This window comes from the organism of the source record quoted next, unplaced genomic scaffold (genome assembly GCF_019419815.1).
Source record: "Pyrus x bretschneideri cultivar Hongxiangsu unplaced genomic scaffold, Pyrus_bretschneideri_v1 Contig26, whole genome shotgun sequence".
Taxonomy (NCBI): Eukaryota; Viridiplantae; Streptophyta; class Magnoliopsida; order Rosales; family Rosaceae; genus Pyrus; species Pyrus x bretschneideri.
The window spans coordinates 5,439,036-5,504,218 of NW_025999568.1; the positions used below are offsets into that span (position 1 = coordinate 5,439,036).

The 65,183-nt window shown below is 37.0% G+C and overlaps 6 protein-coding genes and 1 pseudogene across 7 annotated transcripts; 3 read left to right on the forward strand and 4 right to left on the reverse strand.

Annotated features, from left to right (window-relative positions):
- Positions 1 to 2,071: 2,071 nt before the first annotated feature.
- Positions 2,072 to 4,274, forward strand: LOC103932752. Its single transcript, XM_009342395.3, has 3 exons — positions 2,072 to 2,376; positions 3,562 to 3,661; positions 3,948 to 4,274. Exons 1-3 carry the CDS (start codon positions 2,112 to 2,114, stop codon positions 4,018 to 4,020), a joined length of 438 nt encoding a protein of 145 aa, XP_009340670.2. The 5' UTR covers positions 2,072 to 2,111; the 3' UTR covers positions 4,021 to 4,274.
- A 1,316-nt stretch (positions 4,275 to 5,590) lies between these two features.
- Positions 5,591 to 7,669, reverse strand: LOC103961579 (transcription factor MYB26-like). Its single transcript, XM_048587260.1, has 3 exons — positions 7,400 to 7,669; positions 7,070 to 7,199; positions 5,591 to 6,854 (listed from the first exon to the last, which is right to left on the reverse strand). The coding sequence occupies exons 1-3, from the start codon at positions 7,530 to 7,532 to the stop codon at positions 6,119 to 6,121; spliced, it is 999 nt and encodes a 332-aa protein (XP_048443217.1). The 5' UTR covers positions 7,533 to 7,669; the 3' UTR covers positions 5,591 to 6,118.
- Positions 7,670 to 31,073: 23,404 nt separating this feature from the next.
- Positions 31,074 to 33,987, reverse strand: LOC103961559 (protein IQ-DOMAIN 8-like). The gene is given in 6 exon segments (XM_009374132.3): positions 31,074 to 31,554; positions 31,557 to 31,956; positions 32,055 to 32,165; positions 32,278 to 32,499; positions 33,306 to 33,554; positions 33,652 to 33,987. Coding segments are annotated over 6 exon segments (1,290 nt in total). The 5' UTR covers positions 33,718 to 33,987; the 3' UTR covers positions 31,074 to 31,312.
- A 1,147-nt stretch (positions 33,988 to 35,134) lies between these two features.
- On the reverse strand, positions 35,135 to 37,617 carry LOC103932781 (IQ domain-containing protein IQM1-like). Its single transcript, XM_018643859.2, has 8 exons — positions 37,229 to 37,617; positions 37,025 to 37,139; positions 36,706 to 36,771; positions 36,463 to 36,551; positions 36,279 to 36,366; positions 35,875 to 36,105; positions 35,673 to 35,774; positions 35,135 to 35,533 (listed from the first exon to the last, which is right to left on the reverse strand). Exons 1-8 carry the CDS (start codon positions 37,615 to 37,617, stop codon positions 35,135 to 35,137), a joined length of 1,479 nt encoding a protein of 492 aa, XP_018499375.2.
- Positions 37,618 to 40,930: 3,313 nt separating this feature from the next.
- On the reverse strand, positions 40,931 to 43,542 carry LOC103932782 (annotated as a pseudogene).
- Positions 43,543 to 52,336: 8,794 nt separating this feature from the next.
- Positions 52,337 to 53,900, forward strand: LOC125478750 (EPIDERMAL PATTERNING FACTOR-like protein 5). The gene is made up of 3 exons (XM_048587266.1): positions 52,337 to 52,989; positions 53,375 to 53,412; positions 53,494 to 53,900. Exons 1-3 carry the CDS (start codon positions 52,869 to 52,871, stop codon positions 53,731 to 53,733), a joined length of 399 nt encoding a protein of 132 aa, XP_048443223.1. The 5' UTR covers positions 52,337 to 52,868; the 3' UTR covers positions 53,734 to 53,900.
- A 4,282-nt stretch (positions 53,901 to 58,182) lies between these two features.
- On the forward strand, positions 58,183 to 60,707 carry LOC103961556 (coatomer subunit zeta-2). Of its 2 annotated transcripts, XM_009374130.3 has the most exons (6): positions 58,183 to 58,339; positions 59,122 to 59,281; positions 59,420 to 59,567; positions 59,667 to 59,744; positions 60,115 to 60,199; positions 60,426 to 60,707. In XM_009374130.3, the coding sequence occupies exons 1-6, from the start codon at positions 58,316 to 58,318 to the stop codon at positions 60,483 to 60,485; spliced, it is 555 nt and encodes a 184-aa protein (XP_009372405.1). In that variant the 5' UTR covers positions 58,183 to 58,315; the 3' UTR covers positions 60,486 to 60,707. The 2 variants fall into 2 exon arrangements, 1 of the variants encoding a protein (XP_009372405.1); XR_007259518.1 differs by having other exon boundaries at positions 59,667 to 60,199; positions 60,426 to 60,503.
- The last annotated feature ends 4,476 nt before the right edge of the window (positions 60,708 to 65,183 follow it).

Genomic DNA, 65,183 nt, shown 5'->3' on the forward strand with positions numbered 1-65,183 from the left:
ACAAGCTTTTGACGACGCTCTAATAAGCATCCCAAATTCTAAAAACAAAAATAAACACGGCAAGAATTTAGTGAAAAAAATGAAATGCGAGAATGAGTTCATGGATCATATTTATAATTTTTTTTAAAGATCAGTATTTATAATTAACTCTTTCATTTTTATTTTCTTCAAATACAAAAGGAGAATTAAGTTACCCCTCAAATTAACAGAAAAATAAACAAAATAGACGGAAAGGACGAAAGTGGTTACAAAAATGAAAGCTGGAGGACAACCGAAAATAGATTCTTTTTTCAAGGACCAAAATGCGGTTTGAAGACAAGTCTAGTCTCCTCTATATATTCTTTTGGGTAAATCTCAGTTTACTACCTTTAAGTTTCGTGATTTTTAACATTTAGTACATGAAGTTTTTTTCACCCCAGAGTCATACATAAAGTGTTAATTTTGGGACAGTCTCATACATCCGTTAGTCTGGCTGTTAAGTTTTCCGTTAATTGATGATGTGGCACCCATGTGGACAATGATTGAGTGTCACGTGTCAATAAACGTCCCACGTGGATATTAAAAATTCAAAAATATTGAATAATAAAATAATTAATTAAATAAAAGTTTAAAAATAATAATAAAAAACGCATAAACCTTCGTCTTCCCCATGTCCCCCACCCACTTCCATACCCACATTTCCATATCCCCACCGCCACCCTCAATTTCAACCTCAACCACCACGACGTCGTCACTTGAAGGCATCATCTAACCATCACTTGAAGGCAATACTCCCATATCTATGGGGGCGACGATATTCCCAGATCTCAAAAATCGGAAACTTGACCGGAAGCCATGGAAGCCATACAATCTCTAGTGACGAACATCCAAGGGCTGTCGAGCTCCGACAACATCTTACACATCCACGTCCTTCTAAAGCAAGCACAAGAGTCGCTCTACGCCTAGTCGACTCGGTTGCTTCCCGTTCTCGACCAACTTAACCCCGCCACGCACTTTCTCGGATACTTCTACATTATGTGAGCCTCTTCGTCACTCTAACACTCCTCGTTTTTGAGTTTTATTTGTGTATTTTTTGTTATCAATGTTGGATGCCCTAGGGTGTAGGTAGACGGTGTCGTTCGCAATGCGTTAGGGTTTGATTATTGGCAAGTCCAGAAACAATTGCACCTCTCGGATCCAGTCAAGGTCGAGCTCAATCAGCTCGAGAATGAAGTTGGAGATGCGTATGCGGCTCAATCCGCTGCTTTTCTCCAAATTTGCGGTCGATTTTTAGAGATTTGCCGTCAAATCTGCAAGGAGAGTGAGAGAAAGTGATGAATAGTGGGGAGAATACTGAGGGGTGAGGGAATGTGGTGGTTGTGTACAGAGAAACGGGGCCATCGAAGAGGATGAGGGTTGAGTGGATGGAGTCGAAGAGGGAGGGGGAAGGATGGATGTGCAGAGGTTGGGTAGGTGCAGAGGAGAGAAGGGAGGAAGGTTGGGGTCGGGAAGACGAATGGGTTCTGGTTTTTTTTTTTGTTTTTTTTTTTTTTTAATTTTATATTAATTTTTTAATTTTTTTAAAAAGAAAAGTGGCGCCCAATCATTGTCCACATGGGCGCCACGCCATCAGTTAACGGAAGACTTAACAACCAAACTAACGAATGTATGAGACTGTCCCAAAATTAACACTTTAGGTATCACTCTAGGATGAAATAAACTTCATGTACTAAATGTTGAAAACCACGAAACTTGAGAGTAGTAAACTAAGATTTATCCTCTTTTTTTTTTTTTTTTTTAAAAAAAAGGGATCAGCTGGTGACTTCGTCACGATAGTCTATCCTTTTGGAAACCAGAAAGATTCACAGAGAAATTTTTGACCTCTCTGTGACCACCATTGTGTGATTCAAATGTCCCAAGAATCAAACTTATAACGTGCTTATGAAATACGGGTATGAAATTCGTTCTCAACGACTGGACCACCACGCGCCATTCAGTCTCCTTTATTAGCTCTAACTATTTCTCAAACGACAATAAAATTGGTGTCGTCCACACCTATCCACCCGCCCCCGTCTCTCCAGTCGCTACATAGGTTTTAGCAGAAATCAAGCAGCTCCATCTTCTTCCAAGAAATGGCGTCCAAAACCCTAATTCGAACCGGAGCTTCCTTCGTGAACCGGTTCCTATCCAAGCCATTGCTACACCCGAACCCGAATCCGAATCGCCAGATTGTATCTCACGGCCTCGGAATCACTCCCAAGCTGTTCCCGTCTCTCTCCCACTTCGATACCTCCCTCCGTTTTCCCCAAAACGATGCCGAATCGCTGAAACGGGTCTCCTCTGAAGGCTTTTGGTACCCCTGCGGCCTCCCTTATCTTCCGTTCTACTTACCTGACGGTACTCTCTCTCTCACACTCTCTCACATCATCGGTTTCTGCCAATTTTGGAATTTGTTCGGGAAATTTGTACTTTTTTGTTAAGTATTTTGAATTAATGGACTGTTTGGTTGCTGAGAAAATGTTGGAAAATACTAGAATCAGCAGTTTCGTTCTACGTTGCGCATTTCAGGAGTGTACAAAGTAGAGAGATTTATTTGGAGTGTAAATATTTACACTTATAGTGAGGAGTGGGTGGTTGACTTTAATTTGGGAAATTAAGTGAATCTTAATTAGAAATTTGATTGGCTTTGTTCATAGTTTTCAGTTTTTCGTTTTGAACAGAATTAAGCATTTCAGTAGAATTATGTCATATTCCCCGAGTTGTATATGAGCATATACACATTGTTTAGCTTCTAAGCATGTCCTTCACTGGCACCTTTCATACCTCTAAATTGTGCGTGCCTGGATGCTTTGACTTCATAGATTTTGGGGTGTTGGGGATCTGAAACTTAAGTAGTCACGTAAGCTTGGCCTGTAGTCACTTTATGGATATTGTTCTTGAAGTCCTAATGCACGTCTAACATCAAACATTTTGTTCTGTAACTGGCATTTTACGTTTTTAGGCACGCAACTATATTTTACGTTTTTAGGCACTCAAGTATATTTCTTTGTCATTTTTTTCTAACTTTTGCAAAATGATGGAAATCATCGGTCTTCGATCATGACCATCACATATAGAGTGAATAGTTGCTTAAAGTCGTTAGACTGGGTTCAATCATGTACAATAATTGATCAGCAAGAACAGCCTTCAAATCGACATATTTTGGTAATGCTAATGCTGGGCAGAAGCAAGTTTCTTTTTGAAATCTATGCTCTGTTTTTTTGGGTAGAAAATTGCAGAGAGAATACTATTGTAATAGGTTAAGAAATGTCTGTGTCAAATTATATAGCTCAGAAGTTATTTGTGTAAAAATCTCTATTTCATGTCCTTTACTGTTCTCCCCTGTTAGAATTATAGTTGTCATTGGAGAGTGGGAACCCAACTTCTGATGTTTTAATTACCCAAAGGAACAAAAAAGAAAAGATTTTTGTCCAAAAGGCAATGCCTGCGAAGTATGCTGACAGTGTAAAACTTAACATGTAATATTGACAGCAACTCCATTTTGTTCCTTTCAGTAATGATCATATATGTTTTATTCCTCAGGAGATGAATCTTCATCAACAGAGCCAATGCTATTATTTCCAAAGCGAACCTTCCAGCCTAGTACCATCCGGCGGAAGAGGAACCATGGATTTTTTGCTCGGTCTCTCTCTCTCTCTCTCTCTCGCTCTCTCTCACGCACACGCACACTCACCCACACGCACACGTATTTAGTTATCTGGATAAAGGATAATCAAAATTAACCATGACCATTACTGTCATTGAACCTGTATAGTTTTGCTTTTCAACGTGAATGCTAGTTTTGCTGTCAGATCAACTTATGAGAACGCTTACTTTTGTGACCCGTGTTTTCTCTTATTTCAAGTTTCATCATCAACCAGTAATATGTAGATTTTGCATGTGTGACTGACACATTATCACATGAACAGCAAGGCAACCAAGGGTGGACGAAGAGTAATAGCTAGAAGGATAGCAAAGGGTCGAGCAAGGGTCACAGCTTAACATTTCTTTCTCTGGCCTAGTCTTACCTTGGGATCTAGTCGAGAAGTTTACCTTTGGATCATGGTAATGTTTGGTTTCTTTTGTAGTTGTTTAGCCTTTGAGTGCTGAGGCTTCTTTACCGGAGAACAAGAATTAGTTTGATGACATTTTCTTCTGGCAACCTTGAAGGTGTCGGCTATTAAATCACGTTCCATGTATTTATGACTGTCACCAATTTCTTGTTATCTCAGAATTTCATAATGTTTGCCAGTTTAGTAGTTGATTTCCTTTTCTGGGTGATTCTGGTTCGGCATGTTGCTGTTTTACGAGGATTCGAACAACACAGCCTTCAAGTTTATGAATTCTGGCCCGTTTTGTCATTGTGGGTTACGAAGGGGTATATACACCCAGTAACACGCAACTTTCTCTCACGATTACATTGTTTAAATTATCATTCCCTGGAAGGTTTCCAACAAGTTTCGCTCGTGATTAAATTGTTTGTTATAATTATGATTCACTAGAAGGATTATGAAACGTGAGTTTGTCACTCCACGCCAATATATTTTTCATCAACAAATTGTACGATTATTAATTTTGACCAACAAATAATGGAGATGCTAATATTACTAATTTATTAGAATATTTGTAAACCTAAACTTAATGAAGTTGGCTAGAGAAGTAATTTCCTCCTTATGCAGTAAAGTTCGAACCTTTTTGGTAATTTGATTTAATTTTAGTTTTAAACATTGTTCATTATCAATTTCCAAACGAACATTTATCATCATCAGTATTGGGGACCAAAGCTGGCCCATTTGAACTCGCTTAAAGTACTGCTTCTGCAATCAAGACTCCAAAAAAAAGGAAAGGGATTCTCTCTGTATCCTTTCCTTTTAATTCACCAAATTAAAGAATTTGTGTTATTGAAAATTGATCAAATAACTGAAGTTATTATAATTTTTAAAGTGGATTCCTGTTTATAGTCGTTAGATCAAATTTTAATGGTACAAATTTCCTAATTTAATGGATTAGAAAGAAGGGATCCCTTTCCGAGAATCTATTGTTTATAACCGTTGTCTCATGAATCTATTGTTTGTAGGGAAAAGATTAACACTCTTTTTTTTTTTTCCATATACATCTCTTTTTAATTTTATTTGATTTATTTAATCTATCTATTGGAAATAAAGAATATTAGGTGAGATGCTCAAAACAGTGTGTGAAAATCAACTTCCTAGTACTGCTAGGTGTACCAACAATTTTTTGCCTGAATTATCTTTAAAGGTTTGACTCTAGGAGTCATACTTTTTGTACTTCTTCTGGTGTTTTCGGAAACAGTGAAAAAGATAGACATAAGAGGAAAACAATAGGGAAGTGATTTCACATCCGTCTTCTCTTCCCGTACATTTCTATTTTTCGTTGTAGTCTTTGGACTGGATCAATCAAACATAGAGAAATATACGAGTGTGCAGAAGGAGAAAAGGAAGTGCATATATATTTTCCAAATAATAGTGAAGCAGACAGGTTCTAGAGTACATAATAAACGATATTCAAAGAGTATTTTGATAAGAATAAAATAAAGTGAGCAAGAGATTCAAATTTATGGAGTTTCAACAAACATTACTCCCTAAGGGGCCTGAACTAGCAACATTTAGGTTTTCTGGTAATGAGAATATCATCAACTTATTCAAATGTCAAGATAGAAAGATAGGAAAGGGATTCTCTCCAGATCCCTTCCTCCTAATCCACTAAATCAGAGAATCCGTGCTATTAAAATTTGATCCAACGGCTACTAACAGGGGCCCACTTCAAAAGTTATAATAACTTCAGTTGTTGGATCAATTTTCAATGGTATGGATTTCCTGATTTGGTGGATTAAGAGGAAGGGATCCGGAGAGGATCCCTTTCCAGAAAGATATGCAATTTTCAGTCTATTTTAATCAACCATACAAAATACCTAATTCGCAAATTTAATACTATGTCTAACCAGCTAGGCTTCCCAGCAGCTTCAACGAACATTAGGGTTTGCGACAAATTGGCTGCTTGAAAGGTGACAAGGATGAAGATGCCAATAGAAGCGACGACGATGATGAAGACAATGGCAACGAGGACATGTTGCATTAATTCACTCCAACTGGTTGGATGGAAATTGAAGATCTTGAGGGTGAGACCCATGACCAGAAGTAAAGCATGATAATTTGGCAAGTGAATCAAGTTCTTGTGCATCGGATGGGTATAGTATTGGCATTCCACAAGCATTACTATCAATGATTTCACAAAATTTAGGCATGGTGGGTGTATTTGATAGATTTTCATAAGCGGCTGACGCTGACGATGCCATACTAATTGGAACCATAAGCTCATTACCACCATTATTATACTGTGCCGCAGCAGCTTCATTGATGCTGAAATTTTGAACTTGTTGAACATTTGGATCATATTGGTAATGGGGCTGATAGCCTAAAGACCATGATGAGGATTCACATGAGGATGAATTATCTGATGGTAATTGGAAAGGCGGCAAAAAATGATCGACGAAATTGGAAGCGTAACTGGTCTGGTCTAACTTGAGAATGTTATTAAAATCACCATGATCATCGAGACCTAGTGATGGCATTGGTGGAACAATGGGGAGGTATAGCTGGTCTTGTGGTTGAGAACCCAAATTAGGGTTTGTATTGACAGTGAAGAAACCTTCCTCAGAGCCATGACCTCCAGAGTTGTGAATATGATCACTAGAAAAGGAGGCAAATGCAGGATTAACTTCATGAGGGATGAGCTTCTTTTTTATGCTTGAGTTCCAAAAGTTCTTCACTTCATTATCTGTTCTTCCTGGCAGGTGCTTGGCTATCTGAGCCCATCTGCTTATAATTTACATATCAAGATTATTACAATTAACACAAAAACATAGGGAGTTGTTACTGGCACTTCAAAAATGTCATCTTGCACTCTTTTAACTTTTACTTGTGTTTTTGTAAATTTGAAGTGCCTAATGACTTTCTTGGACTGTCAATAACAGCTTCCAAAACATATACAATGGTGATGAACCAATATTAAAAAGTTCAAATATTTATACTTGTTGCCTAGAATGCTATGGAGTTCGATGATGAGTGCAGCTTCTTGGGGAGAGAAGCTCCCACGTTTCAAGTCAGGTCTCAAATAATTTGTCCATCTCAGTCTGCAGCTCTTTCCACATCTCTGAAGGCCTGGCCTCATGGATGCAAATTTAAACAAAAAAATTTAAATAAAAAGTTGAAAACTTAGGCAACAAATTGTAATGGGTTAATTAGCAACCAAAATCCCGCACAATCCAAAACATATATATAATGCATATATGTATATAGAACAATTAATTATTAATAAGATATATGTATATATAGATGTACAGAGAGAGAGAAGAGGGTACCTGCAAGTTTAGGAACTGAGCTCCAGCAGCCATGGCCATATGTTGTAATGCAGTTGATGAGTTTTTCATCTTCCTCCGGAGACCATAGCCCCCTCTTCACTTTCTGTTTGTTGCAGCATGAGTGATGTCCCATCTCTCTCTCTCTCTCAAAGAAGTATTGCAGCCAAGGCAGAGGAAGATAAAAAGTAAAAAGAGAGATCAATAGAGACAAAAGAAGCTAGTTCTTGTGCTCGATCCGTATGATTAAGCAGCAGAGAAAGAGGTAACAAAAAGAAACAGTGAACTGAAAATGTACTAGCTAGCTCGCCACATCTAGGTTCTGATCACTCCGAAAATATGAAAAGATGAGAGAAAAATGGATGCATGACATGAAAGTGTAAGTTCAGTGGGGGTGCTGAATTTAATGTTTGAGAGCAGTACAAGCAATGTATATGGTGGCCCCTGTTAGGGTTTGTCGCAAAGGGCTAAAAGACGCAGCATCTTTCTGTGAGACTTGTCTGGGCCATAGTGGATTAATCCTTTGCTCACTCAGAGATGGGGTGGGCACGTACACGTGTCTCAAATGCAGGGTGGTGGATCCCTGTCAGTGTATTTGTCAGGTCCCACTCTTGGGAGACTTATCTTTTCCTCGGAGAGGGTCAATCTGCAGGTACACAGTTGAATGAAAATGTGACAATTGGTTTAGTTCATTGAGTGATTTGGATTAGGTCTTAGCTGGATTTTTGTGGAAAGTATATTGAAATGTTTGACATGTTTTCTTCTTCATTTTTCCTTTTCTTTTTCTTGTTTGCAATCAAAGATATTAGACATCCACTCAAATAGCATTAATAGTAAAAGAGTCAACCCAAGTACACTAAATTATTCGAAGTAGTGTGTTTATTTAAAGAGAATAGGAATTTGAATAATTTTTTTTGAGTTTTTATTTTTATTTATTTATTTTCATTTTATTAAACATGAATATGAGAATTACTATGAAGCACAAATAATTCAGTTTGTTCATGTCTCTGGCATTTGATATTTAGTTGGCTGTCGAATATTCTCGAATACTCATCTGTACGTATCATGGTCAATGAATACAACTTTGACTTAATAGATACCATATACTGGATTGGCGATACACCTAGGTTGTTTTTACACTTTCACATAAGAAACTAAAATAAGAAAATTAATAGGAGACAAAGCTCCAGTTGAAATCTTATGAATATGAAGAGCCTGCCTATACTGAAACTATATGAATACAATTATCATACTTCTTCTTCTATATATCAATAGAATTACATTCCAAAACTTTTCTTCTCCAATAAATCAAATAAACTTGAATTTGGATGATGAATGTGAAGTTTTGTGTTATTAAATATGTTTTAAATTTTTGTATTTTTATTGTTATATACTACTTTGGAGAAATTAAGTTCTCATCCCTCATTTTTTAATTTCATTGATTGAAACCTTATTCCTTTTTCAATTTTTTTTTTTGTCGAAAAATGGAATTTTATTAAAGTTTAAATACGAACAGTTACATTTGCACCTTTTGCTAAATTATTAAAGAGAAACTCCGGACCTAATTCATCCCAGCCAAATCTCCCACCTTGCTTAACTACGTGCAGTGGCGGAGATAAAAATTCAAACTAGGAAGGGCCTTTAAACCCTATGAAAGAAATTAGACAAAATATAGCCATATAGCCAATGAGATAAAATTAAAGGTTTTTTTTTTTTTGTAATGGCATGGAAAATTTTAACCGAACAAGAGTATACATCTTTAAAATGTATGTAAAATTTTGTATTGAAATAATTATATCATAAAAACATAACTTGTTACAAACTTTGATTCAAACAAAAATTTAAAATCATGGCTCAAAAGATTGTTTCATATCAACCAGCCAAAAAAATGGTTAGTTTTTGTAAGGTGTTATTAAATGTTTTAAATATGTTTATTTTTAAATTTTTGTCGAAAAATGGAATTTTATTAAAGTTTAAATACAAACAGTTACATTTGCATCTTCTGGTAAAATATTAAAGAGAAACTCCAGACCTAATTCATCCCAGCCAAATCTCCAGCCATGCTTAACTACGTGTAGTGGCGGAGCTAGAAATTCAAACTAGAAGGGGCCTTTAAACCATATGAAAGAAATTAGACAAAATATAGCCATATAGCCAATGAGATAAAATTAAAGGTTTTTTTTTTCTTTTTCTGTAATGGCATGGAAAATTTTAACCAAACAAGAGTATAAATCTTTAAAATGTATGCGTATTGAAATAATTATATCATAAAAACATAACTTGTTACGAACTTTGATAAAATAAAAAAAAAATAAAAAGAAATTAACGTTAGATTCTAACAAAAATTTAAATCATGGCTCAAAGGATTGTTTCATATCAACCAGCCAAAAAATGGTTAGTTTTTTGTTCCAAAAAGGATAAAGGATGTTAACCTAGCAAGTTCGAACCTATGACGTGCAGGAACATTAAAACTTCAATGACCAATGAGCTACATGCTTTGTAGTTTTACAACTAGCAGATAAACATCAAGTGTTACATCAGCCGTGACCTCCCTGTCAATCATTTGGATCAAACCGTTTGAATCCGATTTCACCTCCAGACTTATCCTAGGCTCCATAACACCACTATCAATAATCATCTCCATCCTTTGATTTTTGTCCATGTCATTATTTCAATAATAAAAATATTACAAGTCACTAAAGTTTAAGGGAAAATTTATTAGGATGACACTAACGCCAGCGATGCTTTATGGCCTGGAATGTTGGGCGGTCATAAAGCAACACGTGGAAAATGAGTGTAGCAGATATAAGAATGTTTTGCTACATATGTGGGCACATGAGAAAGGATAGGATTAATAGCAATGACATTCGAAGTAAAGTAGGAGTGGCCGCAATTGAAGATAAAATGAAAGAAAATCAGTTAAGATGGTTGGACATGTGAACTGAAGACCAACAGATGCTCTGGTTAGAATATGCAACAATGTGATGGAGATTCAAGGCAAGAAGGGTTGGAGAAGACCTAGAAAAACTTTGAAAGAGACTATAAAAAAATATGGAGTACTTGGAGCTAACCAAAGACTTGGCGCAAAACCGAGCGCAGTAACATTCTAGGATTTAGACAACCAATCCCGCTTAGTGGATAATGCTTGGTTATGTTGTTGTACATGTCATAATATTTAAATTTTATGATTAACATTATTTAATCATTTCCAAATAGATCTATTTAGTTTTAGAAACATTATATTTGATATATTTAATTATATTTATGCCTAAATTTGTATCATATATTTTTATTTTTAATTTCTACCTATTTTTTAATTTACAAATGGCCCTTTGTTTAATAAGCACCATTTTTTTTTTTTTAAATTTGTACCCATATACTTTTGTTGTGCCAATATTTTTACGTTTTTTTAATGTTTTATTTGTACTCATGAATTATTTATAACCTACTCATCTTTCATAAAAATGTACAACTTTGTTATATACATATATACATATATATATATATATATATATAATGGTACCAATTTTTTTTTATGTAAAATGTACCTATTTTCTTAATATGAAATAATCGATTCACCTTTTTATTTATACACCCATTTTTTATAATAAAATGTATCTTTTTTTAATTAAAAGCACCAATATTTAAATATAAAAACATTTTATTTTAGGGTAAATTACATTTTACCCTCTCAGATTTGAGGTCAATTTCTATTTCTTACATCTTTAAAACATTTCAATTTCATACATTGACTTATCATTTTATTTCAATTTCATACATCCGTTAGAAAATCCATTAAGTAAACCGTTAAGTGATGACGTGGTGCTGATGTGGCCACATTTGTGCCATGTGGCAAAAAAAAATTTATGCATTTAAAATATTATAATAATTTACCCTATCAAAAAAAAAAAAAAACGCCCACCTGTAATTGACCCTTTCCCCTTCCTCGCAACTCAAACCCTCCCACCCCACCCCCACCCCACCCCCACCTCCCCCTTCCCCTTCTCTATCCAATCAGTCGCCTTCACGCCCACCGTGGCCGCCAAGGCCTCTAAGGAGTACAAGGTCAGTCACTGACGATCTGTACCTATCGGTTGTGCCCAGTGGCGCTTCCATCGGACTTTACGAGGCGTAGGAACTTGGAGACAGTGACAGCTTGGAAACGAGTTCAGGTGGGGTGAAGCGGACTCGGGGAGGAAGATTTGGATCGAGAGAGAACTATTTGAGTCGATGCAGATATCCTTGGTGGCGAAGCCATCGTCGTGTTGGAACTCAGAGAAAATGGCAGAAAGCTTTTGTACGTGTATAGTCTAATAACACTAGAAAATTGAGAGAATGTCCTTGTATATTGAATGAAACTTGTGGCTGTTAAATAGCCTTACAATGCAATGAAATAGGAAATAACAACCCACGATTTACATGGCCTAAGATCGTGGTGCATGACTAAGTCAGAAACAGAAAGATAAGCTTGTCCCTCAAGAATAGGAGAGATTATTTGCATGGTTAGAAACTAATCCCTAGAAATAAAGAACCCTAACCCTAACAGCTAGGAGACTTCAAATATTTTAACATCCTCCCTTAAACTGAATATCATTGATAATCAGTTTATCCCTGGGTATTTGCAGACACCCATTGCTTCTTGCATCTTTGCAAACACTTCTAACTTCAATGGTTTAGTCATAACATCTGCAATCTGCACCTGGGTTGAACACTGTTTGAGCTCCACTACTCCATCATTGACCAAATTTCGAAGAAAATGAAACTGAACGTCAATGTGCTTGCTACGTCCATGCATTACTAGATTTTTCGAGAGTTTGATGGTTGAGATGTTATCATAGTACACGACAATAGGTTCAAACTGCCCACAAGTTAGACTTTTCATAATCCTCTTTAGCCAAACAACTTGACAAGCACTTGAAGCTGCAGCGATAAACTCAGCTTCAGTAGTGGAAAGAGTAACCACTAGTTGCTTCTTTGAGGACCAAGATACTGCACTTGAATTCACCATGAAGACATATCCTGATGTACTTTTTCTGTCATCCTGATCTCCTGCATAGTCATTGTCCATGTAGCCAAAAAGCTTTTCATCTCCTCCCTTCCTATAAAACACCCCAAAACTGGATGTTCCCTTCACATACCTTAGAATCCTCTTTGCTGCCTTCAAGTGGGTCTTCGTGGGGCGTTCCATATACCTACTGATTAATCTTACAACAAACATCACGTCAGGGCGTGTGGTTGTAAGGTACATAAGACTTCCCACCAGTTTCTTGTAAAGAGTACCATCGACTCCTACTCCTTCTTCATCCCTTGTGAATTTGAAACCAGGAATCACTGGATTTTGAACCGAGTTGCACTGATCCATGTTGAATCTTTCAAGGACCTCGTAAGCATATTTTCGTTGGCTTATAAAAACCCCATCTTCCTTCTGCAACACTTCAATCCCCAGAAAATATCTCATTTTTCCGAGATCAGTCATGTCAAATTCAACCATCATGGACTTCTTAAATTGTTCAATCATAATTCCATCGTTCCTAATGTATATAAGATCATCAACATACAAACAAATAATCAATATTTTACCTCCATTTGCTATTTTAGAGAACAACGTGTGCTCATGAGGACATTTGTTGAAGTCTTCTTTGACAAAATATGATTTTATGCGACTGTACCAAGCTCGGGGAGCTTGTTTGAGTCCATAGAGTGCTTTCTTGAGTCGATAGACTTTTGATTCTTCTCCCTTCTGTACGTAACCTGGTGGTTGATCAACAAACACTTCTTCACTGATTTCGCCATGCAGGAATGCTGATTTGACGTCAAGTTGGTATATCAACCAACCTTTCTGTGCAGCAAGTGAAAGCATTATGCGAATTGTGTCCAAGCGAGCCACCGGTGCAAATACTTCTGCATAATCCACTCTATACTATTAACTGTACCCTTTTGCCACTAGCCGTGCCTTGTACTTGTCTGCTTCCCCATGCTCATTGAGTTTGGTTTTGAAAATCCATTTCACTACAACAGATCTTCGTCCTGGTGGCAGATTAGTTAATTCCCACGTCTCATTTTTCTCTATTGCCTTGATTTCTTAATCTATTGCTTGCCTCCATTTCTCACTTTTCACTGCTTCTTCATACATCATCAGATCACCATTAGTGAATAAGGCTACATGAGCTATATTCACATTTTCTTCATTAGAGAGACCTTGACCAGTCTCATAATCTCTCATCCATGCAGGAGGTCTTCGTGTTCGTCCTTCTGGGAGTGAGGTGACATTTGAAGTGTCTTCTTCGAAAGAACCACTGATGTTGGACCTATGTTCTTCTAGTTCTTCAGCTGTCTCAGAACCATTTTCATCGTTTTCTTCTTCTGTACTTGCTTCTTCATCAACTTCCCATTCTAAATAAGCCAATATGGTTTGCTTGTGGGCCTCATCCCAACTCCATTCTTGGTCTTCTTCAAAGACCACATCTCTGCTAAAAATTATCTTGGAAGATATAGGATCAAACAATCTATAAGCTTTAGATTCGTCACTTACCCCTAGAAATATGCATTTGAGACTTTTGGCTTCAAGTTTCACTCTTTTGTTGTCAGGTATGTAAACATGTGAAATACAATCGAAGACTCTGAAGTGCTCCACTGATGGTTTGAGACCTTGCCATGCCTCTTCAGGTGTTTTGCTTTTCACGACAATGGTTGGACTTCTGTTTAGCACATGTACTATCCAATTCACAGCTTCAGGCCAAAAAGTTTTAGGAATTTTCTTCTCTATCAGCATGCTTCGTACCATATTCATTATGGTTCGATTTTTCCTCTTGGCAACACCATTTGCTGTGGAGTGTATGCAGCAGTTAATTATTTGTGTATCTCATTCTCATTGCAAAAGTTTATGAACTCTTGTGATGTGAATTCACCCCCTCGATCTATTCTCAAAGTTTGAATGAATGCTTCAGTTTCCTTCTCCACCCTAGCTTTATAGGTTTTGAAGGTAGCAAAGGCTTCTGATTTCTCTATCAAAAAATAAACCCAGGTTTTTCTACTATAATCATCAATATAGGTGATTAAATACCTTTTGTTGCTGTTCGAGGTTAGGTAGATCGGATCACAGATGTCGGCATGCACCAACTGAAGAACTTTGGAAGCCCTCCATATGCTTTCTTTTAGGAATGGATCTCGATGTTGTCGTCCTACCAAACAGCCTTCACATACTTGCTGAATGGCTTTGAACTAGGGTAACCCGTCCACCATCTTCTTTTGTTGAAGTACTTTGAGTCCATTCCAACTCAGGTGCCCTATATCGACGGTGCCAAAGAGTGGCCTGATCTGTGGTTAGAGAGGAGAAACACTTTGTCTCACTTGGTGGTGGGTTGAGCAACCACGATAAACATTCTGTTAGGAGTCATTTTAGTTTCAATGATGAGCCCCTTCTCAGGGTGAAATATCTTACATTTGTCTCATTGAATGAGCACAATGAGCCATTTTTCTTGCAACTACCCAATACTTAACAGATTGTTCTTCAGTTCGGGTACAAAGAAAACTCATGTGGTCACATGAACTATCCCTTTTACCTCCACTTGAATCGTGCCTTTACCTTGAATAATAAGACTCGAGTCATTTCCCATATTTACTAATTCCTTGAAACTGCTATCAAGATCAACAAAAATGTCTCTCTTGCCGCTCATATGTTTGCTACACCCAGAGTCAAGAAACCAGATGTGTTCAGTTCTAGCTTTTTTGAAATCGACATGTGCCATCAATAACATCTCCTCTTTTGTTTCTGCATAGTTTGCCTTTGGATCCCATGCTTTCTTTGGGCATTCCCACTGAAAGTGTCCCAACTCATAGCAGTTATAACATTCTAGGGTTGATTTATCAAACCCAGATCTACCCATTCCTCTTCCACTTCCACGATATTTACTACGACCTCCAGCTCGTCCTCCTTGTTAAATCCCATATATGATTTGCAGTGTTTGTTCCTCCACTACAACATGGTGACTAATCTATTGTTCATGCACCAACAAACTGCTTTGAAGCTCATCGATGGACAAAGCATCCAGATCATTTGATTCCTCAATAGAACATACAACATAGTCATATTTTGGAACCATAGACCTTAAGATCTTCTTTATGATCACCACATCCTCCATGTGCTCTCCGTGAATCCTCATCTTGTTGGCAATGACGAGAGTTCATCCAAAATAGTCATTAACCGATTCTCCAGCCTTCATGTGTAGCACTTCAAACTCCTTTCGAAAAGCTTACAGTTGAGCATGTTTGACACGTGCTATTCCTTAATATTTCTGCTTCAAGGAATCCCAGATGTCATTCGCAGTGTCCTTCTTCAATATGGTCTCTAAGATCGAAAGATCGATGGCTTGAAACAAATAGTTTTTGCACTTCAAGTCTTTCAGCTTCTGATCATCAATCATCTTCTTCTGTGCTTCACTTGAGTCAACTCCCTCTGCTGCTGCAGTGACTCCCATTTCCACCAGGTTCCAATACTCTTTGGAACGTAGAAAGTTTTCCATTAGCATACTCCAGTGATCATAGTGTCCATCAAACCGCGGAATCGCAGGTTGCACAAAGCTGCCTTCGGACGTCAAATCTTTGTTCCTCCACACTAGTTCCTGTGTAGCAGGTTTTGATCAGGCCCCGTGGTGAGGCTGTGATACCAGATGTTACAACTCAGAGAAAATGGCAGAAAGCTTTTGTACGTGTATAGTCTGATGACACTAGAAACCTGAGAGAATGTCCTTGTATATTGAATGAAACTTGTGGCTATTAAATAGCCTTACAATGCAATGAAATAGGAAATAACAACCCACGATTTACATGGCCTAAGATCGTGGTGCATGACTAAGTCAAAAACAGAAAGATAAGCTTGTCCCTCAAGAATATGAGAGATTATTTGCATGGTTAGAAATTGATCCCTAGAAATAAGGAACCATAACCCTAACAGCTAGGAGACTTCAAATATTTTAACACGTCGAATATCGGATTGGGGGCAGCGATTGTTTCTTCGGTTATGGGAGGTGACGCCAAACGGGTTGAACTCGTTGGGTTGGTTTTGGATCCGGTTCTGCAAACGGTGCTTCAATAGGAACGCTTGGGATTTCTCTCTCTCTCTCTCCTCTCTCTTTCTCTCTCTACAAATTGGGAGATTTGCAGAGACTGGAAAAATGAGAAATGGGGAATGGGGGAGGTGGGGTAGGGATGGGGTGGGGCAGAGGAGAGGGATGGGTATGGGGGAATGGTTTCTGGGCTCAGGTAGGATTTTTGGGCGTGGCGGAGGTCTCCAGGAAGGTAGGGGAGGTTAGGGGGGTGGGGTGTTTGGGTTTCAGGGAAGGGGGAGGGCTCGGGGAATAAGGTAGTTTTTTTTTCTTTTTTTTTATTTAAATAGGGTAAATTATTATCATATTTTAAATGCATAAAAAATTATTTTTTTTGTCATGTGGCAGTCATGTCAGCACCACGTCATCACTTAACGGATTTTTTAACAGATGTATGAAATTGAAATAAAATGATAAGTCAATGTATGAAATTGAAATGTTTTAAAGATGTTGTAAGGAATTGAAATCCTGAGGGGGTAAAATGTAATTTACCCTTTATTTTAAACAGAAAAAATTTGATCAATTTTCACACAATTTAAATTTGAGAAGAAAAAATTAAAAGTTCTTTTTTGGTATTAATCTTTGCATAATTTTAGAAGGATTTAATAATTTTGTTATTAAATTTCTTAACTGATACTAAAATTTGACATTTTGTCCTTCAATAAAAATATTCAAATTGATAAAGTCTCAATCTAAGATTTTAGTCAATTAGGGACCGAAACAAAAATTTCCCTAAAAGGTTTGGGTGAATATTTGAACATTCATTTCTATTTTTTTTTTCCTTCTAATTCTAAGAAAGATAAATCTCGAAAAATCTGTCAATACATGAGGTGGTGGGTTTGGTTAGGTAACATAATGGAAATGTATCGGGTTGAAGCCTTGGAGGGTTACATTAAAAGAGCAAAAAGCCCGAGGCTAGGTTACTTTATATTCTCAATTGTCATATCTATCGCATATCGTATCCTAATTTTGAGAATATTTTGCACCATCGCATCATGTCGTATCGTATCGCTGTATCCTTATTAGTGCTTCATAGGAGAATCATTTCACATCTTAAAATATGTAATCAAATATCTAGGGAATTAGAAATCAAACCAATGCTACTACTACATATGGAACCATAGATAGTTTCCTTGTTACTTTATATTTTTTTTATTGCCATGTCTTTAGTGCATCATATCCTAGTTTTGAGAGATTTTTCGTATCGTTGTGTCATGTCGTGTCGTATGTCGTATCCCTATCCGTGCTTCATAGGAGAACATTTTACTTCTGAACATATGTAATTAAATATTTAGGGAATAAAAAATCATACCAGTGTTTACTAATACATATGGAACCAAAGTTTCCCTATTACTTTATATTTAAATTATCTTATCTATAGCGTATCATATAGTAGTTTTGAAAGGTTTTTCGTATCGTCGGGTCATATCGTATTGTTGTATCCCTATTTTTGCTTCATAGGAGAATCAGTTCACTACTCAAAATAATACATATGGAATAAAAAAAAGTGTGAGTTGATCCGATTTGGTTCTCCTATTTTTAAGTTATCTGACTCCTTTGTTTTTATGTTAAGAAAATCTGAGTTCTCCTATCATGCATGTATGTTTATGTTGAACCTAGAAATTAGAAAATCTATGTGGTGTGTAGGCAAATAACTACTAAGCTAACTAGGTCATTCTTGTGAATGCGGGCTTGCCAACTGGCAACTAAGCTTGGTCGGGCAAATAAAATGGATGTGGTGGTGGTCAAATGTGCTGCTAACTTCTGCACTTAAGCAACTACTACAAAGGAATGAACGCTCTCGGCTTAGGGTTCTAGAACCAAAAGACAAGGTTATTTATTTCACTGTGAAGTTCAGGATTTTCTGCACCAGATTTGGCAATTTCAACTATATTCATGATAACATAGTGCGCTTACTTAGTGTGAGGTTGTAAAGGCAAAGATACTCAAATGATATGAGCGTCTTTATGATGAACTTCATTCGGCCATCTGAATGCCGAACTCTGAAATACACCTGAAAGTAACCAATCATAGAACATTTTACTTCGCAGGGAAACTAATGAAGTGACCTCATTCTGCGAAAGAATCAAAGACTTTTTATCAGCGGAGACTTCGATGTATAACCAATCAATATGTGGCTCCAGTGAAGTTAATCCAACTATATATGTCGCAATTGTCAACACAACATTGTTAATCTAAACTAAAGATATGCTAACAAAAGGTTAGGATATTAGTGTTTTTCTCAATGGTGTAAGAATGTTTCGTATAGAGTGAGATTTCACGTAGAACATTTGAGTTTGTGTGTTGAGAGCAACTCCACCCCTAAAGACTTTGCGCCAGCACCCAGCCCATTTATCCACTTCAGTGAACAGTAATAGACCCTAATGAACAGTAATAGGCCAAAGCATCTCCACCCCAAACAAAATGTGCTGGCACCCAGTCTAAAAATGCGCTGGCACAAACGATCTCCACCCTAACAAAATGTCACATCCCGACCCGGGGCGGATCACTTCCCGGGCCCGCTTCCACTACCATAGCACGATATTGTCCGTTTTGGGCTTACCATTTCCTCACGGTTTTGTTTTTTTGGGAACTCACGAGCAACTTCCCAGAGGGTCACCCATCCTGGGAGTGCTTTCGTGCGCTACTCGCTTAACTTCGGAGTTCCTATGGAACCCGAAGCCAGTGAGCTCCCAAAAGGCCTCGTGTTAGGTAGGGATGGGAATATACATTTAAGGATCGGTCCTCTGGGCGATGTGGGATGTCACAATCCACCCCCCTTAGGGGCCCGACGTCCTCGTCGGCACATTTCCGGCCAGGGATAGGCTCTGATACCAATGTCACATCCCGGCCCGGGGCGGATCACTTCCCAAGGCCTGCTTCCACTACCCTAGCACGATATTGTCCGCTTTGGGCTTACCATTCCCTCACGGTTTTGTTTTTTTGGGAACTCACGAGCAACTTCCCAGAGGGTCACCCATCCTAGGAGTGCTCTCGTGCGCTACTCGCTTAACTTCGGAGTTCCTATGGAACCCGAAGCCAGTGAGCTCCCAAAAGGCCTCGTGTTAGGTAGGGATGAGAATATACATTTAAGGATCAGTCCCCTGGGCGATGTGGGATGTCACACAAAATGCACTGGCACCCAGTCCATTTAAAAAATTAAATAATTTTTTTATAAAATAATAAATAAAAAAAATAGTTTTAATTTCGGATAGGATTTTTAACCAATCTCGTCACGCCACGTGTCATTATCCGAACGTACTATTTTTTGAATAGATTTCCGCTAAGATTTTCAACCAATCCCGACAACCCACGTATCACTTCCTGTTTACAATAATTTAGGTAAGATTTCGATAAGATTTTTAACCAATCTTGTCACGCCACGTGTCATTATCCGAACGTATTATTTTGTAGATAGATTTATGATAAGATTTTCAACCAATCCCAACACGCCACGTGTCACTTCCTATTTACAATAATTTAGCCAAGATTTTCAACCAATCACGTAGTGCCACGTGGCATTGTCCAGAACCTCATCTTCTCTTTTTTTGTCCATATAAACCCTACATCCCTACATCCATCCTCACACTAAACTCAATCCTTTTTTTTTAGCTTAGAATTGTTCTTTATCGTTTTCAAATCTTGAGTTCTTACAATGTCTTCTTCAAGGAGAGTATATAAACAGTTGCAAGAGCAGCAGAAAAGGTTGTTGGCACAACAGGAAGAATTGGTCAATCTTGACCAAGGTGGAGGTAGAGATGAGGCCTTCGCAATGGAGGAGGATGAGGATGATCACCATAGAAGGCGGAGGGCCTCACATTCTCGCCGTATCATAGAAGCTATGGGTCAGATAGCCAAACCCAGACGTGCGGCAAACATCGATAGAAGAAGGGAAAGACAAGGTAAAGATCTCTTGGAAGATTATTTTATTCCCAACAGCGTTTTCCCTAATCATGTTTTTAGACGTCGTTTTAGAATGCAACGAAGTTTGTTCGATAAAATCATAAGTGATGTTTGCAACCATGATCCATATTTTGTGCAAAAAGATGATGCTTTTTATGTTCTAGGTCTTCTTCCTGAGCAAAAAATTACGGCTGCCTTGCGAATGCTTGCATATTGAGCATCTGCAGATCAAGTGGATGAGATCGCAAGGATGGGAAAAACAACAGTTCTGGAGTCCCTGATGCGGTTTTGCTCTGTAATTGAAGCCCTCTACACCAATGGGTACCTTCGGCAACCCACGCCAAGGGACTTGCGAAGGCTTCTGAGGAAGGGTGAGATGCGAGGCTTCCCTGGCATGATTGGAAGCATCGACTGCATGCACTGGACATGGAAAAACTATCTAAGTGCGTGGCAATGAGCTTATGGCAACAGAAAAGGAGCCAAAAGCATCATTTTGGAAGCGGTGGCTTCTTTTGATACATGGATTTGGCATGCTTTTTTTGGTGTTCCAAGAGCTCAGAATGACCTAAATGTCCTTGCCCAATCTCCAGTGTTTGACGAGCTACAAGGAAATGGGCCGAGATGCACATATTGGGTTAATGGTAATAAATACGAGGGACCATACTACCTTGCATATGGTATTTACCCAAGGTGGTCAACATTTGTCAAAACAGTGCCACATCCGCAGAGTGAAAAAGAGAAACACTTCGCAAAGTGTCAAGAAGGGTGTAGGAAGGATGTCGAGCATTGTTTTGGTATCCTGCAAGCTCGTTGGGCCATTGTCAGGGCTGCAGCTAGAATGTTTGATGTCGAGGCTCTTCGATCCATCATGATGACGTGTATTATTCTTCACAACATGATTGTTGAAGACGAGTGTGATTATGATGTCGTCGATGAATATGAGCCGGATTCGATGAACAACTCAAGAACACAAATCTACTATGCTCATGACCGGACCGAAGATCCCGTGCAACATGAGCCGTTGGAACGGGATGGACGTTACAATGAATTGATCGTTCAACGATACACTTCATTGCAAGAGCCATACTGGCACATAACCCGCCAGAATGACTTGATTGACCATCAGTGGGGATTGCACGAAGGCGAAGATAATTAAAATAAGGCTTGTGGTTGAAGAATAAAGTGTATTGTTTTTTAAGTAATCTTATTTAGTGTGTTTGTTTTTTTTTAAGTTTAAATGGTGAGGTTATGTAATTTTATTTGATGTTTTTTTTTTAAATGTTTATTTGGTGAGTTTATGTAATCTTATTCAAATATTTAAATAAAGTACAAAAATTACATAAGAAATTAAATAAAGTTCTAAAAATAAATAAGAAATTACATAAGAAATTAAATAAAGTTCTAAAAGTAAATAAGAAATTACATAACAAATTAAATAAAGTTCTAAAAATAAATAAGAAATTAAATAAAGTAGTACAAATAAATGTGAAATTATGCAAAGTCTGTGGAGTTAGGATATGTGGTGCTAGGATCTTGGTTGCTAGGATTTCTGTAGCTAGAACCCCCTTGACTTGTTTCGGCATCTCTTGCACGCCTCCTTCGCACGGCATCTCTTTTTTCTGATGTCCAAAAATATTTTGAATTCGGAGACATTCCTACTAGAGACTTGTTCAGAGTGTCACGATCTGTTTGAGCCATCCTTTCTTCTCTAAGCATCTCATTCTCTCGATGAGGTGCTTCTCTAATCATCTCGTTCTCTCGATTAACTATTTCTCTTTGTCTCTCAGCCGCCGCATCACGAGCCTCAGTAGCTGCTATTATTGCTGCCATAGCAGTAGCTTTTTCCTCATCTCTAGCCTTTTCCCATGCCATGTTCAGTTCACCTTGACGAGTAAGTTCCTCCATATATTTAGTGTAGTCATTTTTGGAAGAACTACCTTTTTTCTTTGATGCCTTTTTACCTTGAGGCCTGAGGGACTAACGAGTCGGTTGGGTCTCTGGCACTTGTTCAGGCGTCCCTTCCGTGTCTTCAAATGTGTTGGCTTCTTGTTCGGCTGTGTCTGCTTCTGGCGAACTGTGTAGACCCATACCGTGCATGACAACTTCTGGACCGGTTGCCACAATTTTGTATCTAGGGCAATCTTTGACAATTTGCCAACATTCCCATTTGTTGAACGATTTGTTATGGTTCTTTGCATTGTAGAATGCTTGTGCTTGTAGTGTCTATAAAAATGTGGGATAAGATAGTATTAAAAAATACGGGTGTAACACAAATGAATAAATTAAAATATTGATGGACGTGGAATGCATATAAATTACATAAGAAATTACATAAGAAATTAAATAAATTAAAATATTGATGTGGGTGTAACACAAATAAATAAATTAAAATATTGATGGGCGTGGAATGCATATTACATAGAAATTACATAAGAAATTAAATAAATTATTGTTACATCATTCGCTAAACTTGTCCCACTACGCAGATTACCAAAAGCATGAGAGAGGGCATTTTTCCAACAAGTAAAGGATGCGTTGAGTTTTTTCCAACGACCTTGAAGACCTTGACTAGATCTGGCATCTTTTCCATGTACATCGCAAAACGATTTCGTAATTTTACTCCACATTTCTCGCTTATCCATCTCATTACCCGTAATCGGGTCATGAGTAGTGCGAACCCAACATTCACACAACGTAACATCTTCACTGAGCTTCCACGAAGTCATTTTTTTCTCTCAAAGTGTACAAAATATTCAAATGTAGAAAGTGTAGAAAGTGTAGAAAATATTCAAATATGGTGTAAGGTGGAAGATGAGGGTTAGGTATTTATAGAAAAAGAATTTTTAATTTTTTAAAATTTTTCTGTATTTTTTAAAAAATTTCACAATTTTTAATTAATTTGTAATAAATTTTAATGTTGTAATTAATCTGGACCGTTGGATTTGAAAAATAATCAAATCCAACAGCCAACCAGCTGCCACGTGGCCAACGGTCAAATTTCTGACCGTTGGGCCTTTTTTTTTTTTTTTTTGGTGAAAAAAACGTGGACCATTGATCTGTGATTGGACGGTCCAATTTAAAAGTCAAATTTAAATTTTTTGTACCGTTGGAAATCCAACGGCCTACAAAAACTAGCTGTTGGAAATCCAACGACTCTGAGGAGGGCCACATAGCCCTCACCCATTCGAACCCACTTCCGCTGAAACGCGGGGCCCGCGCGCTGTAGCGCTGTCGCCTACTCACGCCCAGTCGCGAGTGTTGTGCACGCGCCAGGGAGATGGACCGGCTTCTAGGTCTGTTCGAAATGGGCTGGCCTGCTGCCTGGCACGGGCTGGGTGCCAGGCTGTTTCACAGGCTGGAGGGTTTGGACAGGGTGCTGGGCTGCTAATTGGACAGGGTGCTGGGCAAAAAAAGGTAGGGTGGATCTGCTCTGAGCTGAAGAGGATTTTCACATTGCAAAACCACTTCTATTTATAGGGGTGGATTTGGTGATAATTGACCTTGTCGAGGTAAAAGTCCTTATAGGACTATGCCTTCTCAGCAATCACCAGGATTTCATGACAATCGAGCTTGACATTATCTCTTTAATCTCTTCTTTAACTAAAATCTAATCTCCAGCTGGTCTCGACTTCCTTGACTTGAACTAGGATTCTAAACCTAGCTTTTTTCTACATTTAATTTATTATACAATCGGCCATAGGTTTTGATTCCTGGAATAATTAAATCTTTATCAAAACTCATCTTGATCCTTAGTAATTTTAATTTAACCAAGACTCAATTGAGCCACGTCCAAGCTTGATCCCTCAGTAATCCTACTTCTATTAGGACTCAATCGAATTATGCCTTTTGGAGCTGAGAAAGCCAACTAGCCTGAAGGATCGCCATTAGGCTGAAAGTCATGGCCTTAATCAAGAAATGGAGAGGTATTAAATACGAGGCTTCAAGACAAGAGGAGTCCACTCACACAGGTCCTCACACTCATATGTCTATACATCCTTCAGGTACTTATACTCTTAAACACTCTACACACTCAGAAAACTCTTTGCATTCTTCGTGAACCATTAAGCACCACTACACATGTCGATTCCTCCATTGCCACAAGCCAAACTCTTGCAGTGCTCATTGGTTCGAGAACAAGTCACTACAACCCTCGGATCAATCACCCTATACATACATTGTGCATCCCAAAGATCGAATCAGAGGATTAAGATTTTGTATCAGAGATTATAACCCTAAACTTTCATTAATAAAAATTATTACTTTATATGTGTGTTCATGTTTCATTTGTTGCTAGAATTTTGTGTTTCCATAAACATTAGGTTAATTTATAGTATATATCTTAAAATAAATAATTAACAATATTAGTCTTTTGCCAACAGCCCACAAAATCCTATCATTCTTTGTAGGCTTGTATGATGTATGATATACCTGAAAAGGATTGTCCTTTTAGAAATTCCTTTCTATAATATGTGTGTGTGTGTGTGTGTGTGTGTGTGTGTGTATATTAAGTTTATGAGATTTACAAGAAAATTTTCTATAAAATCTTAGCCTTTCTTCCTTTTTTTTTTTTTCTTTTATTGTTTCATTCATTTTCATTTATATTTTCATATGTAGTAAAATCTTAATATGTGGACCTTGATAATGAGGTTTATGAACTTCTATTTCTCTCTAAAACTGACGACAAATATGGGTGTAATGGATAAAAATGTTGCCTATCAATGTTTTGGTGAAAGTATGAGTTCAAATTGTTGTTTGATATGTCTGTAGAAGGCCCCTTCATTTGATATCCTAATTCCACTGTATATTTCGTCTTACTTTTGCTGCTTTGCATGTGGCTATGATAAGGAGCCAAACGCTCCCCATGAAACTCTTATAGAACTTATACTACTAGAAAATGAAATTCTAATAAAACTTCTACTACTAGAAAAAGGGGGCATAAGCCACAGATTGCCTGGCCTCATGTGGATAATCCGTTTATTTCTTATCAGTCGCCACGGTTTGTACATCTGAGGCCATTAAAGGGTTTAAGAACAGCATTCGTGGCAATCTTCCTCTGAGGCCTAATTAGGACCTAAGTACACGAGGCCTTGGGATGTGGAGGACAAGTAAGCAAATAAAACATCCAATTTAATAACTGCTCCAGAATAAAAATTAAGAATAAGCAACTGTAAAGTGGGAAGAGAGACAGCAACTGTTGTAACTGTCCTTATAAGTTTATATTATGATTCACGAACAGGAATTACACATAGAAATTGATTGAAAGAGTTGAAGAATCTTGTTGTTCACCACTTTTGATGTTCATCTGGGGCTCCATTTTGTTGAAATATTATGAAAAGCAATTGAGGATAATAAGCAGGCTTTTACATTGTGTTTGAGGATTCGTTGTTATTATATAATATTGACTTAATTGCTTTGCTTTTGCTATATAATAATGGACTCTATGATGAAAAGCAATTACAAATAAAAAATTTGTCCTAATTGCTTCGTTGTAATTTTAACTTTTCTTTTTGTTGATGGTGGTTTAGTCATGATTCTTGATGGTCACCAGATAGAATTCAATAAAAATCGTGTTAGTGGTGAAACAGGATGCAAAACCTACTAACAAGTAATATTGGTTGCTTCTGATAGAAAAAGCAAGACTTTGAAATGCTCTTGATGGAAGAAATAAGACCAAATGAGATTCTTGAATTTTTGTTTCACATGCAACAATTCATTTCAACAGACTTTTGCTTTATTTGTTGAGCCATCAAAGGACAAGCTGCAAGAGGTTTTTGTTTTTTTCCCTACTTATTGGAGAATCAAATGATGAAGAACATGAAAAAATGACCAGGTCATTTGTTGTCTTCTATCAACAGGATATTGATCATGGTATTGGTCATTTTCAATTAAAATATTGTTCGAGGAACTCAATCAAAGTTTAGGTTGTTAATATTGTCCATGTTTATCTCGTTGTTCCTTTGCTTTACTTTTGCGAGGATGATTAGTATTACAAAGTGCAACAAAATAATCTTTTCCTTATTTCTATTTTCTTGATACCATTTCTCTTGAATAGGAGGGAAAGGTCAGCAGTAATCAATGCTGAAATCACTAAATAGCATTTTATCTTAGGAAAATTCACGAAAAGAGTTTGAAAACTTTGAGTTTTAACGATAAGGACAAAATAAAGGGTAAAGTGAATAGTACCAGGATTGACTTTTTAGTGTAAAAAATGTGATTTTTTTTGTTAAAGTGAACAGTACTGTGGGCTTTTCGTTAAAACTCTCTATTATCTTGTGTGTGTGTGTGTGTTCCGGTTAGTTGCATTAGTGGATAGAATATGGACAACAAATCAACAACTGTGAGTTCACAATATCATGACATTGACCATATCAATGACGCCATCTCGATTGCTTGTCTTCGGTTTTAAAAATGTGGTTAACCGCAACCTAAACTCTAAACTATAATTGTACCCTCGGTGAAAGACTGAAATAAAAGCCACGAATCAAGTATATATATGTCAGAGTAGTTTGATACACACTGCTTGGTTAAGTAGAAAACTCCAGTAACTATATATCATTTTCAATTTTTCATCCAATCTAAGTTGTATATGATAAAGGGCAACAGTACCAAAAGCAGAAGTTTTAAAGAAAATTTGGAACCACAAGTAATTGGCCTAAGGATCCCAGCTAAGGGGTTGGTAAGATGATTTTGGACCTAAAAAAATGTCATTAAACTATATGTCTCTAATTGTAGCCACCAAAACATATACTGCCAAATATTGGATTAATTAAATACCGACCTAGTTGTAGTCTTTTTTTTTTTGTTTTTTTTTTTTTTGGAAACAAGTTGTAGTCTTTTTATGACTTGCATAAAGGAGTTGAAAATTTGTAAATTATAGAATCTAAAGCAAATACATTATTAGCTTTTTACTTGATTGAAACAAAAAGGTCAAAATTCACAAATGAAAGTGTTGTCGAGTTCATCGGGAATCAATCACAGTGACTCATATGATATGGAATCATATGGTACAGTGAAGTACCGCAGAGAAAATGACACAGAAAATTAAAGATGCATGCATTAAGTGACCCACCACATTGAGTTGCTTCTCTTAATGGCGAACCACCAACCCCCACACCCCATGAAGGAAAGTTCACGTATTTTCTCACAATCGAAGAAATGTCGCCATGATTTTTTCTTTCCAGTTTTACTTGCAGAGAATCTCCAACAAATGATATCTACAAAATTTCATAGCTTTTGGCGGAATCCTGATTTCTTTCATTCGTTAGCACGTACCTCCCACGTGAGCAGGTTGTGGACCAATCACAGTGCAGGGAGAGAGAAGTCAACCTTTAACGGATTGGAGAGATGCTGTCTAAAAACGTCTGAAAAATGTGTCCTTGCTTGTGAAATTGACCTATGAACCATTTCATCCTAGTGTGGTCTAGTCGAAAAAGGGGGAAATTCTGCCATAGGAATATGTATATGAATACGAACGTTGTGGGAATCCTTAGATCAGCATAATTTTGCTGCTCAACTGGTGTGTGTTCAGTGGCGGAGCTAGAATTTCTTGTGAGGAGGGACCTTTCATAATGTAAAAAAAAAGGGTAGTATTTATAAAATTACTAATCAAAATATTATAATATGTATACAAAATAATCATATTTATCCTTGACGAGTTTTCATATTTTGAAACCATTGGATGACAACCTCGTGCTTATACTGTTGAAAGAATTTTATTAGAATCAATAGGGAGCTCTATAAAAAATTTACAAATCATAACACTCAAGTAAGAGGTAGAATAAAGTAGAAACGAATAAAAATTATGGACAATAATAGAGAGTGTTATTGTTGCTTATTGAATGGATTTGTAATTTTTTTCTTCCGATAAGTTGAATGGATTTGGAATTTGAAATAACAAAAAAAAATGAAATTTTGAGAATAAGATAGGGAATAACTCTCGAATCTCAGGGTTGCACCGTGAAAGAGATAAGATTAGAGTGTGAGGCAAGATTTTTTACTTTTATAAATAAAAGTTAATGATGAGTTCAGTTTTAAAGGTTTAATTTGTGATAAAGGACCATGACAAGAGATAATGATTGAATTTATTTGAAGTGTTGAACAATAGGAGGGTTTTTTTTGTTTTTGTTTTTGAACAAATGATATTATTTATAATAAGAGAGAAGGGATGGACTTAGCCTCACAATGGGTTAGCAATAATATGTCCAAATTTGCATTTTGTGAGAATTGAACCTAAGACCCTCTCACTTACAAGTGAAGAGGAATACCACTAGACCATAGTACTAAGTAGAACTTTCCTTGGCACAATACGTTCCGGTGGTAACAATAGGAGGGTTTTAGAGGAAGAGAAATAGGTGTTTTACGCAAAATGTATATAGATATAGATATAATATCTTTTAAAGGTCAGGATGGGCCCAGGACCACCATGGTCCCTTGGTGCCTTCGCCAGTGTATGTATTAACAAGGGAGCCATCGATTCTTGGGCGAGGGTTGCCTCTAGTCCTGTGCAATGTTATGGTAAATGAAATTTTTGGTGCTATATTCCTATGAAGTTCATTGGTAATGGATGAAGTTAACGAGACATATTCGAGATGATATTCCTTGGTGTATGCTTTTCGCGGATGATATAATGTTGATAGATGAAACTCAGGAATGAGTAAATGCAAAGCTTAACCTTTGGAGAGAACTGTTGGAATCTAAAGGTCTTCGCCTAAGTCGGTCAAAGACAAAGTATATGGAGTGCAAGTTCAGTGCAAACGGATACTCAATTGAGTTAGGGGTGAGGATTGGAGATGAGGAATTATGGAAGAGTGACGATTTCGCTACCTAGGATCAATCTTGCAAAAGAACGGACAATCGGATGGAGACCTCAACCATAGAATATAAACTGGATGGATGAAGTGAAAGGGTGCATCGAATGTGTTGTGCGGCCGTCGTATGCCATTAAAGCTTAAGAGAAAATTTTATAGGATAACAATAAGGCCAGCAATGCTTTATGGCACAAAATGTTGGGCAGATGAAGCATCAACACGTACATAAAATGAGTGTAGCGGAGATGAGAATGCTTCGTTGGATGTGTGGGCATACGAAAAAAGATAAGATTAGGAATGAGGATATCCAAGGTAAAATAAGAGTACCCGAAAATGAGGGAAAGATGAGAGAAAATCGATTAGTGGTTTGGACATGTGAAACAAAGGCCTACGGATGCTCTGGTTAGAAGATGTAACAAAGAGACAAAGATTCATGGCCGAATGAGTAGAGGAAGACCTAAGAAAACTTTGGAAGAGACTCTAGAAAAGACTTGGAGTACTTGGATCTAATGGAAGACGTGGCACAGAACCAAGCGCAATGACATTCTAGGATTCATACAACCGACCTCACTTAGTAAGATAAGACTTTGTTGTTGTTGTTGTATATTCCTATGAAGTTCATCCACTTAGCAAATTAAAGCCCACCCCACTAAACTAACAATTGGTCTACACTACCTAACATCTTCTAAGACTAAGGAAGTCACTCTAAAACGACGAAAATACAAAACAAATTTAGCTCAACTCTGACAAAATTTCTGACTCCCCTCTTGTGTGTTAGGATGACAAACAATCTCTTGAAAACATTTATTTCATGTCACTTTTACTTTTTTATTTATTAATCCTCTACGCTTCAAGGAAATTTTCCTGAAACTATTTCTGACAACATATCATGTGCAAAATAAAACATGTCTGCTTAAACATTGTCATCTCTTAATTGGATTGCACTTAAGGCCCACACAAAAGTTTTTCTTCTGTTCTTTTTCACCTCGATGATCATGGGTTACATCTTCAAATCACTTTTAGGCAAGGAAGATTGATAATAATACATGTGGTCCACTTAACTAGATGTGAATGAATGCGAATGCAAGGACCATTTGGTTATTACTAATAATGGTGATACCTCTTTTTTTTTTTTTCTTTTTGAACTTAAAGGGTATAACCCAAATGTGCATAATTCATCCTCCCTAAAAGGAGTTCAGATTCTAATTTTTGGCCTTAATGGTGAAGCCCACATATGTGCGTGATTTGTTCTTGTTCTCTTAAGTGGAGTTAAAGAGATTAATCATTTCTCAACATGATTAACGGGGTTATCATATCTAAAGTTTAGCTTTATAATTCAAGGTGTTTTTAAAGAAAAGAAAAGAAAAGAAAAGAAAAGAAAAGGGAAAGTGAAATAGTAAAAAAGGTAGATAAAATTCCTATTGGGCGTTGCAAAACAGTCAAAGTCAAGTTTGATAGGTTTGGGACACCACCGTCTTGACGTCTCCGTTTCATATAGTCTCTCTCCCTCTTAGTTGTATTCTATCTACGGCTTGTGTATCTTGCAAGTGGAGTCCTTGCCAAGCATTAAACTTACTGCGCAATTTCCAGCCAGAACTCATCGAAATTCCACATCACAAAAACAAGGGGCTCACATTTGGCATGAGAACCCAAGAGATCTTTATATCACTACTCAATCACTCTACATGTAAACACTTTGAAAATGTCATGCTTGTGACAATTTGAGCAATTTCAGGCCACAAACAACTGAACTTTGTAGTAACCAAATCACACTTTCCCTGAAACTACAAATTACAGATAGCAGAATAAGTCTTGTGAAAAATCATAGATGCAATTCAGTAACATACTAATGACACCACCAAATCAGAAATGAAGTTTCACAATTTTTTTAAATCATATAATCACTCACTCAAAAAACATTACTTCCCAGTATAATCACAATCAATTGTCCAGAAACTTATCTTAGTTCTGTATCAGTAATCCTTTGAGGCAAATCTATGTGTAATTTGAACAATATGGAAGTTAAAACAAGGGCAACAAGCTGTTGAAATCATGGAAAAGTCCACCTAGTGCAAGAAGGCAGTTCTTAGTAGATCTTGATCTCATCGATATCTTACTCGTTCAGCTCTACCAGCGAATACTGGAGGATACAGATCAGAATCGCCATTGCTCCTTGTATCATCGTTAAACAATCCCATTGACTTGTTATGATAATGATACTCCTCCATGGAATGCCTCTGCATATTAAAACAATTGGAAGTTCTCTGCTTGGCCTTAGTTGATTGTGTGAGATTCATGTAACCGGGTTTCCCTACATTAGCTTCCTCTACATTTTCTACCTTAGGTAGTTTCCTGACGCTAAAGTTGAAGACGTAGAAGAATGTGATCCTGAGGTCTCATCCTGTAAAAAATCAGAACTCGGGGCAGAAGATGAGCGAGTAATTGGACTTGCTGTACGAGGCCTAGCAGAAACCCTAGTTGTGACATTGTTCCTCGTTACTTTCACCAAGTTCTGTTCAGAAGAAAATGGACAAAAGCCAACACTGCCATCACTTTTCCTAGAATAAGGATGAGTCACTTCCGATGGCACGCTATGAATCTCTTCCATCAGTCTGTTTTCCCATGGTTTGGCTGCCATCCACTTTTCTATCCAGTTCCATCCTGAAGTCTTTTCGGCTACCTTCTGATGTCTAACATCCTTTGGTGTCTTGTTTCCCCTACTATATGGACTGGCAGACCTTGGTCTCTGAGAAAGAAATATAATCAAAGGCTCCATTCAACTAGCTCATGGTTTTTTCTTTCTGTTAACTCTTTTACAGGAAAGAACGAAAAAGAATTCATTACCTGTTGAGAGGAGTATGCAATTGCCCTCTCCCTCTTTATGTTTCCTCTTTGTCTCATTTGAAGCTTTGCTCTAACTTCACTCACCGTTCCGGGACTATCACACCATCCTTGCTGAAAATTGTTGTAAACAATATTGATGATAGAGTTAATACCATCAATATCTTTATGAACATTATAAAAACTTCAAGATAACATGCAGAACGCTAGAAATTTCGATAAGTACCTCAGCCTGCTTAATGGGATCAGCTTGGTAGAATTGTTCATCCAATGTGTCATTCACAGATTGCCCTTCTTCAGAGTTTCTTTGTGCTCGCACTCGAGCCTGAACTCGAACAAGTGCCTGCATGCACCTCAGTGTAACCGCGGCTTGCTTCCTAACCTGCCGACCACGAAATAAAGCCTGAAGCCTTACCACTGCTCTCAAGGCCCTCAAAGCCTGCCTTGCCTGCACTTATCAGTTATCATATTAACTATCATAAAATACAATCAAGTATAATAAGACAACATTATTTTGCAGATTAGCTTATATGCTTCAAAGTTCACATTGTCTGATTCATTACGTAAATAATCTAAGAAGCAGTTCGTTAATACATTGGGAAGCTATGATTCAACTTCTCGAGCCAGTGATATCTGTAACCTCCGATTAATTCCAGCATTCTGAAATTATCTATTCAAGCATTTCAGGCTGCAGGAAGCTGATCAAATCTAGTATTCATTTCTTTTAATCTACTAAACTGTTTCAAATTTATTCTTTATCACTTTCACTTGACATCGAACCAGCGCAAATCAGCGTAAACAACCTTAAATTCGTACTCATACATGGTAATTCGGATGCAAATCAGACTATTATTCATAGGAGCAAAGTTCAATATTTAATTTATATAAGATACATGAAACTAGAAAAGGCACGCTTGATAGGAAATAATAGTCGACCATGAAAGATGGTAACGAGCATGATAAATGGTGATGAAGATAATCAAGGGATTCAACAACACCCCAAAAAAGGGCCAGGAAAAACCAAAAACAAAGTATACTAATTTACAGGTCTAATTGAATTCCAAAGAGACCAAAACGTTTGTATCTTAGCATTACCCAGTTCAGAACTTTTGTTTCAAACTAACTAAAAACAAATGATTTTCCACTCCGAGATCAATCTATCCATAAAATTAACAACTGCTGACAGAAACCTAATGGAAAGATTACAAAATTTCCAACAGAAATTGTACTGAATTCTGTAAGTTACAGACATACCAAGAATCCGCGAAACACGGCTTGGATACGAATAGCAGCCCACTCTTGCTTGAGGACCTTAAAATCTTTAGGCTGAGTTCTGACCAGAGCAGCCATTGCAGCAGCCAGTGCATCATCAACCGAATTCGACGTGGTCTTTGAAGCCGTCACTTGGCTCCTCTTCACCCCACCTTTGGCCGGTGACCCAAACCCTTCCGATGAACTCCTCCATAGCTTCCACTTCTTCTTCCCCTTGTCCCCCATCTTCTCCTAAAACAACAAAAACAGAGTAAAAACAAAGGAGCAGAGGAAAATATGGAGAGAATAAAAAAACAGAAAACAGAGGATGGTGAATTTTTGTGATTACTTGGTCAAAATTGGTGGCCTTTTTGGGATTGACAAGTGATTTCAGCCATTTTCCAGGAGTAGCCATTTGAGAAATCAAGCTGTAAAAGCTGAATCAACCTTGAACTGCTCTCTATCTGTTGTGGAAAGTGCTTTTTCTGGAAGCGTTTCTTGGAAACAGAAATGGAAACCGAGCTCGGTGCAGAGAGTTGTTGTCTGGGTATTTTTGGGGATTGGGGTTTTTGGAATTCAAGCGAGATCTGTATGTTAAATTACTTGTTAAGGCGCCTTGCTTCAAGGAAAAAAAAAGAATGTTAGTTGGATCTTATTGCCAAATTTGAATTTCGAATTCGTAAAAAGGTCAATTAAAGCGTAACGGATACAAATTGCAATCGAGGGTTTTACGCAGCTGGGCTGCTTTATAAAACGACGACGTTAACCACAAGCATCCAAATTTTGGATTTCAAAACCTTTGTTGGAGAGGTGGGGGCCCGGTATAAAGTCCATTAAAGAGAGAGCTAATCGGGCACGGACCTTGATTCGGGTCTCACTTTTGTAGCCCTCTTAGTTCAGAATTTACCCTTTGTTTTTCTTGTTCTTGGATCGAACTCAATTTACTTGCTTTTGAAGGTTTTTTTTTTTTTTTAGTACATCGATATATTTTTACATTAAGGAGAGAAAGTTCGGCTAAGCTACATAATGGGCAACCTAATTTGGTATCAAATTTGCCATTCACGAGATTCGAACCTATGACCTCTCACTTCCAAGTGAAGAGAAATACCACCAGACCGTAGTACTGAGTGGCACTTTCGAAGGACATTTAGACGTTTATTTTCAAACTTACAATGGTATTAAACTTTTTATATTTGAGGCGAAACGGTAATAGTTTTATTCAATATATTCATTCACTTTAGTTAAAAACAAGTTGGACTATAAATAGAGGTGGACACACTTCAATTCGGTTCAATATTCAAACAAAATTGTAGACTGAATAAAAATGTTGGATTGTTTCAAACTTAAAGAAAATGGAATTGAATTGTTAAATTATTTCAGAAACGTTTAATTTGATACAAGTCATCTACTTACGTAATCCAAAACTTATTTTATTTTGACAAAAACTCAATAGAAGCACAACTTTTCTCAATGTTGAAAGAGATCTCGAGTTCTAATCACTCTTTTATGTTGATAGCGAAAAGTTGTCTTATTCAAACACTAACCGATAACAAGGATCTTAGCATTTTTAATTTAAAAATAAATTAGCAAAATTGGTATTTGTGGTCAATGGTTAGGAAAGTATGTCCAAATTTTTCCAAGCATGTGTGATATATGTGTGGAGTAGGTATGGTCAAACTCATCACAAAGAGAAGATTCAAGCTCAACACATGGAAAGAATATCAAGATAATTTCTTCCAATGATTATTCCATGATGAATACAATGATGAAATCAAAGCACTTACAATTCTCAATTAATTCAACAAATGCTAATTAAATTATTATATATTAATCTAGTGATGATTTGGCAGTCCCATGCATGCAAGCCTAGGTGACAAGTGGATTTTTGGACTTGGTCTTGGTGAAGGAATTGGAGCATTGCTGGCAGAACTTTCTGGTATGACTCTTGGTGATAGATTGACCTGCTCAAGTGCCTGAATTTGGAGCTCCGCTGGGTAGTCTCGTACACATCCGATTCGAGGACCGGCTCCGGTAGTCCATTTGCAAAACAAAGACCTGCCTGAGTCGAATTCTGGTGCTTCTTCAACGTTAGTTCCGACGCCATCCACATTATGTTCATTTTGACCGTTTGGTATATTAGTGGAAGTGGAGCCTTTAGTTTCCGTAGACTCAGTATTAATCACTTTTTTCGTAGGTTTCGAAGGTGGAATATCATCATCTATGGGACATTTCTGTAGAAAATAAGTTCATGGAATTGTAGATATTGAGAAAGAGAATCATAATAAAAATATTACATGTTTCAGAATCATATATGTGAACCAATTTTAGGCAAGTTGTGGAAGCAAATTTGAAGACTAGAGAATAATTTACCTTCACATTTGTCATGTCCACCTTATGCTCCTCTAGGAAGCTAATGAATTCCAAAAAACTCTCTTCTGTTGGGCGGTAATGACCGCTATAGCTCCATACAGCCTGACCAATATCAAGATCAAAGGTTCAAAAATTATAAGGATAACTTGCATATCAAGAAATATAATGTACATATTAGAATGTATTAGTATAAGAAACGAACCTCGAGAACCCCCTTGCATGCAACCAATCTCCCGGCTGCAATGGTGGCACCTCCTGCTAGAAAACTGGAGTGTTGGAAAAAGCCTTTCTTCTTCTCCCCTACGTACATGTTCCTCGATGCGTCGAGGACAAAGATCCATTTAGAACCCACAGCAGTATTCACAAGGTTCCTACTTTGTCTGTACACAAGCTTCCCGCCGTGTACAATCACTTCATAAGCTTCCCTCTCTTTCTGCAAGAGCAATTTACAGATGTTACGTCATTTACCATACATCAAAACTTCAAAACCCTACATTTCATTCCCTCAGAATTAAAATTCGAATTTTTTGTTTCAAAAATTTAAATATCGACGAAGGATCCATACGTAACCTATGTGGAAAAAGAATTAGAGACTTTAATACTTACCGGTCCAAGGTATTTGATGCACTGACGCTGCAAATCAGCTCTAGCACACTTCTCAAGATTTTCTTCTTTTCCATCTCCAACATCCAACCTTCATTAATTTCAAATACAACATATGCATCCATGTATTAGAAAAGCCATATAAATCTCTAAAATACGAATAAAAATGGTAATGTATGAATTCTACCAATAGAAGAAAGGTTGAGAGCTCCCACTGTTAAACCAGACATCATAATACAAGTGCAGATTGTGCCCGTAACGATGGCGTGGATCAATCTGTACATCACAAGCAGAAGATTAGCCAAATGGATTAATTGCCTGAACAATTAGTAAGAAATTCGTGGATCAATCTGTACATCACAAGCAGAAGGTAAGCTAAATAGATTAATTGCCTGAACAATTAGTAAGAATATTCTTAATGCGAGCTTACCGCTTCAAGCCAATGTCTTAGAGCTAATTCCTGGGCCTTCTCATCCTTTGACAAACCCTTTCCAACCTGGAATCAACAATGACACTTGGTCAACAATCAATGTCTACCGAAAGCATCTCTTTACAAGAATTTATATAATAATTTTGAACTAGTCAACCATTCTGGTCATGTTCCAGTACAAATCAAAGAAGCGCAAGGATTTTGTCTTCGAAAAGACTCAATTAGGTCCAAATGTTGAAAAAAATATGTTAAAAAATTCGGTTATCTTCATTATATGTAAAAGATAAGTAACATAAACCGCAACGTGTCAAAAAATCACCTTGGCAGCCCGAGTCCTAGCACGCAACCATCTGGAGACAGCAGTTTCTGATTTATCAGAGTTAAAGAATGACACAGAGCTGCGTTTAAGAGCAGCAAAGTCCAATGCCTTCCACCTACAACAATTAAACACAAACGGAATAAGCATATGTGACTGTACGTAACAACTATGAGCCGTAAAATAGGAGATAATGACAGAACAGACCATAGCTCCTCGACTACAACAGCGCAATCTGCAAGGTTCCGCCTAGTCCGGTAGCTCTTGTAAAATTTCTGCACTTTGATTGCAGCTGCCTGAAGCTCACTAAGATGGCATGGAGAAAGGAAATCTTCTGGCTTGGGTAAGGAAATTGTTGGATTGACCTCCTCAATAAAACTATCCACTTTTCCTTCTATTTTCTTGAAAGAAACATTTGTCCCTAGTTTTATCTGGCCTGCTTTTCTTTTCTTGGAGCTCAAGGATTCTTCAATAGTCATTTTATCTACCTCATTAGATTCACTGGTGCTGCCCATATCAGTTTTCTCCTCGCTAACTGCTCCAGATGTCGCCGTCTGTTTCCTGGACTGGAAACTGATGGATGTCAGTGTGACCATTTCTGTAAAATTTCTGTCAAAACAAAAGGAATGTGCCTCAGAGAAAAGATATTCCGATTGATCTTAAAGCAATAGTGCATCAAACGACAAATGAACCTGCTCAACTATATTCGTAGAAACTATTTAAAGTTTTGGTAATCCAGAGAAGAAAATGCAGGTTGGATTCCATGAAGAATTTCTACAGTCTACTTCCATAGTTATAAAATCAGACAAAGTAATGTTCTCTTTTCATTCAATTAATCCACATTTTCACTTTAACCATGATCAAATTCAAGGAAAAACTAAACTTGGGTTTTTCAAGGGAGTAGATAATTAACTGAAACATATAAACAAATCATCAAATTAACATGTTAATCATACAAAGGAGCCCAAAAAATTTAGAAAAATTAAGATGAAGGTTGAGGTTGCTCACCTGGATTAATTCAAGTAATAATACCGTGAAGGACAATGAAAACGAAGTAGCTCGGGTTGAAAGTTAAGAGTTATTCTCTCCTTTATATACCGTGAAGGACAATGAAAACGAAGCAGCTAGGGTTGAAAGTTCAGAGTTGATAATGGTACCTTCCAACACGTATTGGACAAAAATTGCAGAAAATAGAAAAAGAGTTTGAAATCTGGTCCCATGAAATGGGGTTTTTTGAATGAAAATAGGAAAACATGACCGGATTTTGACAACCCCACGAGGGGTTTGATTTCTTAAACTTAGAGTGTTCAAAGTTGCCAATATTCTTGTCTATTACAGGCTTGTGGTATTCCTCTTTATTTGTAAGTAAGAGGCCTTAGGTTCGATTATCGCTAAAGACGAATTTGAACCACATTAACATTATTTCTAGCCCATTGGGAGGCTAAGCCCACCTCCTCTTCCTTTTAGTGTGGATAATATCGTTCATTAAAAAAAAAAAAACAAATTAATTAATTAATTAATTAACTAAAAAAAACTTGCCTATATACTTTTGGTGCTTAATTACTTTATTTGGAACAAAAATATTGGGGCAATTTAACGTTTGCGCCGGCGCCCCGGGGGGAGGGAGGGAGGGAGGGAGGGGGGGGGGGGTGGGGGTTGTGTTGGTTTGGTCAATCATAAGATTTTGCGACGTACTTGTCAAGGATACTGAAGATGTTAATTTTGATTTAGCTTTGTCGCATATTTTGTGGAACTAATAGCTAGGTTAGTCAAATGGTTGTTATCCTATGGTTCAGTTAGGTATTGTTTGGTATGCAGCGGGACGGGACGGGACGGGACAGGACAGAACGGAACGGAATGGAGCAGGAGCAAAGATGCCCTCAGATGGAAACAAGGAGGAAGAAGAAGGAGACGGAGAGGTTATAATTTTGTGTTCCACGGATGTGGAACGAGTCGTTCCAGGGGGGTGAGGTGGAACAAAAATTCATCCAAAACTCGTCCCATGAAACAGCTCGTTCCACCTGTTTTAGGCGCACCAAACGTGGGACGGAACGCCTTGTCCCACTCTGTTCCGTCCCGTCCCACGTACCAAACGGTACCTTAGGATCTTTGTTACTAGAACTACTACAACCAAATTAGTTAGTTTTGAACCAATTCAATTTGGATAAGCACCCTAAACATGCTGAGTAGGTGTCTAAAATTAGTTTATGTGGAAGCCTGTAATAGGTTTAATGATTAGAAAGAATGTCTCGTGTATACAGAAAAATACATGGGTTTCTTAGTTCATGCAAGAAAACTGCGTGTACATGACTTTGCCCCATGTATTAGGCAGGCCTTGATTTGAAGCCAGAAAAGTGCAAAGACAACAAGCAAAAACTGTACATATACCTACGTAGCTGGCCGACCACCTTCGATGGAGTATGGGCATATATAGGCTTTACTACTCTGGATCTTTGTAACCATGCTTTTATAGAAATTAATTAACTACCACAAGATTAGTTGAAGGTCGGAACACCAAGGTGTCTTCCCATTTGACAAGTACTCCTCTTGGATTCCCTTCTTGTCTAGTTGGGTTTGACGAATTTTGAGATTATTCATGTTGATTTATGAGACTTTGAGCAAATATGATGATTTTATTGGATTATGTATATACATACTAGTATGGTTTTACATAAATGGGGCTTTACAAAGAAGTGTGAGTTATTATCATAAAGAAAAAAGGGTTTTAGAAATCTTTCTTTTTGTCCACTCCCATGTTTCTATTTTACGCCCCTGCAAAACCTTATAGCAGTGAGTACGTCAACATCGAGGAATTATTTGACAGCTCTACATCTCTTCCGAAAACGTATGGAGATTTGAATGGATGATATATATTTAGCACTTACGCTTTCGTTGCACTACTTTACTTATGCTCTGAACTTATGCATGCATTGTTGTAGAGGGTCTGATGACCACTTGGGTGTGGCCCTTCCTGGATATTCTGTTGTAATAAAATATTGATACTTTTCCAGCTTTCAGTTAATTACAGTATATTTATGTGGAATTGGATCCTCTCCGAGAGGTAAAACCTCGGAATCTTCCTGATTCATTAATACGGACCGTTGGATTTTAATTTAATAGCTACAATTATTATAACTTTATAGAGATCCCCCTATTTGTAACCGTTGAATCAAAATCTAATAATCCATGTTATTGGCTTAGGAGGATCCTAAGGATTTGCCTCGAAGAGGAGCCAATTCCCATTTATGTTATAATGTAATATTCCTTTCAGTTAATTCTAGTAGATTTTTTTTGTTATAAAGTGGCTTTAAATTTTCTTTTCATGTTATTTTCATATTATTAAATAAAATTTTGAAGTTTCTCTCAACTTTACTTTTTATATTGTGTTAACAAGCGTATCTTTTCACATATCATGATGCTTCAACAATATATAAGCATTTTATCATTTTACCAAATATTACATATCACATTAGTCAACAACTTTGAAGTTTCTCCCAACTTTACTTGTTCCAAAGTGCGTCTTTTAGGGTTAGTGCTTGTGAATTTCAAAGTGCGTATTTAAGAGTTGTTGTTTTCACATATCATGGTGCGTCAATATATCTACGTTGTACCTTTTGTGTGTGTGTGTGTGTGTGTGTATTAATTTAACCCACAATCTTTGAGGTGTCTCTCTCAAATTTACGTGTGAGTTCGAGATAGTGTGCTTTAAGGTTTGCGCATGTCAATCCGTGGTCTATCCTCAGTGGCTACTGGCATCAATAGCCACACCCGAATCCATGGGGATTAATCAAATTTCTGTAATGATATGACTTATGATCCAGGGTCAGAATAACAATTACAGAAAGAGATGAATTATTTATATTCGATTGAATTTAATGTCAAAAGGGAAAACTATAATCTATAGGCTTTAGGCTTAGGGTGGTAATACGATAGTGGAATATGTGAGATACACAGATTACATGTCAAATATATATAGGAACTTAGCTAACTTAATTATGTCTAGCTAAGTAGATTAATTATTATATACATGTAAAACATTTGAGTACATACACTAATAATGTAAAACACATTAGCAGATGGGGATATCTTCAAGGGTGCTTGATATAGACTTTGACTTCACGTGATCATTCTTGGTAGCATATGATGGTGGAACATCGTCATCGATAGGGTATGTCTGCATAGAACAATTAGAAAAAGAAATACGCTTAATGAGAGTAGTACGAAAATTCCCTCTTAATTAGCAGCTTAAACACCAAGTTTAGGCCTCTATATGCGATACATATGATATGAGATCAGGGTTCAGGCTTAAGAATAATTTACTTTGACATCAGCCAAGTCCACCTGATGCTCCTCTAAAAAGCTGATGAATTCCATAAAATTCTCTTTTGTCGGGCAGTAATGACCGCTGTAAGGCCATACAGCCTGAACATTATGAAGATCAAATTAAGGTTCATAAATTATGAGGAAAAAAATAATTATGTAATTTGTAATGTTATATATATTGTGTGTTTAAGGAAATAGTTCATTAGCAATTAAGCAAGTAATTAACCTCAGGAAACCCATTAGAGGCTACAATTCTCCCTGCTGCAATGGTGGCCCCTCCAGCAAGAAAAGTAGAGTGCTGGAAAAAGCCTTTCTTCTTCTCCCCAACATACATATTCCTTGATGTGCTGAGGACAAAGATCCACTTAGAACCCTCACGAGTATTCACAAGTTTCCCACTTTGTCTGTACACAAGCTTCCCACTCTCCACAATCACTTCATAAGCATCCCTCTCTTTCTGTGAGAGCAATATACGGAGAAAACAAACATCATTAATCAAGATCAATTTAGAAAAAAAAAATTGAAAGTTAAATATAATCAGATGGCCTGCTATGGAGATCTTTATGCAGGAAGGTTGTTCTTTAGGCATGTATGGATATTGTCAAAAATATATCGATACATTAATAAGTTTTGTTGGCAGGCAATGATATCGCCACTTTTTTATGTCATATCGGCGTTAATTGCATTTTTTAAATTGATGGCATATAAAAGACTAGGCAATGTGACACATGTTCCCAGTATCTGGGAAGAGTGATTAAATGTATTGATGCTCACTGGTCCAAGGTATTTGATGCATTGAGACTGCAGATCAGTTCTTGGGCACTTGTCAACGTTTACTTCTTTGCCATCACCAACATCCAACCTTCGTTACGGACAGAGCATCAAAAATTGCAAAATAATCCTAAAAAATGTTAAAAAATAAGAAAACTTGGGTTCTGGAGGAATTTCACCAGTAGAAGAAAGGCTGAAAGCTCCCACTATTAAACCAGACATCATAGTACAAGTGCAGATTTTGTCCATACCGATGGCGAGGATCAATCTGTACGACACAAGCAGAAGGTAAGGATCCTTCATTTTTATAATTTTTGGTACTGCATGTGAAACCTTACTAAGAAAAAAAATAGGAATTCCTAATGTTGTCAACTTGACTCAATTCATTTGTACACTTAATTTAACAGTGTTAAAATCGAAAAAAAAATTAGCTAAATACTCGGTAAAATTAATCTTAATATGAGCTTACAGCCTCAAGCCAATGTATTAGAGCTAATTTCGGAGTCTTCTCGTCCGCTGACAAACCCTTCCCAACCTACGTACATTGATCAACCATATATGCTTCTTCATCAAACATAATGTGTATAACATATTAACAATTTAACATAGCATTCTTACAAGATCGTATAATATAAGAATATTATATTTAATATTAAATGAATAATATTCAAAATGCTAACGTTTAAAATTTTCTAAAAGCTCAGTAATTTTCACTGCAAGCGAAATGTATAGAAGAGATCACCTTGGCAGCCCTAGTCCTAGCCCTTGCCCATCTTGAAACTGCAGTTTCTGATTTAATAGATTCAAAAAACGACACGGAGCTCCGCCTAAGAGCAGCAAAGTCCAATGCCTGCCACCTATAACAATTAAAAGAAGATCGAATAAGCACAAATATATTTTTACGCATTATGCAATAAAATTGGACATGAAACTGCACAAACCATAGCTCCCCAACAACAACAACGCAATCTGCAAGGTTTCGTCTAGTCCTGTAACTCTTGTAAACTTTCTGCACCTTGATTGCAGCTGCATCAAGCTCAATTGGAGACCGCGGAGAAACCCAATCTTCTGGCTTTAACTTTTCAATGAAAATTTCAGTTTTTCCCTGTGCAGTTTTCCTTGAAACATTTGTCCCAATATTTAGCTGATCACCTAGTTTCCTTTTCTTGCTGCTTATAGATTCTTCAAAAAGCACTTTTTCCATCCCATCAGATATTCCAGTTTTGCTTAAATCAGTTTTCTTGAAGCTAATTGTTCGAGGCGTTGCCGTCCTCTTGGAATTCAAATTGGTGGATGCCTGGGAGCCCATTTGTATAATTTCTGTCAAACCAAAAATCATGTTCACTGGTCTTATAAATTGATTCCAGAAAATACAGCAGTGTTCGAAATTTAATTGGCCCCGTTAAACAGTTGCTTGAATCGAAAGAGAAAACACCAAGAGAGGTTTAAACTTGAAGGGTTAAAAGGTTACATATATATAACTATATAAGAGAGAGTGCTTAATCACTCACGGGTTAGTATTTACTAAGACATTTACCAGGTAGGTTTTCTTTCATTGCAACGAAATGTTACGAAAATTTTATGTGTATCCGTGTGTGAAAGGGAAAGCCAGGCAATTATGCAAAGAAATAACCCTAGCGTACTAGTCAAGAATGTAGTCAGTCACGTCATTGCTTTTAATACAAGATAAAGAGCAAAACGTTAATCCAAAGTCCAAGAAAACAAAGAGAAACTTTCTACAAATTATAAAAGACACAACTTATCTAATTGTAGTTTCCTTTGAAATTTAGAAAATTATGGGATATCATATATAAAAATAAACCCAGGAGCCAAATCTTAATTCCTTTTCTCCTTCATATTTTTCACCAGACAAATGATTTTTTTTTTTTTTTTTGTCAAATGATAGATTTGTCATATTTATTCACAAGCCGATGGAGTTCATACCCACGCCGTGGTGTAAGGGTAACACTCATTTCCACCATTATGGTAAATGGACACTTGCCACCAGACAAATGATTAATTACACAGTTTCCTTGAACCCTACTAACATAGCCTTCAGCAAATTTCTATGTCGTTGTTGAAAAGTGATTAAGGTTATAAAACATGGAAACTGGAAACCTTTCAACACGTTTTGCAACTGCCCTCACTACCTCTGACAAACATTTGGGAAATGATCTCACACTTTATCAATCTGTTGACCTAGTCTATTGTAATTTCCGCAAAGATTTACTGGAAATTTCATTTTTATAATTTAAATTACACTAGAAGCTTTGAAGCTTGACCTACGGAATCTTAATTCTAATCCTAATCCAGTTTCTCATCATCTCCCACACAAATTCTAGTTCAAAGTTATATAGTATTGTTCATTGGAATTTCTATACCGAAAGTTTTACTTGACCATTTCCTGTTTAAACTTTTCTTTTCGCATCCCAAAATTTTCAGCGCGACTTATAAGTTTTCTTTTGTAATTCACTCATATAACATATTTATATGAAATGAATGTATTAATATTAGACCTTAAAGTATAAGTTATTCGTCAATGTGTTTTATAGTATGATTGAGTGAATTTGTAACAACTCTTAACAAGTCAAAGAAGAATTAATAGGCGAACATAGTAGGAGCTTGTTTACTTATCAGTAATGGGAATGAAAAGAAACGAAATAGGTTCTCTTCATGACTTCAATTGCGTTTACTTGTATGTAATTCGTAATGAGATTAACTAAAATCCGTAATGGAATAACCAATTCAAGAATTGGATTAACATTTGATTAACTAGGGGGAGGTTTTTAATCCAATTCTCTTTCCTTACTTTTTCTGATTCTAAAATTATCTGATTCCTTATTTCCTCATTACTTATGAGTAAATGAGCCCTAAAATGTAGGGCTAGGCAATTAATTAAAAAAAAAACCGACTAAACCAACCAAATTGCATTGAAGGTTTGGTTTGGTTTTTTTTCTTGCAGTGAGTAAACCGAACCACATCGACTAAAGTCAGTTTGACGAGTGGTTCCTATAATTCTTGGACATCGGTTAACCGAATCGACCTGTGTGTTTGCTTTGATTTGTTTTAATCATAATAGAAACCTTAGTGGTGACGGTGGTGTTTTGTCTGTATGCCTAGGATGACTTTTCTGTTGCATAGTTTGCATCGATATCACCTTTTCTTTACCTTTCTTGCCTTTTTAGCTGTTTCTTTTTGTGGCCCCATTTTGGGTGTTTAATGGATATCACTTTTTAGTTGTTTGTTCTTGTGGCCTCTTTTCTCTCACTTTCAGACTTAGTTCTCAAACCTAGCACAACAGCCTCCCAACCGTGGCCGCCATCCTTCCTTCCTCCACCACCATCATGAATCTCTCCATATGATAGCTCTCTCTCCCACTCCGCTTCATCCACAAACTAAAAACTAACCCAAAACCGTGGCCGCCATCCTTCCTTCCTCCACCACCATCATGAATCTCTCCATATGATAGCTCTCTCTCCCACTCCGCTTCATCCACAAACTAAAAACTAACCCAAACCAACTCGTAATTGTTGATTAACCGACATGATCAGTTTTATCCCCGACTTGATCTATGTCGATTTGCAATTTTGGTTCAATCGACTAGGTCGGTTTGGTTTCGGTTTTGACCCAACCCAAACCACCCCTACTAAAATGAGTGCAAAGTAGGAAAAAGAAAAGGACCGTAGAAATTTGGGACTTAAGCTTCATTGGGCTCACTATCGGCATATGGGTAGTCATGGGCCAACAGTAAATCCAAGGCCTCGAGTTCCAAATCCAACAACAAAATGGCTCAGATCATAAGCTATGATCACGCCTTCTGCATGGACCAAGAAAATAAGATCAGAGGTGGATTGTTTGTTTTTTTATTTTCATACTCTCTTCATGTTTTTTTACTTGTGTGATCATGGTTAAATCATGTTAATATTTTATATTCGTATTATTTTTTATTTTATTATTTTTATAAAAAATTAATATAAAATATTGACGTGACTTAATCGTAACCACGTATTGGCATGAAAAAAATATAGAAATGGGATACCAGACAATCCCTCTCCAATAAGATCACGTTTTTGCACGTCCCATCCTAGTTCTCCGTGCAGTTGCATCACCACCGTCGAAAATCATCACACGGCCCCACTATATGTCGGCCCTAAATTTAACGGCCAAGATGCAGACACCGCCTCTTGTGCAAATGTAGAAATTAACCAAATATCAAAATAAATCAAGAAATTGAGACCCACAAAAATTCTCAGAGGAACTCCAATGGCAGAACCAAAACCAGAGCTCAAGGACTCTCTCTCAGGTACTTCCATTTCCTTTGTTTTTTCAGAATTCCCCATATCTAATATCAAATCATTGTCCACTTTTAGCAATTACATATTTTTTTTCATTTGATTTCTGGGTTTCTGTAGAGTTGATATTGTTGAATTGAATTCTTTTCCAATGATAATTACAGTAAAAATTTGATCTTGGTGATGGGTTTTAGGTAAAGTTGATAGTTTTATGAGGTGGTGGTATTTGTTAAGCCGATGTAAATTGCGCAGAGAAGAATTCGAGCTCGAGTGCGAGAAATTTTTTCTTTATGATCGGAACATGAGTGGTACACCAGTGTTTTTATATAAATGGTGTAAAATTTTAATATTTAAGTTTTTAACCCTTTAACACATAGTCCACCATTTGTAAAATGACGTATGTGTACCATCCTGTATCCCATTCACTTTAATCATTGTGGTTACACCAACGTCTGTTATTTATTGAAGAACATGTAGAAATGATACTTCTATTAGCCAAGTCTCGATTTTAAATTATAAATTTATGCATCTATTTATGTATTTTGGCATGGCAGAGAAATCATCAGGACATCATGGTGATAAATCACCAAAGCATGACAAAGAAACGCACGGAAGGAGTGATGAAATTGATGAGAGCACCTCCATAGATGAAGTGAAAGGGCCAAGCGTGTTTGAACGGGTGAAGGAAGAAGTGGAAGCCGTTGTCGAGGCAGTTATTCATCCTACGAAATAATCCGCCAGTCGTGATTCGTCTCCCAAGTGAGACGTTGGTTGATTGAGCCTCTCAGTTGTAAGCATGCTTGAAAATATTTGCTCTCATTTGGAGAAATGGGATTTATAGTCGGCAATGTTTGCGTAGTTTCTTTAATTTGTACTTGTTGCGTTGCAGTTCATGTGGTTGATGAAATGGAGCCATTTTAAGGAAACTGTTGCATGATTCCTCAAATATTGCTCATCATCTGCTTACTTTTTGAGTAATATACTCTTAATATTATTTTATAGATATTTGAACTCGATATATTATCTTATGGAACAATCAAAACAGTCACGCGATAAGTGAGATAGAAAGATTGTTATATATCCCCGCTTGGATGTAAGAGTCTGCAAATGTAGAAGCTAAATAGTACCATGACCACTCTAAGTTCCATCACAATCTGCTATAGGTTTGCACACTTGCAGTGGTTAAACATTATATTGTTAAATGGTGATGCCATTCGGTATGTCTTGTATGTGGGAGAAGGGGAAGGGTGTTGTGGGGCAAAATCTGGGGTGTAATAGAATATATCCCCATCTCTCCATCTCTCTTTGTGCGGTCATGTGATGAGAAAAACAAAGATGTGGGATATATTCCGGTTACAACTTACACGTTAAAATCTCATGTTGTAGTCTAGTAGCATCCTTGTTTTGCTTTTAATACATGACTTGATTTTACTATAGTTTAGATATTTACTTACCTGAATCTGATTTGCATGGAAGTTTATATCGAATTTACATCCGATTTTCTTCAGATCGGATTCAAACTTCCAAGCAAAACCAGTTTCAATTTTCATAAACTTATCAAATTGGATTAAATCTTCAATCCCATCAATCCTAATCTTAAGTTTACTGAGCATATCAGGTGGGAGGTCTGGCTGGAATGGCCATCATATAATAGCACATATTGACCTTTCTTCATAGCAATAAATGAGTCAATGCCTTCTTCCACACTCCTAGTTGTAGTTTCAGGTGGGAGAAAGAGAGAGGCTTAGGGTAACACTCGACACATGGACCGAAAAATCTAGTATGGAACGACTCGTAACATGGTCTAAGATCTATGGCCATTTGATCCTTATCGCTATAACTCAATGGCTAAGGATCCAACTGCCATATATCTCGATCTATGCTATAAGCCGGTCCATTATAAATAACCTCCACATTGACTACTAAGGAGAAATCCCTAGGAACATGAACTTACTAGCATATATGTGCACCTGTACGTAGGGATGCTTTGGACATTGGGTTGTGCTGTGCTGTTGCTATAGCAGTCTTTCTTTTTATGACGTTGCTGCTGACCGAATAATCCCATTTAGGCCAAATATTTGCAGCAAATTCTTGCTCAAATTTGCTATTAGTACGGCACAGCAGTGCCTATTGCTTCCTAGCAGCCAGATAAAGATAGATTGCTTTCACAGCACAAACCTCAAGAAATTATATTTACTAAACAAATTCTATGCTGGAAATACACTAGCGTTCAACCCCCTATCTGCGTAATTGATTTTTGGCCGTTGATGCATATAGGTTATCGTATAGAATTCACGTATAGTTAACGGTTATTTGCGTAACGTCTGAGTCTAACAATTCCCATTGTGAATTGATTTTTTTACAAACTGTTTTCTGCCTTTACACACACCTATTTTCTTTTATTAGTTGACATTTTTTTCTAACTTTAAATTGAAGAAACGAAGAATTATGAAACAAAAGTAAACAAGTGTGTAAGAGAGTGTAACAAGAGAAGAGAGGATGTGTATGTCAAAAACAAAGAAAGCAAAAATAATGTTGATAACGTGTCAATGTGATCATCTGGGATTCTGAAAGTGGCTTGAAGACAATCGAGGCCAACCAAATTCTTAAATGCCACGCTGATGCAATGGAGGGTCCTGATTGGATGGAGGTACAGAAAGCCTGGGTGTTACCCACTTACCAACCTGAAAAAAAAAAAATGACCCAAATAAATGTATTAAGTAAGTCATTAAATTCCCGTGCTGATCCTTTCTCCTTTCTGCCACTCCCTCTGGAAATCTGGATTCACATACCCTTTTGAAGTAATGTAAATAATATCAGATTAATGAAAAATAGGTGTGGAAGCTAGCTAGGCAGCTAAAGGAGCCGAGATTTCTTGAAATTTCCAGACCCCAAAGGAGGAGCTGTTATTTGGAGGTGGATTCTGCACTTCTATTTTACAACTCTTTCTATGTTCTTTTATGATATGTGATCATGGTTAAGCTACGTTAACATTTTATATTAATTTTTTATAAAAATAATAAAACAAAAAATAATAAAAATATAAAATATTGATATAACTTAACCGTGATCGCACAAACAAAAAAACATAAAAAAAGTAAGTAAATGGAAGAACAGACAATCCATCTCTACGTTATTTTGGGCCTAGAGACCCGCTCATTTAGTACTACTCTGGGTTGATTTCAGAGAGAGAAACAGAGATATTTCTAGAGAGAGAGAGAGAGAGAGAGAGAGAGATAGCATATCAGTATCTTCCTTTGGTCATAAGGGTTTTGAAGTGATGGAAGGAGTGAAGACATTGACGAGGGATAACGATTCACTTCCCTTTTATTCTCATATCCTTCTCTTTTTTCTTCTCACATTATTTTTTGTATTATTATCTTTATAAAAAAATTAATATAAAATATTTACGTGACTAAATTGTAACCGTTCAAATAAGAAAGAAGAGATTAAGCAGAGAGAGAATCGTTCTCTATTGATGAGAGCACCTCAATAGATGAAGTGAAAGGGCCAAGCGTGTTTGAACGGGTGAAGGAAGAAGTGGAAGCTGTTGTCGAATCAGTTATTCATCCTATGAAATAATCCGCCAGTAACGATTCGTCTCCCAAGTGAGAGGTTGATTGATTGAGCCTCTCAGTTGTAAGCATGCTTGAAAATATTTGCTCTCATTTGGAGAAATGGGATTTATAGTCGGCAATGTTTGTGTAGTTTCTTTAATTTGTACTTGTTGCGTTGCAGTTCATATGGTTGATGAAATGGAGCCATTTTAAGGAAAATGTTGCATGATTCCTCAAATATTGGTCATCATTTGCTTACTCTTTGAGTAATATACTCTTAATATTATTTTACAAATATTTGAACTCGATATAATATCTTATGGAAGAATCAGAATATATCACGAGATAAATGAGAAAGAAAGATGGTTATATATCCCCGCTTGGATGTAAAAGTCTCCGCAAATGTAGAAGCTAATAGTACCATAACCATTCTAGTTCCATCACAATCTGCTATAGGTTTGCACACTTGCATTGGTTAAACACTGTATAGTTAAATGTTGATGCCATTTGGTACGTACGTCTTGTATGTGGGAGAAGGGGAAGGGTGTTGTGCGGCAAAATCTTGGGTGTAATAGAGTATATCCCCGTCTCTCCATCTCTCTTTGTGCTGTCATGTGATGAGAGCAATAAAGAGATAGGATATATCCTGATTAAACAGTTGAATTTTTTGTTGTAGTCTAGTAGCATCCTTGTTTTGCTATTAATACATGACTTGATTTCATCATAGTTGAGAGATTAACTTACTCAACATTTACTTAAATTGAATTATCCTTACAAATGTATGAAACTGATTAGACTTCTGATTTGCTTGGAAGTGTAAATCTGATTTGCGTCTGATTTTCTTCAGATCGAATTCAAACTTCCAAGCAAAACCAGTTTCAATTTTCATAAACTTATCAAAATTGGATTAAATCTTCAATCCCATCAATCATAATCTTAAGTTTGTTGAGCATATCAGGTGGGAGGTCTGGAATGACCATCATATAATAGCACATATTGACCTTTCCTCATAGCAATAAATGAATCAATACCTTCTTCCGCACTCTTAGTTGTAGTTTCAGGTGGAAGAAAGAGAGGGGCTTAGGGTAACACTCAACACATAGACCGAAAATTCTAATATGGAACGGCTCATAATATGAACTATGATCTATGGCAATTGAATCCTTAACAGTATGATTCAATGGTAAGGATCCAACTGCTATATTTCCCGATACATGCTATAAGCTGGCACATAATAGATAACCTCGACATTGACTACTAAGGAGAAATTCCTAGGAGCATGAACTTACTAGCATATATCTACATGTTTGTATGTAGGGATGATTTTGACATAGAGTGTGTTATCCACATACTCCAAATTACTTCTCACACATTCCTTGTTAATTTCTGTCCGTTGATCTTTTTTAATTTATCCTATCCGACGGTCGAAAATTAAAAAAGTATGTGAGAAGTAAAATGGGATGTGTGGATATCGCATCCCTTTTGATATTGGGTTGTGTTGTGCTGTTGCTATACAGTCTTCCTTTTTATGACGTTAGTGCTGATCGAATAATCCCATTTTTAGGCAAAATATTTGCAGCAAACTCTTACTCAAATTTGCTACTAGTACGGAGAAAAGCAGCTATAGAGAGAGAGAGAGAGAGAGAGAGAGAGAGAGAGAGAGAGAGAGACTGAACTATCGAGCTTTTGCTTATAGGACTTGCTTTCACAGCACAAACCTCAAGAAATTATATTTAGTAAACAAATTCTATGTTTGAATAACACTACCGTTCCGCCGTTATCTGTGCAAATGATTTTTAACCATTGATGTATACAGAATATGTTATGAAACTGACATATAATTAGTTATTAATAACGTAAATGAACAATTAAATCTAACAATTCTCATTGTGAATTGATTTTTTACAAACTGTTTTCCGCCTTTACACACTCCTGTTGCCTTTTTTTTTATGTTGAAATTTATTTTTAACCTTTAAATCGAAGAAATAAAAAAGAATTACGAAGCAAGAGTAAATAGGTGTGCAAGAGAATGCAAGAGAGAGACGAGAGGATGTGTTTGTCAAATACAAAGAAAGCAAAAATAATGTTGATAACGTGTAAATGTGATCATCTGGGATTCTGAAAGTGGCTTGAAGACAATCAAGGCCATCCAAAATATTAAATGCCACACTGGTGCAGGTCCACATGGAGGGTCCAGATTGGATGGAGGTACACAAAGCCTGGGTGTTCCCCACTTACCAACCTGCCAAAAAAAAAAAAAAGAAGTTGACCCAAATAAATGTATTAACTAACTCATTTGAAGCAACGCAAATAATATCAGATTATAGAAAAGTAGGTGTGGAAGCTAGGCAGCTAACAGAGCTGTATTCCAGACCCCAAAGGAGGAGCTGTTATTTTGGGCATAGGGACCCGCTCATTTAGTAATACTCTGTTGGGTTGATTTCAGAGAGAGAAACAGGGATATTTCGAGAGAGAGAGAGAGAGAGAGAGAGAGAGAGAGAGCATATCAGTATCTTCCTTTGGTCATAAGGGTTTTGAAATGAGTTTTCAAATGAAGGTGGATACTTTTTAGAGCTTTTCACAGTTTGACAAGAAACCCCAGAATCAGTTGCTTGTGAAGCAAAATTTTCTCTCTACCAATGCAAGATAGAGAGAAAACCAAGAAAATTTCAGAGCTTCTGGGGATTTGGATTTTTGTACTCTAGGCTTTTTCTTCACCTATATATACATTTATACATATATATATATATATATATAAAATACACATCTCCCATCAGTTTGTGCATGTACATCTTGTGCTGTGAGTTGTGACTGATTTCAAATCTCTCTCTCTCTCTCTCTCTCTCTCTCTCTCTCTCTCTCTCTCTCTCCTCTAATCATACTCACCATAATCACAGTAATCATATGTGGGTTGAAGCAATGAGGAAAGTTTATTGGTTTGTGATAGCTCTGCAAGTATTGAGTTGGGTTTCTGCAGCAAGCAGGCCTTTTCCTCCAAATGCAGGTCTTGGTGTTCATCAAACAGGTTACTCACTTCCCTCCTTTCAACTTCAAGATGTCCTTTTCAATCATTACAATAAAAAATGTGTGTTTTTTCTCGCAACTTATTCAAGTAGAAAGTTTGAATTTGGATTTATATATGTTTTTTTCTGTGATATTGATCTTTTTTTTCCTTGCTGCCCTTAGTTTTTATGGAGTTTTTCTTTTAGATTTTCATCGCATATCAACCCCTTTTCTTCTTCCTCTTTCATGTCAGGATGTTTTTATCTTACATGTTATATTGTAAACTATTCTAATTACGGAGAGGGGAATTCGAACCCGGGTGCAGAGATGGCACACTGTGGCTTGACAGTATTTGGTTTAGCTCATTAGTTTCTCTTCTAACTTCTGTTAATGCTTGACGGGCACAGGCAAAAGCCCAGAGTCTTTGCAAGCTACCCTACAAGAGGTTTCTCTCTCTCTCTCTCTCTCTCTCTCTCTCTCTCCCCCTCCTCAGTGCAATTTTATTGAAATTTTCTTGTGTTTAAAGGGTTCAAAGAGCATCCATGGAGGAGTGGGAAAGATGAATGCAATAGCAAACTACAGAGAAATCAGCAAAATAGGGTCAAGCCCTCCAAGCTGTGACCATAAGTGTTATCGGTGCACTCCATGTGAAGCCATTCAAGTGCCCACTTCCAAAATGCAAACCTCCCATGTGAGGGTGCAGTATGCAAACTACGAGCCTGTGGGTTGGAAATGCAAGTGTGGCCCAACTTATTACACCCCTTGAAGGCTTGAACACAAATCCCAATCCTATCTACTCAACTCAATTCATCCTATTCATCCATTGTACAAATATCAATTTTAACGTGCATTGATCTTTGCTTCTTTCTAATTATAATAGTACAATGCGAGACGTAATGAGTTTTTACCATAACTCTTTAAGGGTATTCACCTCTTACACTCGAGGTGCTGAGTTTGATTCTCTATCTCTCATTATTACTAAACACTGAAATGCATAGGGAGCTTGATTCACCTCGTACACTCGAGGTCATGAACGCAACTTAAAAACTCAAAGCGGGTGGTTTGGTGTGATAGACGAGTTTACCCTTAAAAGTTTAGTCACCTACCATGATTTTCAGTTGATGAAAAAGTTGGACAAATTTGACGGTAGGGGTAGCATTGATGTGCATAATTAGACAACTAGTGATATGATTTACATTTGATTAAACAGTTGGACAAAATTGAGGTTAAGGGTACCATTGATGTGCATAATTAGACTACTAGTGATAGCAAGCCAAAAAATAATAATAACTATTTGAGATGCGTAAATTTAGGGGTGTAACTTGAGTTCCTATTCAACCCTAACCTAACGTTTACAATATGAGTTTGAGTTTGGGTTACGTTATGCCTCAAACTCCAAATCAATAATATGCTCAAAAGAACTATGGTACTTAAGCAAGGCCCTTTAGGCACTTTTGAATTAGGCTTTAGGTTGTTGCAAGTTCACCCGGATTCAATTGGGTACAAGTTCTCAATCCAATAAATAGGGGTGGGTATGGTTGATTCGGTGCGGTTTAGGGTAAAACTGAAATCGAAGCTGAAATTTTTTTCAGTTCGGTTCGATACAGTTTTGAAGCTAAAATTGGAATGGAACTAAACCATTTAGTTTTAGTTCGATTTGATTTTGAACGGTTTTGGTTTTGGTTTATATCATTTGCAAACAAAATGACTAGCTTCATGAATGGCAGCTACGGTCTTTAGCCATAGCCCCCATTAGTTCCCTTTCTCATAATGAATCCCTGCTTCCACACCTCGCATTTTTGCAGTCTCGTCAAGAGCACTACCGGTATTTAGTTTGTAAAAACCACCAGGTTGCAGTCTCTTCGGAGGGCAGCTAGCAAGCATTGATATGCGTTTTAAATCAGTACGATTCAAAATTGCAGCCAATATTCAATTTTTAATCAAAATAGGCACAACAGATTGACGGCTTGAAGAATGCTAACTAATGTAAGGTTTGTGATCTTTTTAATGTGGAATCTAGGCTATTTTTTGTGGTGCGATTGGATTTTGGTACGGTTTCAGATGTTCATTACTGAAACCAAATCGTTCTTCTGTTTCAAACCAATACTGTTTTAAAACCACAAAAATTGAATTGTTCAGTGCAGTCCAATTTATTTCCTGTTACGCTTTAGGATTTTGGTTCCAAGTGTTCCACCCTACCAGTAAATGATCAAGTTAAGGTGAGGTTGAGTTTTGGGGATTTGGATTTTATCTGGATTCAAATTGTGGAAATCCTAGAGATCTTCACATCATAACTGTTCATCGTACATCGTACGGTCAATAATCATTTTGAATTTTTATTCAAAATTAAACATAAATAGTATCTACGAAAAACTGACCACATATTGTACAACGAATGGTTAAAATATGAGGATCTCTAAGATCCCCATAAAAAAGATCAAAAGAGGATCATCATCCAAGTTTTGGAGGGTATTACCTAATCATAACTCGCTCAATCGGATTAAAAGTCGAGTTGAGCATGAATGGATTTGGGTATATGCAACCCGAATGACATGTCATTTGACGTAGTATCCACACTCCAAAACTTAAAAGTGAAATGACGAAATTGCCCGAATGAAAATAAGTACGGAAATGGATCCTCTTCGGATCCTTTCCTTCTAATCTACCAAGTACGGGAATCCGGGCCGTTGAAATTTGATCCAATGGTTACAAACAGGGGCCCACTTTAAAAGTTATAATAACTTTAGCTGTTAGATCAAATTTCAATGGCCCGGATCCCTGGACTTAGTACTGGTATGGTACTGAGGTGCTTTTATAAAAAGTGGGTATAAACAAAAGCTGAGCTCAAAAAAGTGTTTAGTAAACACTTAAAAATAGCTTATTTTCATAGTTTTGGGTGAAAAAAGTTGAAAACGTGAAGCGGCAAAAATGAGCTTATTCTTACAGCATAGCAAAAGCAGTTTTTTTTTTCAAAGCACAGTAATACCAAACCAACCCTTAGTGGATTAGGAGGAAGAGATTTGGATCTCTTTCCAAGAAGTACATAGTTAATGAAGAGAAAGTTACTCAAGTAACTCAACATAATAGTAATAACAAATAGTCAAAAGTCAGTTAGGAAAATTACCACTTGTAATTTCCTTAAGTCTGTTAGTTTGTTATTTTTTAGCTTCCCTATAAATGCTCTTGTAACTTATCATTTTGAAAAAAGAAAATCATTTACCAACCTTTATTCTTCATCCAACCTTAACTCTACCATTCCACATTCACCATCACCTGCATCTCCACCTGTTTTTCAACCTACACAATCTGCAAGTACCACTGAATTTGCAGCTGAATTAGTTTCTGCACCTACACCTGCATCAATTCCTGCAACTGCCCCTGTCTCGGTTCTTGATATTGTTCCTATCCATACATCTCCACCTCCAACCCTTCCTGTCTCTACTCATCTTATGCAAATTAGGTCAAAATTTGGAATTTTTAAGCCCAAGGCATTCACTGCTACCAAACATCCTTTTCCTTCCAACTTGAACACTGAATTTGTTCCAACTACATATATTCAGGCATCCAAATATTCGCATTGGAGAGCCGCAATGCGGGATGAATTTTATGCTCTGCAAAATACAAGAACATAGACATTGGTTCCCCCTGATCCTTCTTACAATCTCGTTGGGTGCAAATGGGTCTTCCGGATTAAAAGGAACCCTGATGGGTTGTGACCGTTATAAAGCCTGGTTAGTAGCTAAGGGATACAATCAGCAGGAAGGTATTGATTACAGTGATACCTTTAGCCCAGTGGCTAAACTAGTTCCCATTCGACTTCTTCTCATGCTTGCAGTTCAATCTAACTGGTTTTCTGTATCAATTGGATGTCAGTAATGCATTCTTACATGGCCATTTAAAGGAAAATGTATATATGTCTCAGCCTCCAGGATTCATTAATTAGGACAAATCTTCATATGTTTGTCATTTGCAAAAATCCTCTATGGCTTGAAACAAGCTCCTCGGGCTTGGTTTGAAAATTTGCAATCTGCTCTATTCTCTATGGGATTTAAGGCTTCACAATCCTGATCACAGCTTGTTTGTGTTGCAACAACCTATCTTGGTGATTTTTTGGACTATGTCGATGACATTATTGTCATTGGACCTTCTTCCACTACTTGCACCAATGTTATCTCTCAACTTAGTGTTCAATTTCCAATTAAGGATTTGGGTGATTTGCATTTTTTCCTTGGTTTAGAAGTTACCCAAGCTTCTACAGGGATCTTTATTCATCAATCCAAGTACATCTTGGATCTTCTCAAACGAACTAAGATGGATGGAGCAAAGCCTTGCACAACTCCTCTTGGTTCTACTAAGCTTGATCTCACTGGTTCTTTATTGGATAATCCAGAGGAATATAGGTCTATTGCTGGGGCCTTTAGTATCTTACATGGACTCGTCCAGATCTCTCCTTTGCAGTTAACTTGGTCTGCCAATTTATGCATTCTCCCAAAGAACCCCACTTTCAAGCACTAAAGAGAATACTTCGTTGTCTTACAGGTACACTTGGCTATGGCCTATGGTTTCCTAAAACCTCGACTCCTCTCACTCTCAAAGCATATTCTAATGCTGATTGGGCGGGGTGCTCATAGACGCTCGACTGGGGGTTTTTGTATCTTTCTTGGACCATCCATCATTAGTTGGAGTGCCAAAAAGCAACACACTGTTGCTCGTTCATCCACCGAAGCTGAATATAGGTCCTTGGCATATACTCCTGCTGAATTGACATGGATCTGCAAACTGTTCACAGATATTGCTTTCAAGCTACCTTCTTTTCCTCAAATTTGGTGTAATAACGTTTCAACGATTAACCTTGCTTCCAACCCTATTTTCCATGCTCACACCAAGCATGTGGAAATCGATTACCATTACATAAAGGATCTTGTTCTTGCCAAGCTGCTGACTGTCCAATTTATACGCAGTCAGGATCAACTTGCTGACATTCATACCAAATCCCTTCCAAGGCAAAGATTTCTTCTTCTCAGATCCAAGCTATCACTTCAACCTTCTCCGTTTAGTTTGAGGAGATGTGATGAGAAAGTACTCAAGTAACTCAACATAATAGTAATAACAAATAGTCAAAAGTCAGTTAGGAAAATTACCACTTGTAATTTCCTTAAGTCTGTTAGTTTGTTATTTTTTAGCTTCCTTATAGATACTCTTGTAACTTATCATTTTGATAAATGAAAATCATTTCGCAATAGTTAATTTATATAAAAAAATACAGAACGTTGGCAAAAATAATTCGTATACACAGAACTCTGCAACTGTAAAGCTAAACGCTCTCTGCTTTTCGCACTCCATCAACGATGGCAAGCCTCTTCAGCTACCGTGTAAGTCTCTCTCTGTCTGTCTCTCTGTCTGTCTCTCTCTCTCTCTCCGATGTCTTGATTTTCCAGGATTCCCGTTTACGATGCGGATCGTTTCTGGGTGTGTGCAATTGTTACACAAGATCCGTAAAATTCTGAAAAAAGGTCTGGAATTCTATGCAATTAAATATAATTGTCTCAACACTTAGCCATTTTCTTTTCTTTTCTTTTCTTTCTGTGCGTTTCTGGGCCTTCCCCAATTTTAGATCTTTATGAACTCAGCAAAAGTTTCAGTAATTATAGAATGTGAAGATTATGGGTGATTTGTTGCTTTACCTGATTTAGAATCAATAGGGAATGTGTTTGGAAATGCTGTTATATTGGGTTTGTGAATATTGTGGTTAATTTCTTATTTGAGAAGATTAATGTGGTTAATTAAGATCCGAGGCGGCGAGGATACAATGGTGTTGTTATAGATTTGGTAAGGATTGTAGAATGAGAAGAATCACCGGTGCTTAGCACTTCGTTTTGACCCGATAGATTTCTGACAGGGCATGTATGCTGCATTTTTATGCGTGATTCGTGAAGTATGGATCCCACAGTACAGTTGTTATTAGCTTGAGGTTTGCCTCCTCAAGCCGACTAGTTATTTAGGTTGATGAATTAAAGCTTGATGTGAGGCGAAGAGAACTTATGACGGATACTACATCGTTCCATAAGGCTGAACTCGAAAGAGTTTGAGTATTCATCATGTAGGAAGTAAATGGACGTGCTGTTCAGTTAATAAACTTTCTAATTTCATGCAGGACTCGTGCCCTTCTGTGAAGAACATTCTTCTTCTGGACTCTGAAGGAAAGCGTGTGGCCGTCAAGTACTTCTCAGATGATTGGCCAACAAATGGTGCAAAGTTGGCTTTTGAAAAATCTGTGTTCACTAAGACTCTGAAGACAAATGCTCGGATAGAAGGTATGCAGCTAAACATGATTGAAGTAAACATGGAAAGAGTCCAAGGAAAAAAGACCTTCATCAATGTGCTGTAAAAGTCAATGTTATATCACCACAGTTGCAGTGTTCATGTTTTGCTATTTTTTTTTTAAACTGCAGCGGAGATAATGATGTTTGAGAGCAACGTTGTTATATATAAGTTCGTGCAGGACCTTCACTTTTTTGTGACTGGAGGTGACGATGAAAATGAACTGATTTTAGCCACAGTTCTCCAGGGATTTTTTGATGCAGTTGCCCTTCTCTTGAGGTAGTCTTTGTCGTTAAAATTTTATGTTAGATCTTTTTCCTTTCTGATGATTATTTGTCCATACTTTTACTGTATAATCTTACAATGTTCTTCTTGTAGGAACAACGTTGACAAACGTGAGGCACTAGAGAATCTGGATCTTATACTTTTATGTTTCGATGAGATTGTTGATGGAGGGTATGCTATGCTTCTTAAATTCTCTCACTCTACATCTATGCTTCTATATATCTGCAAAGTTGGTCAGTCTTTTAATCATGAGTACGGCAAAGTGACAGTAGATCGTCTGTGTGCGTGCATGTGGGTGTATGCATCTATATATCTGCAACCTTTGCTACAGTCTTTTAATTGTGGTACACTTCATTCTAAATAATAACAATCACTAGTCCATGTCCATAAACTGTACCTGATATTCTTCTCTCTTTGTGGAGCATTTTGTTCAGAAACACCCCAAGACGTTCAAAATGGGTGCTGCTTGGTTCATCCTCAATCGTATTTCAGTCAATTAAGTGTTTTGATTGTATATTTATGCCGTTAATTGATATGGCAGGATGATTCTCGAAACAGATCCAAGCATTATTGCAGGAAAGGTGGCAACTCATACCATGGATGCCGATGCACCGTTGTCTGAGCAGGTACTACAAGCTCCTCATTTGATGCCTTAAGTTGAAAACCAAATTAATTAATTATCACTCATGCCATTGCTTAAAGAAGAAGATATGTTGACACCTTGCTATCCAAGATCATCAAATCTTGAACTTTACAATCTTTCAGATATCAAAGCAGCGCTAATCTAACTAGCATAAAATTTTTACAAACTCGTATCTTAATCTAATCCCGTCGCCTTCTACTAAAATGCAGACCATAACACAAGCATGGGCAACAGCACGGGAGCATCTAACCAGAACCCTTCTCAAATGATGTGTTTTTGCGCGCAGAGAGAATCAATTGGCTTCACTTTTAGTTTTATTCTTTTTCTGCTGAGGAAATTTGTTTCATATTTTGACAAGGTCTTGTTCCCTTCCTTCATAATGTAGAGTAGTTGGATATTGGTCAATGGGTTCTTTATACCATTGTTCTTTTTTTTTTTTGGGGTTTCAATCTTGCATTGAATTAAATAAAGATTAGTGCTATTCACACTCATATTTTTAGTTCCCGCACACTCTTGTTAGTTTTTATCCATTGGTCTTCTTCAATTCAAATTGATCCGACGGTCAGAAATTGAGAGAGTGTGTGAAAAGTAAAAGTGGGTGTGTGGATCTTACTACCCTAAATAAATTGAACAGAAATAACGGATATGATTAAAGAGGAGTGTGTATGAGGAGAAAAATTGTACATAGTTTTTTTTCTTTTTTTTAACAAATGATAGTATCTACACTAAGGGGTGGGGGAGTTAGCTAAGCTTTACAATGAGCTAGCAATGATGTGGTTCAAATTGCCTTTGATAAGAATTGAATCTAAGATCTTTTAGCTACAAGTAAAGATGAATATCATTAGACCATAATATTAAGTGTCAAATTATATTGAGGGTGAGTTAAGGGACATCAACAATCAGGGTAGTGCCATTTCCCCATCATACGCTTGCTTCGATCTTAAGTTTGGGCCTCTACATATATGTGTTTGACCATGAACTCGACCCATGATATGTGGGTTGTTTCACATGCACAACGAGTTACAACAGTTGGCAAACTCGTGTCAAATGATTTGAATACTTTTGATTAGTTTTCAGTCTTGTCGTGCTAAAGTCGGCACTCAGACAAATTAAATTGATTTCTTCATAACCGTATGAATGCACATGATAACAATGTTTGAGTTGCCTTTGTTTACAACATAATAATTCTAACTATCATTGTTTTATGAGATTTTTTTAACTTGTCACCTCTTTTAATAAAGTGAAGACCAGATGACATTTAGCCTTTGTAATATTGTACATGGCATAAAACGACACATAAAGTTTAATATTTGGGTTGAGTCTTATTAAGTTCGGTTGTAATTAATGGGTTAACCTGTTAACTAACGAGTTCGTTTAGTGTCACCCAGGAGTACATATTATGTTTAAATTGTTTAAATAATCGTTCGTATCTCTCCCCATCAAATTGTGTCAAACTCATTTCGACAACCCTATTACTAACTTTAGATTTCAATTTTTCGGTTCGATAACTTAAGGAATTAACTTAAATAACACAATCCATTAAGATAAGAGATTAATACGAAGACAATCCACACACCCCCAATTTTTTCATTGCCTCTAGGTGACATAGCGGCGGATCCACCTTGGGGCAAGATGAGTTAGCTGAACCCCCCCCCCCCCCCGCCACCCCAAAAGCTCAAAAGTCTTCCATAAGAAGAATTGGGTGTTGTCCTTTGAAAATCTAAGATGCTCTTGAAAGCTACCCTCCAACTGCTCATTGAATTGCCTCTATGAGCATTGGGCAAAGTAGCTGCTAACCTCATGTCTTTGAATGCGTTACTATGGGCATTTGTCGATAGGCTCATCCAGCATATATTGGTGTTTGTTGGCTTGCTCGCTCAAAAGCTATTAACATCAATCGACATGCTCGCTTGAAAGTTATTAGCAATATGTCGACAATCATGCAATATAACTTGGTATATGACCTCAAACCTATCAAAACTCGATGAATGCCAATTTGCATGCTATTTCATCCAAAAAATTTACACACTGCACACACTATTCTTATTGATGTCCAAATAATATTTTCATAGATCCGCTATTATTCTTGCCCAAGTAGAACGATCCACATGTACTTCTACTCCACTAGAAGGTCAAATTTAAAGGGCGGAAAAAATTCCTCATAATCAATGTCCGTGATGGCTCCATCAGCTTACACGTTTGCGCGTTGGTCTATGTGTGATTAAGTCATTTGCATCTGAATATAAATGTTACAGTTGGTAGGTATAATTCCAAGAATACAATCACTATGGATCTCTGCCTAACTACCAAAACAGAAAAGAAAAATAAAGCAAATTATTGCTTCTAGATCGTTGGCCCAGAAAGATTGGTATTTTTTTTTTCTTCCACCATTTTTGCCTTTCTTATTTTTCATTTGATAAGACGAACTCGTTTTAAGTACAATATTTTTTTATAAAAGCTTATGAGATTGACATGACTATTTGCTTTAGTTTTCAAGATTTGAAATCTATAGAATTGGTCCTTAAATTTGTCTACCGTCAATTATTTTGTTTATTTGATGAAAATTTATGTTAAATAAGAATAAAAATAGCAAAATACTCTTAATTTAATAAACGACAGGCGAAATTTATTTTGATCCTACCTTAACATTTGTCATTTGATTATTGAGATCATATTCTTTTAATAATGAAATGCAATTGAAAGTACAAGTAGTATTTCGAGGAAGCCGCCCATCTAACATTCAAACCTGAAAATTATGTAACGCGTACATGAAAAGTTGGCAATAAGAGACTCAAAACAATTCAAAAGTCTTGGTCTACATATTAATTAAGACAGTAGTTAAAAGGAATTTGCCAAGAAATAGTCCATCAAGTTCAGGTGGAGCCATATATAGATATGAACAAAAACTAGTGCGGTCCTACGGAGATGACAACGTATCATTTAAGTTCTTGACCTATTCAGAATTCTTAACGGTGAGAGTTTCAAGGACTGTGGAAATTAGTTTTCAAGAAATTAATTAAAAAAAAAAACAATTATATATCTCTTATTACGTGACAAAAGATATAAAAATAGAATAACCGGTTATACAGCAGAATCTCGAATCTCTCTTTGTGAAAACTCCTCAAATAAATATCTTCCGCTTGCTGGTTTTTCTAAATCAGATATTTTTTTTTAGTACTTTAATTCAAACCAGTTGCATTTTAGGTCGACTATATTGATTTTGATGAAGGATGGTAATGAGGTGGAGCCAGCAACGAATTATGTTTGTATAATATGCTGCAGCCTACAGCAACATCATCAGTAGTTTAATTAAGTAGTTAATCAACACTCTCCTATCACAAACTCATCAAAACCCATTTGTACATTGAAAGCACAAATGTTGGAGGCTTGACAAGTCAGTGTTCCCCAAATACACATTAAATTAGATTGAATAAACGATTAATTGAGCGTCCAAGAGGCTGTCCATGATGGCTATAAGTAAGAGTCAGGAGATGAGTGCAGTTACTTAGGTCCTCGGACCTCTTTCTTTTTTGGTGCATAACAAGGACGGCCTGCCACGTCCTCATTCTAGTTAGTTTTTTTTTTTTTTTTTGGGTGCCTGTGGGGTGACGCTTTTATACTTAGTGTCGCTTTTGTCTTGGTAATGAAATTCCAATTTTACTGGACAAACATTCAGTACTCAATGTACTTAATTTAAAAATTGATGTGGCTCAGTGATTAAGGACAAATCTCAGGCCTATATTGGTGAATCATACGATGGTGTCCATGGGGTTCTGAAATGCCTTTTGAAACTTTCCGACCACTGGAAGAGTAGACTACTATGACAAAACCACCAATTAGTCCTTTTTTTTTTCAAAAAAAAAAATGTACTCAATTTAAAGTAATGCAAATCTCCTGAGTCTTTCATGTCAAATTATAGATAATTGAGAAATCACAATTTGGATAGATGAAGTATTTTTGTTACATTTGAGTGTTACATTGTCAACATAAAGGAGTAAGTATCCAACTAAGAGCAACTTTTGTTGCGTTTGGAGGATTGAATCACCTAATAGGTAGGACAATTAGATGGGGTGGAGTTGCTCTAAAGAGTCACCGTTGCTCTTTACAAACAATGTAAGATTTACTAATGAAGCTTCATAGCCCAATCTATAAAGAAATTGGTGTCGTTCCTAGCTTTTGGAGCATGCTTGAGTCCGTAAAGTGATTTTTTTTTTTCTAGTTTGTAAACAAAATCAGATTATTTGAATCAAACTACTTGAGGGTGAGCCAAAAAAAAAATCTTCTTGAAAAATGTAAAGCAAAAAAGGCATTCTTGATATTGATTTTAACTTTAATATGGCATTTTTAATGAGTTGTCAAGGCGTGAGGATTAAACATCAGGAAGTTCTAAGGAGTGAACGTTTTTGTTATCTTGGATCTATCTTGCAAAAGAACAAAGAATTGAATAGAGATCTATACCATAGAATATAAGCTAGATGAATGAGTGGAAGAGTGCATCGAGTTTGTCGTGCGACCATCGTATGCTAATAAAGCTCAAAGGTAAACTTATAGGATGCCAATAAGACCAGCAATGCTTTACGGTACAGAATATTAGGTAGGTCAAGCATCAACACGTGCAAACAATTAGTGTAATGTGTAGCGGAGATGAGAATGCTTCGTTGGATGTTTGGGCATATGAGAAATGACAAGATTAATAAGGAAGATATCCGAGGTAAAGTATGAGTAACTGCAATTGAAGATAAAATGAGAGAAAATCAGTTAAGGTGGTCTGGGACATGTGAAACAAAGACCTATAAATGCTTTGGTTAGGAAGTGTGATTATGAGAAAGAGGCTCAGGGAAAAGAGGTAGATAAAGATCCAAAAAGACTAGAAAAGAAATTTTAAGAAAGACATGGAGTAGTTAGAATTAACGGAAAACTTGCACAAAATCAAGCGCAATAATATTTTCGAATTCATACAACTGACT

What these genes read in the sequence shown, in the direction of transcription:
- LOC103932781 (XM_018643859.2), bottom strand. Translation starts at nt 37,617, where the DNA reads ATGGTCACACTGACATCCATCAGTTTCCAGTCCAGGAAACAGACGGCG. An exon ending in GTTGTAGTCGAGGAGCTATG is followed by an intron (nt 37,140 to 37,228) that starts GTCTGTTCTGTC and finishes TAATTGTTGTAG; the next exon opens with GTGGAAGGCATTGGACTTTG. An exon ending in CTAGGACTCGGGCTGCCAAG is followed by an intron (nt 36,772 to 37,024) that starts GTGATTTTTTGA and finishes TGTTGATTCCAG; the next exon opens with GTTGGAAAGGGTTTGTCAAA.
- LOC103961556 (XM_009374130.3), top strand. Translation starts at nt 58,316, where the DNA reads ATGGCAAGCCTCTTCAGCTACCGT. An exon ending in GCAGTTGCCCTTCTCTTGAG is followed by an intron (nt 59,568 to 59,666) that starts GTAGTCTTTGTC and finishes TTCTTCTTGTAG; the next exon opens with GAACAACGTTGACAAACGTG. An exon ending in ATGCACCGTTGTCTGAGCAG is followed by an intron (nt 60,200 to 60,425) that starts GTACTACAAGCT and finishes ACTAAAATGCAG; the next exon opens with ACCATAACACAAGCATGGGC.
- LOC103961579 (XM_048587260.1), bottom strand. Translation starts at nt 7,532, where the DNA reads ATGGGACATCACTCATGCTGCAACAAACAGAAAGTGAAGAGGGGGCTA. An exon ending in CTCAGTTCCTAAACTTGCAG is followed by an intron (nt 7,200 to 7,399) that starts GTACCCTCTTCT and finishes CCATGAGGCCAG; the next exon opens with GCCTTCAGAGATGTGGAAAG. An exon ending in CATAGCATTCTAGGCAACAA is followed by an intron (nt 6,855 to 7,069) that starts GTATAAATATTT and finishes AATTATAAGCAG; the next exon opens with ATGGGCTCAGATAGCCAAGC.
- LOC125478750 (XM_048587266.1), top strand. Translation starts at nt 52,869, where the DNA reads ATGTGGGTTGAAGCAATGAGGAAAGTTTATTGGTTTGTGATAGCTCTG. An exon ending in TCTTGGTGTTCATCAAACAG is followed by an intron (nt 52,990 to 53,374) that starts GTTACTCACTTC and finishes TGACGGGCACAG; the next exon opens with GCAAAAGCCCAGAGTCTTTG. An exon ending in TGCAAGCTACCCTACAAGAG is followed by an intron (nt 53,413 to 53,493) that starts GTTTCTCTCTCT and finishes TTGTGTTTAAAG; the next exon opens with GGTTCAAAGAGCATCCATGG.
- LOC103932752 (XM_009342395.3), top strand. Translation starts at nt 2,112, where the DNA reads ATGGCGTCCAAAACCCTAATTCGAACCGGAGCTTCCTTCGTGAACCGG. An exon ending in TCCGTTCTACTTACCTGACG is followed by an intron (nt 2,377 to 3,561) that starts GTACTCTCTCTC and finishes TTTATTCCTCAG; the next exon opens with GAGATGAATCTTCATCAACA. An exon ending in AACCATGGATTTTTTGCTCG is followed by an intron (nt 3,662 to 3,947) that starts GTCTCTCTCTCT and finishes TCACATGAACAG; the next exon opens with CAAGGCAACCAAGGGTGGAC.